The sequence below is a fragment of the Equus przewalskii genome, chromosome 8 (assembly GCF_037783145.1).
Source record: "Equus przewalskii isolate Varuska chromosome 8, EquPr2, whole genome shotgun sequence".
NCBI classification, from domain to species: domain Eukaryota; kingdom Metazoa; phylum Chordata; class Mammalia; order Perissodactyla; family Equidae; genus Equus; species Equus przewalskii.
In genome coordinates, this window is record NC_091838.1 from 49,870,145 (window position 1) to 49,938,262 (window position 68,118).

General features: G+C 39.8%; 1 protein-coding gene across 4 annotated transcripts; it reads left to right on the forward strand.

The window, feature by feature from the left end:
• Window positions 1-17,376: 17,376 nt before the first annotated feature.
• Window positions 17,377-59,770, forward strand: ATP6V1C1 (ATPase H+ transporting V1 subunit C1). Of its 4 annotated transcripts, XM_008541065.2 has the most exons (14): window positions 17,821-18,053; window positions 20,448-20,639; window positions 31,617-31,787; window positions 33,121-33,188; window positions 38,768-38,853; window positions 41,148-41,242; window positions 42,753-42,844; window positions 43,853-43,951; window positions 45,899-45,967; window positions 52,199-52,291; window positions 52,376-52,469; window positions 54,357-54,454; window positions 55,318-55,444; window positions 56,563-59,770. In XM_008541065.2, the coding sequence occupies exons 3-14, from the start codon at window positions 31,656-31,658 to the stop codon at window positions 56,656-56,658; spliced, it is 1,149 nt and encodes a 382-aa protein (XP_008539287.1). In that variant the 5' UTR covers window positions 17,821-18,053; window positions 20,448-20,639; window positions 31,617-31,655; the 3' UTR covers window positions 56,659-59,770. The 4 variants fall into 4 exon arrangements, with proteins under 4 accessions (XP_008539280.1, XP_070486833.1, XP_070486834.1 ...); XM_008541058.2 differs by lacking the exon at window positions 20,448-20,639 and having other exon boundaries at window positions 17,377-18,053; XM_070630733.1 differs by lacking the exon at window positions 45,899-45,967 and having other exon boundaries at window positions 17,806-18,053.
• The last annotated feature ends 8,348 nt before the right edge of the window (window positions 59,771-68,118 follow it).

Below are 68,118 nucleotides of genomic sequence, written 5' to 3' on the forward strand. Positions count from 1 at the left end.
CTCTACTCGCCACTAGTGATGGGATCCTCATGGCCAGCCCAGTGGTGTGTGATCCACTTCCAAACCCTCACTTTATTGCTTGCTTTCTGGGACCACTCCCAGGACCAACTGTTGCAGTCGACCCAACGAAAGCTTTGGCAACCCAATAGAAAAATCTAGAGCAAGTGTTGCTTGTCAGGGTTTCCTAAGTTAGGCCAAAATGGTTATGCCTTTATATCCCCACTTTCCTCATTGGGTTCAGGTTGTCCTAGAAAGGGCATGACCTCAAATGAAGCAGCTTAAGCAGCTGAGGCCCACCTTGAAGGAGCTGACAGCCAGAGGCTGTTTGCTGGCCACACTCCCCACAGCTGGGCAGCACATCCTTTCCTGCAGGGAGGTCTGGGAGGCACATCTGTGTCTGCCACATCACTCGGGTCACGTTCCTCACACCCAACTCTGCCTCAAATAACAGAATTGACAAAAGTTCATTCCAGTTGTAAATTGATTGTAAAATACCATAAAAAAAGAATACAAGTCTAACAGCATAAATCTCATCCTGAGACTGAAAAAAAAGTCATTTATTCATATATTTTGGGGAAAAAAGCCACCCTTTGCTATCTATTATAATATGGACACTGACAAAAAGTCATTTATATTTCGCTCTTTTAAATCTCCCAGAAAAAAAATCTTGAATGATTTTTCCCTTCCAGTATCATTGGAAAAGCAGAGTCATCTAGTTAACCCTGTTACCAATAAACAATTAGATGGTACAAAATTAAACCCATCTCACATGACTGTCATGGGTTCCCTCCGAAGAGCTGAATCACATATACAAAAGAAAACTCCCCTAGAAGAGTAACAGAAACATGGAAAATGAGAGGAAGTCTCACTGTCAGAGACCCAGCAGGAATGGAGCTGGGAAGGCAGTCACGACCTGCATTCCCACGGTGCTGAAATAATAAAATGATTTTAGTTGACCAACAAATGTTTACGGAGCCTCCTCAGTGTTGGCTCTAGGATTGCACGTGGTCCTGAGGGGAAGCTGAAGGCCACAGGGCCTAAATGACTCCTCCAAGGTCATGCAGCTGCCAGAACTGGGACTAAAGCCTAGGCCTCTTGACTCAAAGAACGACGCTTGTTACTCTCTTCAGCCCTGAGTGATGTGTTTGGAGTCCATATGGATACAAACCCTGGCAAAATCAGAGCTCTGTGTTGTTTCCTTTGATGATGATGCTCCATTTTCAAGATCCCCTTGACAAATGCTGTCAGTGTGTACTGGCTCTGGGTATGCTTTCCCCCACCGGCCACACCTTCTTCTTGGCCATAGCTCAGGTTACCTGTGCTCCTAAGAAAGCCACATTTTCGTGGTGATTATCCCCCTCCACAGACCCCCAAAGTAGCCCTTAATCAGTGACTGGCAGATATGGGGATGCAAGTGTTCCCATTCCTTTCCTCTGATGGGACAACTCTGAGATGAGACCCATCCCTCTCCTGAGTCACCTCTGCTTGGCATGACACACTTACTTGGTCCTCTTTTCTTTCCTGCCCCACTTCTTTATTCTCCTAACGATTTTTCCTGGGAACACTGTCTAATACATCATTTTCGTATGAATTTTCTGTGTCTCAGAATCTGCTTCCAGGGAATCCAAATGAAAACCCATCGACTCTCAAATAATAATAATAATAATAATAATAACAACTACAACCACCCTTTCTTGAGCACCTACTGTGTAGAGCTAGGCCTCAGAGAATCTTGGTTAAAATCTTGGGTCCATAACCAACTTGTTGTTTGTTTTTGGACATGTTATTGAGCCTTTTGTAGTATCTAAGTTTTCTTCATGGAAAATATGGAAAATAATCTCTCTCCCAAGGATGTTAAGTGCCTTTTCTTATGTGGGTGTGGGTTGGGGGCCTGGCACTCAGAGAAGAGGGTCAGATCAATGCCTTTGTGTATGATGAGGCTGCAGCCAAATAATTCGCAGAAGTGTCTATCACTGATGCCTTGACCACAGACTGAAAAAATTATTTCCAAACCTGGTTGATCAGTGGGGCAAGAGAAATGGTATGTTTCTATAGCCCTTATAGGATCAGACTGCTGAAGAGTTTTGTAAGCACCTTTTTTCCTTAAAGATTGGCACCTGAGCTAACAACTGTTCCCAATCTTCTTCTTCTTCCTTTTTTTTTTTTTCTCCCCAAATCCCCCCAGTACATAGATGTATATTTCAGTTGTGGGTCCTTCTAGTTGTGGCATGTGGGACGCCACCTCAGCATGGTCTGATCAGTGGTGCCATGTCTGCACCCAGGATCCAAACCGGTGAAACCCTGGGCCGCCGAAGTGGAGCGTGCAAACTTAACCACTCAGCCATGGGGCTGGCCCCTCGTAAGCACTTTTGACAGACTTGAGAACACAGTCAGGTAAGCTCCCAGAGGGGACAAGAGCTTTGTAGGGGACACAGTGGAAAGTAGAAGCTGAAGAGGAGAGAGTGGAACAGGTGCAAGCTGGAGCATCAAGCCTGAGTTGGGGAGGGGGGAAAGGGGACCTGGTCCAGTGAGGTTCCGGGCAGCATCTGAAGATTCCAGAGAGGGAATGGGGAGGCCTAGGGGCATAATTGGAATAGGTGAAACTGGATGGGGACACAGCACAGGTAAACACTCAAGGAAGAGAAGCTTCCAAAAAATCTGTAATCCCTTACTAACTGCCAGGTAATATGGCAGGTAACTGTCAGAGAATTATGGCTAAAAAACCCACAAAACACCCTATTTGCAAAGGAAGAGCCTGCGCTGGCCAACTGCAATGACTGGAATTCCCACAATTCATCAAGTCATTTGATTAGGGCAAGATTTCTTAACCTGGACCCAAGGCCCAAGGATCTTGAATTCATGGGGTCCATGAACTTGGATTAGGAAAAAATTATATCTTTATTTTCACTCTCATCCTACTGAAATTTTAATTATGAATGTAGTCAACAAACCTAGCACCTCCTAACATTTTGTCACCAATAGAAATCACAGATATTTTCATATAACGTTACAGTTTCCGAGGATATTTCAAAATATCATGTATGTTCATCATATTTTGAAATTGAGAAAACTATTAGACCTGCCTCTAGATCTTGTTTTCTAAAGTATAATAAAGAACAGGGATTACTATTTCACATTTTAAAACATATTATGAGAGCAGTATTTCAATATAATTCTTTCCTTTTTATTTTACTTTATGCATTTAAAACCATTAGTCTGAAAAAGGGTCCACGGAAGAAAAGAAAAAGAAAGAATTAAGGCATTGAAAGTTACAGATAAAAGGTCATGTGTGTAATAGTTACGTTTTCCTTTAACACTCATGAGATGAGCGTCATCTTCCAGTGAAGAAAGGGTCCCACAGGAAAGGTGAATTCTGATGAGGGAAAGAGAAGAGAAAGGTGCTGTGGAGGACAGAGCTGGGGGACGGCGCCACCCCGGGGGAATCTTCAGCACCCCGGAAGGACAGGCTTCAAAAAGAGAAAGCCAGAGGACCTGCTACCACAGCACAACGAAGAGACAAACAAATGAAAAACAACCTTCTTTCTGCAAAGCGACGGTGGATTGAGGGATGAGTCAGCCAAAATGTGGGTGTTTGTTAAAAATACAGATTCCCAGGCCTTGGGTTGAGGCCTTGCCTATATAAGAATGTTGGGATAGAAGAAAATGCTGTAGTGTTCCAGGGAACAACCTGGCTGTCCTCGACATGCTAATTTGTACCCAAATTCTCAAGAAACGGAGACGGCAGTCCCTGTGGATTATAATCCAGCCCCCTAGTGGGGCACATAGGCCTTCCACCCTCAAGAATTTTAAATCCTGTGTCATTCATGAATGAATGGTGCTCTATTTCTCAAAGCCCCGTGTTGGGCCTTTCCTTGGATCAGATGCATCTCTTTAAGTCTGTCTGAGTTCTAACCGCACTTCCCATCTCAGTCTTATAAAGAATGAAACATTTACTTATTGACAAATGCTTATTATGTAAATCACAACATTCTAACCTTAGTGTGACTGGATGCAGTTTTTGGTTTGGCTTTTTCTGGAAGTTCTGAGAAGTAAATCCACCGTATGTTTCAAAGAGAGATTTAAATTGTTAATTTCCCGGCATTGGAATGTGAGGAAGGATTTTCACAGATTTAGCATGAAAGCCACATATTTAACATTCTTATGTAGTAACTGTCTCTTAAATTGCGTTTTGGTTTGAGAAACAGCAAGAAGAAATTCAGCAGGTGGGGGAAACTTTGTTGTTTGTTTTAAAGGAAATGAACATTTATGAAGAGCTTCTATCCACCAGAAAAGAGCTTTCTCTTTGGTCTCCCACATGATTTTGTACCTCTGATCACATCAGAAAGAACTTTTTTCCTAATGCTGTCTGAGTTCTGCATTTTGGTGCCCAGGACAAGGAAGTGAAGGGATACGTAAGACACACACATAATAGAAATGTAAAGAACAAGCGTATCATCAGACAAGGTATGTAATTTGGAACAAAGACATTTTTGTTTGCCTCAGGCTCAGAAAGTCATGCCAGGGGATGCTGTGAGGAACCGGAACTGGGCAACTCCTTTCCCAAACCCAACATTGCGTCTTAGCCACTTCCTCAGCGCTCATTCTCTTTTGAGTGGCCAAGACATGGCATTTTGACTGATGGCAAAACCTGTGACATTTCAATGGTATAATTAACGACAGTTCAGTTCATTTTTATTGGGCACCTTCCACATATCCCAGGATCTGGGTTCAGCCCTTTACGTACATTGTCTCATTGACTCCTCACAATAACTTTATTAGGTAGGTTTTATCATTCACATTTTACAAGAATGGGATTTTACAACTTCTGGCATATTGTAAGCACTCATTGAATGGTAGCTATTGTTTTAAATCATCATTATTATTTTTATGAATAACTTCCATATGAAATGATGAGGACAATTTCAGACTCTTGCGTGGGCATTGGAAAATAGGTTCAGTTTTGGTCGATGGAGACAAAGAGCAGTCTAATATAGACCCAAGGCGGAAGGAAGGAAACTGTCAGGAGGACTTGGGTAACGAGAAGTGAAATAACTCGTTTGAATTAAAGGCTGTATATAGAGGCATATTTGGAGCCACGCTGAAAAGATAACTGACTCTAATTTTGGAGCCTTGCTGGGCCATGGAATTTGGACACGAATGTAAGGCAGTGGGAACTCACTGAAGGGTTCTGACTGGGGAGCTGTTCTGGAGTATGCAGGAAGGATTTTGGGTGGGGCAGGGGGAGAGCACGGAGAGGAATGCATTTTAGAGATATTGCAGTATTCCAGGTTCAAAGTGATGAAGTCAGAGCCTGAACCAAGATGGTGGCTGTAAGAACGGAAAGGAGGGGGTGTATGCAAGAGAAATTATGCAAGAGGACTTGTTAGGACTTGGGGTCAGCGAAAATTATGAGGAAGACAGAGAAATCAAAGAGGATCTCAAGGTCTTAAGCTTGAAAGAACTGCAGTATAATTTCTAGAAAGATAAGATGATTTTCAGATACAAATTGGTAGGTCTGACTTTGAACATACTGATTTTGATTCGAGTGAGACATCTAGGTGAAACTGTCCACTATGTGGGATGTTGCAAATGTGGGATGAGTAAATAGTTTAAACTCTAGTAGAATGGAAGAAATGGAGAACGGAGAATCCGTTCTTCGGAAAGACTCACCTTCTGTAGGTAGAAGAGAAAGGGAGCCATTGAAGGAGAGAGAGGACAGGTTTGACATGTAGGAAGAAAAGTGACATAGTAAGCAAGTGTCAGATAAGCCAAGAGAGGAGATAGATAAAGGTCAGGCGATGAGGGGTGGTCAAAAAGGAAGAGGACACTGGTGGCTCCTAGACATTTGTGGGGGCCACTCACCTTCTTCTGACCTTCCTGCTTCTGAATGGCACATAAGAAGGTTATAGGGCTTAGGAGAAAGAGGGTATCTCTGTAGAGTAAAGATTGTAGGTCTTGCATTGATATTTTTATTCACAGCCTCACAAATAAATCTCAATAATAGTGAGCAGAACCATCTTGGAATATGGAAAGTCTATCATTTTATTTTTCACATAATTGTCAACATCATGTGTTTTTTTTAAGGCAGATTAGCCCTGAGCTAACTGCTGCCAATCCTCCTCTTTTTGCTGAGGAAGACTGGCCCTGAACTAACAGCCGCGCCCATCTTCCTCTGCTTTATACATGGGACGCCTACCACAGCATGGCCTGCCAAGCGGTGCCATGTCCGTACCCGGGATCCAAACTGGCGAACCCGAGGCTGCCAAAGTGGAACGTGCGCACTTAACCGCTGTGCTACCTGGCCGGCCCCTCAACATCATCTTGAACTGACATTTACTGAGCATCAGCTAGGACGCTGTGGCTGCAAGTAGAGAAACACAGACTCAAACTGGCGTTAACAATAAATTGGAAGTCCTGAGGTAGAGTAAAAGTTGCAGTTGGTTGATGAGTGGTTCAACAAAGTAATTAAGGACCCAGGTTTTTTCCATTTCTCTTCTCTGCTATCCCCAGTGGAAGCTTCTTCCTCAGGGAAGTAACAAGATGGCTGCAGCAATTCCAGATATCACAACAGAAGTATAACTATGTGGAGGAAGAGAGACCACCTCTTCCTGTGGCTCTGTTCTAGGAGTAAGGAGACTTCACAGAAACTTCTCAGCAGCCTTCCCCTCCTGCCTCATTGGCCAGAATTAAGTCACATGACATGACACAATCATTGGCAAGGGAAATGGCATTACCTTCAGAGGAATAGGACACATTTCTGAAAATTGCCTCTGAAATATATGGCTATATGGATGGGTCCCTGAACAAAACTGGGATTCTGTTAAAAGGGAAGAAGGGAATGGACCCTGGGTGGAAAACTATTAAATGGAGGGTACACTATCAGTCTCTAGGATTACAAAGAAATGTTTACTTAGGATCCGTATCTGAAAGGGCCTTTTAATCTGGTTGGTGGTAGATGCATCAAAAAATGAATTTTTAGGACAGTGTTGGACACACAGTAGGCACCTTAAAAATATTTGTTCAATGAATGAATACATACTAACACACCCTAAATGCTAAATGAATAATACAGCCATGCCACAGAGGTTTGTAGGAAGGAATGCTCAACAAGTGCTAGTACAATGATTGATCAAATTTAGTGAGCTTCTATTAAATGTAGATACCAAGGCCACGAACCCTGAAATACACTTTCAGTGTTTTTCACGGGCCTCAGTTATCTGCACTTTTAACAAGACTCCTAGGGGGTTCCAGTACAAGCTCCATCGGTTAGGGAGGGGAGTTGCAAGGGTGTGCTTGGGGTAGGGAGGTATAGTAAAAAAAAAACAGATCATTTAATGAATCATCAAATTAAAGAACTAGCAGTTTACCTGCTGATATTTGTAAGCTGGTTGCTAGAATACAAAATAGTGTTTTATAGCTCTTATCAAAGAACCACATATACAAAGGGAACTTATTGTGCAGCTTCTCCCTTTTGGGCCTAAACTTATCAACTGATGAAGAAAAGGCGAATTATCTCAACAATTAAACAGTTTCCAAGTTCCAAGGTATTTGTTTTATTTTAGAACACAATCACATAAAGTTATCAGGTTGCTTTTTAATAGTGGAAGGAAAACATTTGCTCATATTTATCATTCCCCAACACCAATACTCCCCCCAGATTCCTTTATAATTTACCGTACGCAGCAAACTTAAAGGTGTAGGGAGAGACTATTATTTCCTCCTTGACTGCAAAATTTACATTTATTGAAAGAAAACCTTAGTTTGCTACAGCTCTTATTTAACTGTCTAAAGTGAAGAAATAGAGTCTAAATTCCAGCTAGCAGGTCACTCATGCTTGCTTTCATGTTGCCAATGTCATTTGCATTTATATTCCATTAATATTTATCTCCCTTTCCTAATTCACCCTTTTACATCTAGGTTGTAGTCACTCCATTTCCTGGGGGTGGGGAGGGGGGGTACTTGTATATTTCATTCTCTCAGTGAATGCGCTGGTATTGATACACCATTTTGGACTGGATATTTGTAAAGCCTAGTTGGAGAACATATATCGTAATAAAAATTATATAGCAAGTATAATTTCAAAGCACTCTCACTTCCATTATCTCAAACCTCAAAATTTATGAGGTGCTAATATTAACCTCATTAACACGCTAGGCACTTGATATTTTCCCAGGATCATAGAGTTAGTAAATAGTAGAGCCAGGAAAAAAAATCTTTTTTGGTATGACAGGGTGGACTTGTTAGTGTCATATAAACTGGATTTAATTTTATAGGATTAGTTTTTTAAACCTGACAGTCCATCTCATATGCTTTTACACAATATTAGCTATATCTATCTAGGTGCTCTGTAAGTAAATTGATACTTTTGGGGGATTATTAATGTCAGGGATTGTTTTAGTGCAATCTGGGTATTTAATGGTATTTTCAGTTTTAAAAGCGTATGTGTGCATGTGTGTGTGTGTTAGAAAATACGTTAGGATCACTCACATGGCTCTTTAGACACTGCTCGTGTTCAGCTTCTGCGGCTGTTCTTTTCTGGAGTCTCAGGGCTCTGTTCCAGCCTGAGACCAGAGCAGAGATGTGAGGCCCTCTAGCTCACATGCTGAGATTCATGATCATCACCCTGTGCCTTACAGCTTTACAACCCTCCTTCCCTTTAACCAACCCATGCTCACTGTTGAAAATCACAAAACTTTCATGGCCCCCAGAGAATTAGTTACGTCAAAAATACTTTGTCAGATATTAATTTGTATTAAACACACAGTGTCCCCCCCCAAATAAAGTGATATGATATTTGATATTAATTGTACTTCTCAAAGTCCATCCTCACCCTGTTTGAGAATCCCTACTTTGGAATCCACGTCCCATATCACGCATGCCTTTTGCTGCTGTACCGCTCAGGACTAGAACCCTACTGCTGAACTCCAGGCCAAGAGCGAGGGTCCTTCCAAAGGCTCACGGACTCGCTCACTGAATGACTGCTGGAACTGCCTGTCACCGTGCTATGCCAAAGTGACTTATTGCGTGTTACTCATAGATGACTCATGCACCCTCGTGATCACATGTCAGCAATACCTGAGGTCTGTTCCTGCATCCTCCAGGCACCAGGTCTTATGAATTGGTCTATACTTTCTCACACCTTGCAGATAGCTCTTACCTGTCCAACTTTCCCAACACTCCACTTTCTCTCACCTTCACCCCTATGACTGCCTTACCCCCATGGGCCTGTAGTGTGTGCTCCGTTCCCCTTCAATTAGTAGGCAAAGACTGATTGATATGACTAAGTTCTATGCAGACACCAGCCTGACCTCTGACCTCAAATTCATTCTACACAATTGTTAAAATAGATTATTAGCCCATTTTAGTGAAGTTCAGTCTATATTTATCAAACAGAAACTTGTTCCATGCCTTCAAAGAGTTGAGTTGGTGGAGGGAGAGGGGGATTGTCAAAAAATGTGGAGGGTTTGGGATTTTATCCTGCATGTGAGTTAACAAGTTAGTCTGCTATCTTTTAATGGATGTGGGTATAAGACACAAATCTCTTGGATCAGAGAAAAAGGAGTTTATTACTTACCACACGGTAAGCAGCATGAGCATCATCATATTTATGTTGGCTCCCCTTGCCTCCAAATCCCACACAGTTGATGTAGACAGATCCAGTTGGATCCCTGGACACACAGTGGGTTGCATTACAAGAGAGGGCTTTGAGCTTAGGGAACCCAAATCTTTCAGACCAAACAGTATAAAACTTACGTAAACAAATGTATCATACTAATATAAGATGCTGATAATAGTGGAACTGAGTGTAGGATTTATGGGATTTCTCTGCTATCTTCATAACTTTTCTGTAAATCTAAAACTATTCTAAAATAAAAATTTGTTTTAAAAAATGCTTACCTGACACAACTAGAAGGACCTACAACTAAAATATACAACTGCATACTTGGGGGATTTGGGGAGAAAAAAAGCAGAAAGAAAAAACATGCTTACTTGACCTTTGCTCTGAAGAGAGATACTATCTCTCTCTTTCAACACTTTTTGTTATACAAACATACTTGAAAAGAGAATCCAGAACAGGAGAAATTCAAGAAACCTGTGAAGCACTGTCTTCCAGCAACGTCTACCCTTCATTTCCATACTGTCTTGGCTTCTGATGAATTTTCCCATAAATATGCCACTCTACTGGCCACTCCAATTAATCTAACTGACAGAGGCTAGGACCAAATCTGTTCAATTTGTGTCATACAGCATCTTATAAAGGCTACTATGAACAGGAATCCAGCAGCAGGAGAAGCCATCCTGCAGCAATGGCCTCAGCTATGTCCCCCAGGTTCTCAGAATCAACCCATTGAACAATCCCATAAACCACCAGGGTCTAACTTCAGAAAAATCATGGGGCTCTCTCCTTAGGTTTCTGTATTGATATTTTCCGTTGGCCCACGGCATTAACATAGGCACAGAAGGATGTATTAGCAATCCTATAGACTCTGCCTTGGCCCATGAGGAAGAAGTTTAAAGCAATTCTACCACCTGTAATGTCCCTGGTTAGTAAGTGGAGGCTGACTTGAATGTCTTCCGGGGCCAAGGTGGTGTCATTGATCACTTCAGCTTAAGTAAAGTCAGGGACAAATTTTGTACTGTTTTTTATAATGGGATGGCTTCCTTCGTAGCAATAAATGGCCACAGATTCTGCATAAATAATGAGTCAGCTATCCTTTGGGAAAGCTCTTGCAGGTAATGAAAGGAAGCTTCATTTTGGACTCACAGTCATTTCACGGCTGTGTGATCTGCTAGCGGTGTTTCCTTGAACACTTGAAGGTCTCTTATGATCACTCGTAAGTTGCAAGTCACCATGTTTTGGGGAGTAAGTAAAGATAATGACTGGCTTCCATGCAAGCAATACAGTCCTGGGAATGCACAATGGCAGTCCCGGAAAGAAAGTGTTGCTTATAATTGTTGGAGGCCCTCAAGTCAGATATAGACCATTCAGTGGGTATAGGTCAACAGTGCCACCAACATGGCCTCTCCACCAGCTGTTAAATCTTAGGGTTTGTAGGTTGCTTTGAATAATTGAGCCTAGTCCTTGTTTATGGAGGAGGTGCCTGAGGACAGTTAGAGTAAACGCTCCTGTTTGTCCATATCACCAGGAAGGTGGTATTTATCCATCCCAAGAAATGACTGAGCAATGGCTATGGGAAGGGGAGTGGGGAAGACATCCAGAGGTGTTGACAGGTGTTTTGTGTGGCAGGTGCCGGAGCTGGGGACATCTCTTGCTATTTCAGATAGACATCTTGGTAAGGTTAAGGGGAATGGCGATCAAACCTCAAACTGTGCTCAGAGTCATCTGGAAGGGGATGGCAGACCAGCAGTGAATTAAATCTAAGGTGCTTGCAACAGTTTAGGAGAATCACACGAAGATGTTTTCTTTCCTGAGGAAGGCTTCAGGGATGATTCCAAAGGACAAAGATCCTTAAGGTCTTTCTGTCCCACATCTGCTGAGGTATAAGGTGTCACTTGCCCAGCTGCTGGATTGTTGTTCTCTCTCCACCGTCACAAACTCAGTGTGTTCCATTCCAGTAGCTATACCTTCACCTCTTCCCAATCATTCCCTACTCTTACCCAGACCTTTCATCAGGAAAAGCCATCCAAAAGGGACAAAGCATTTTTATGAACTTACAGCCATTTATTATGTTCCCACTTTGGCCCACGTGGGCCACTGTAGGGAGACTTGGCCAATAGTGTGTTTAGCCAAGTGGTTATTATCCTTATGATCTCTATAACTGTTGTTTGAGAGGGAGTGGGACCTTCTGCCTGCCCAGGAAAAATATTAACATTAGTTATTATAAGAGGTGGACCTAAGGCTGATTGCCAGAATGGTGAGGAGGTGTCTCTGCCTGGGGGAGAGTTAGTAGTTAGTAGGATAGCAACCGTGGCCCCATTTGTAGCCTTTGAGACTACATGGCCTGCAACCACCTCCCCAATCCCTCCTCATTAACAGGCAGTAAAGGAGAGGGCAATTTATTTCTCAGCAGACCATACAATTTAGCCTACAACTGATTCCCAGGGACCATACAATTTGGCTTACTAACAATGTCCACAGACTTCTTGCAAATTCCATTAATTGGCCTATGAGATGTTCATCCTTTCTCTTCCAGAAAGCTATTTCTCTACTACACACATCCTTGTCATCAACACTGTCAGGAACTGGGAAGGGTCTGAGATTTTAACCTACAAGCTAGCCTGGCCTGTCAGTTTCATGGATGCTGGTAACGGACACAAGACCCCTGGGTCAGAGACAGAGGACTTTTACCCACAGCACAGCAAGCAGCACGAGCACCAGCATGTTTGCATCAGTCCCCTCTGCCCCAGTTCTCACAGCAGGGACATGGATGGGCCCAGATGGATGTGGGGACACACAATCGATTTCATTACAGGAGAGTAACCCTGGGCTTAGGGAGCCCAAATCTTTTATACTGTGTTTAAGTGTGGCTGTCCAGCACTTCAGAAGGAGACATAATCTCTGTCTTCCAATGCTGTTTGCTATACAAACATCCTTGAAAAGATAAGAAAAAGGCAGTCAGTGCTTCTACTCCCAAGAGGTGCAGAAATGTGAGAGATCTGCAAGAATTCTTTCCCTACCAGAGAGAGCCACATAAATATATTCAATAAGATAGTAAGGGCTGCGATAGAAATATTCAAAGGGCACTTAAAATGAGTGTTATTTCTGTTGATAATTTTTTAAACACATTCTCCCCTCAGTAAATCAGTTGCCCTACGTATTACTAAATATTTTGAAGATGTATGTTTGTAAATTGAGGATTTAGGTGAAAGAATAAGTAGGAGACTAAAGAGAAGACATTATAATTATTAAATGCAACAGGTATTTTTGTGTATGTTTTGGTGTTTTTTTTTTGCTTAATTGATTGGTTCATTAAAACTACTGAATGCTAACTTCCTGCATTATTACTTTTAGGCTATTAGTGTAAATAAGATGAAAATTAAATAGATTTAGTCCATACGCAACCACTTCTTAGTACAGAACAGTAGTCCAAAATCTTTCCCATTGTGTCATTTAAAGCTGGATCGAGCACATTAGGAAGTAATAATAAAGGGAACAAAACATTGAAGGTGAGAGGGCAGAATGACTTAAAAAAAAATTTCCTACTTCTATGAACATTTGCTGCTCCCAAGAAGGTTTCATAACATTTCCAAGGAAATAATGATAAAGATGATAATTTCTGTTAGTTCAGGGACCAAGAATACAGGGAACAGAAGAAAGGAACTGACAGGTTTAATTACTGGTAACCTCTTCCTTTCCTCTCTATCACAAAATGTTTGAGAATCTGGCCTTTCCTTTAGTTGTGAAATCTATTTAATTATCGCCTATTGAATGTTTACCATGTACAATGCACATTCAAGACTCTTTGAGTAAAAGGTGGTCTTGGTAAGGTTGATAAAATGTAAGTGAAATTAGGAAAATACCTTAAGAGTGCCATGAGAATTCGGAGTGTAAAAGGAGTGTGTCTAAGAGACACACAGCGCAGGGAGAGACAGTGCTGCAGGGTTAGGAGCATGGACCCAGGAGCCAGACAGCCTGGGCTGAGTACTCAGATCTGCCACCTGCTAACTGCTCAAATTACATAATCATCGTGTGCCTCAGTTTCCTCATATGTAAAATGGGGATAATAATAATACTTGTCTCTCAGGGTTGTTGTGAGGATTAAATGAGTTATTACATGCAAAGCCTATAGAACAGTGCTGAGCACAAACCTAACTGCTCTAGAAATCCAGCTGTTATTGTTGTTGTTATATATAATTATGGGAGTCACACAAGGCTTCAAGGATGCGGAGGCATTAGTGGTGATCCTGGTGAACAGCAGGGAATGGAATGCAGACAACGGAGACACCCCATAGCTGACAGCCCAGCTGAGGCACCAAGAGGACAGATGTCCTCAACTCTTGCTCTGGGGAAGGTTAGAAACAGACACCCTCCACCTGCTTCCCTGGGCCTATGGCACAGGTTGAGAATGTGCATGCATCTGAATAGAAATATTCTTGGGGCTGGCCCCATGGCCAAGTGGCTAAGTTTGCATGCTCTGCTTCGGCAGCCCAGGGTTCACAGGTGTGGATCCTGGCTGCAGACCTACACACTGCTCATCAAGTCACACTGTGGTGACGTCCCACATACAAAAAATAGAGGAATATTGGCACAGGTATTAGCTCAGTTACTATCTTTCTCAAAGCAAAAAGAGGAAGATTGGCAACAGATGATAGCTCAGGGCCGATCTTCCTCACCAAAAAAAAAAAAAAAGCTATTATTCATTAAATACTCAGCATTTATTGATTAAAAAATTTCTGTATTTTTCTCAAGCAAGGGGCATGATATGTAGAAGTTTGTGATTGTGATAAGTCAGGAATTCACTACGAGGCTGGCATACAGGAGTCAATCTCTTAGCTAGTGAGTGAGCCTAGCTGACATCTCAAAGTGGCAGTGTAACCATAATTTAATACATGATTCCATTTTGTTCTTACAACAATAGAGGTAGATATTATTGGCTCAATTTTACAGGTAAAAAACTAACAGCATTACATACTACGTTGTTAATCATGAATTTGGGAATCCGAGAATATCATGGGTCTAGTATTAGGGTTCTTAGCCTCAGCACTGCTGACATTTTGGATCAGATAATTCTTTGCTGTGCATTGTAGGATGTTTCACTGCATCCCTGGTTTCTACCCACTAGATACCAGTAGCATCCCTCTCCCCACAGGTTGTGACAAGCAAAAATGTCTCCAGACATTGCCAAATACCCTCTGGTTGAGAACCACTGGTCTAGTGTATTCTATTTGTTAACCCTGAACATTAAATTCGAAAAATTCAAGATCTAAACCTCAAACCATTTTCAACCCTTCACCTTCATAGGGGGCTTAGGTCTTCAACTAAATCTTAATGTTGTTGATCGTGAAAACAGACATTATGATGTAACGAACATATTTTGCATAAATATTTTCCTATCTTTTCCATTTATTTCCACCCTAATGTGGATAAAATGGAATGAGCATCTTTAAGGCTTCTCATCCATACTGTCAAACTGCTGACTGTAAAAGCTGTACCAATTTATATTTGCACCAGCAGTGTAAGAGATTCTATCTTATCACAGCTTCACCAGCATTTGCTATTATGTATATATTTCCATCTTTGCTAATACAAGTTATTTATATTTATATATTTATTTTTATAAAGATGCATATTTGTATTTCTTATTTATATTTTTGAGCACTAGTAGGAGTGAACATTTTCCCAATGTTTTAGTCAGTGGCATTTTTTTTCTCAGTTGTTTGTGCTTTTTGCTCACTTGTGTGTTGGGATCTTGGTATTGTTCTTATCATTTTGTCTGAGCTCTTTATATAATGTAACCTGGATAGCATAAATTTCTGCAAAAAAATAGCTCATATAAAGCACTTGAGCTTAGACTTCATTAAAGATTTGGGTAGATGGCAAAGGATTTACATCACAGCAATTGAAGCAATCTCGATGGAGTTCTAAACGCTCCTATTTTTACAAGTCGTTTACCATGTTGCTTTCTCTTTCTCTTCTCTCTTCCCTTAACTTCCCTACGCCTTCCTCTTGTGTCTTCACCCACCAATTTCTTTTCCTTTCCAATCTCTATTGGAAACTAGTTTAATTACATCTTTAGTTTCTTAGTCTCCATTTACCCAAGCTCTCAGTTTATCTTCCACTCTGCTAGTTTATCAAGGTATTTTCCTAAACAAGGACATTTCCTTTTCTAAGGGGAACACCAGTACTAACTTTCAAGATATTTTAAATATTGTAGGGGGGTGAAAAATGATTTTGATTCCTACTATGATATTAGTTTCAAATACTTTCCCCACTTTAATTAAAACATTCATCTTTTTCCCTTGAAAAAATTGTAAGAGAAAAATAAATCTTCCCTATGCATTTTTTTCTGTGTTTTAAGCTTGGAAGGTGCTTCCAGATGGGAATATTTAGACAGTTGGAAATGCAGGAAAAGGTGTGGAACGCCTGTTATACATACTTAGAAATCTAAGATGCTCCTATGCATAGTATAGAAAAGCGAGCTTTCCTCTGATAAAACGCAGTTTCTTACCACTAGAAGCTATTAGAAAGCAATCATGCCCTGCTTGTAGGAAACATGTTTGCTAGATTTTTTAATGAGATATGCTAAGCCCAATAATAATTAGAGCTAATATTAATTGATCACTGCATTATACTACCTCTCAAGTAAAACATGATGTTTAAAATGCTGGAAAGTGTTGGGAGCTCAGAAGCAGATGCACTTAAGTTTATAAATTCAGAAACTGAGATGAGAATTCTGCTTCAGGGCCACACACAAGCATAAAGAAACCAACAACTTTCAAATGCAGACTCTAAAATTGCACTGTCCAAAGCAGTTGCCACTAGCCTCCTGTGGGTATTTAAATTTTAATTAATCAAAGTGAAATAAATTTTAAAATTCCGTTCTTCAGTCACATTAGCCACATTTCAAGTGCTCAATAGCCACATAAGGCTAGCGGGTACCATATGGACAGCACTGAATAATCTTTCCATCATCGAAGAAAGTTTTATTGGACAGTACAGATCTAACAAAATATTGCCTTTAGGCCCATTTTGTGATGCCAGATAAAGCCTGTGGAGTTCCTGACAAGTTTCCAAAGCTGGGTTATAGAACTGGTTGGTAGAATTGCAAGAACTTCATTCGAAATTGGTGAAAAGCATCAGGTCGGGGATAGTTAGGTTGGTTGTTACAGCCTAATATCGAGGCTCTAAGAAATTCTGTGGTGAATTTCTAAAGGGACACAACAGCAGAAAAGGCACAGGATAGGTCAGAAAATCTGGGTCTCTGTAGTATAGAGCAATAAGGGTGAGCATTTACTGGGTGTTTCTTATATGCTAGGTACTGTGCTAAATGCGTACTTCATTTAATCCTCCCAATACCTCTACAAGGTACGTATTATTACCACTTTACAGGTGAACAAGCTAAGTTTAGAGGCCTAAGGTCACACAGCTAGTCAGTAGTGGAGCCAGGATTTAAAATCAGATACATCTATTCCCTTGCACTAAACAGCTCTGTGACCGCTGGTTCTTTACCTTCCTCATCTGCAAATCTAAAAGGACTAAATTAGAAAATCACCAAGTTGTCTACTGTTTCTAAAACTATGTCCTAAATTAGAATAATACCAGCTATCTTCCCAAGCCAATGAAATATGCAGGGTTCAGAAGAGCAGCTTCCTACCTTATTTTCCCCCAAAGAATATGCTTTCTCCTGTCCATGCCTTTGTCCTGAAACCTTCCTTGGTTTCCCACTATCTACTGTGGCTGCAGCTATTTATGACGTTTATCGCTCGCCACACACACCCCTGAACCAGATAACATGCTCTCTCACGGCAAGAAGTGATTCATAACCCTACAAAATCAGCACAATGCCTAGTACACAGAAGACGCTCCATGAACATTTATGGAATTAACTTGAAGTGGACTGGAAAGAAAATGTGAATCAGTGAAGGGAACTATTAAGGATATTACTCAGGGAGCGGAGCTGTCGGAAGAAAACCCCGAGCAGAGCAGCCTGTGTAGGGGCTGGCGACAAATTCTGACCCGCAGAAACCTGAAGAAGTGGGGTAACGTTAGGGATGGGGGCGGTGACGTTCACAAGCGGCAGAGGAGACTCCGCCGGGACACTACGAGAAGCGAAAAACCCCGCCCATCCCAAAAAGCTGCCGCCAGCGCCCACTCCTGTCTCCCGGGCTCCCAGGGGACCTCCCAGCCCCGCCCCCTCCGGAGGTCGCGGCGGCGGCGGCTGCGCAGTGCGCGCATGGGCCGGGCGGCGAGCGCCGCGGTCAGCTGACTGCTCCGCTGGCACGTGACTTGCTCCGTGGGCGCTGGGGTCTAGGAAGCTGTGAGGCCGGAGCATAGGCCCGGGAGGGATGGAGCGCTGAGTCGTTAACGTCTGTCGGGCTGTCTGCCTCTGTACCTGTTCCTGCTGCCACTTCCTCGTTTGACACCTTGCTGGGTCAGTGAGCGATGGCTGCGCCGGATGGGGAGTCCCGGCTAGGCCGCGCTGGCGCTGCGGTCGCCGCCTCGGAGGGCTGGGGGCGGGCGCAGGGGCCGAGGCTGTGGCGTTGGAGCTGGCTGGGGGGCTGGGTCTGGTTTCTCGGCGCCGGTTTGTGGCAGCCTTGGGCCTAGGTTCCGTCTCTAAGGAAGAGGAAGGAGGGAAGAAGAGAAAGGGCCCCAGGGGGTACTTAGTAGGAGAGGCAGAAAGGAGAAACACTGCGAGTCTAGTACATTTCTCCTTCGTTTGGGTGGGTGGTCACAGCGAATCCCCGCCTCTTTAATTGAGGGGTATGAAAGGTGACAGAGTGGCCCAGATGAGGATCTCGGGTGGTGTATGTGAGGTCACAGGGAGCTGAAGAGCCTTCACTGGGTTTACGCGCTTGTGAGAAGGCGGAGGGCAGTTTAAAGGGTCTAGGGGCCCCTCACTGCAGCCAGGGGGCCCTCACAGAGGACGCAGGGCCCTTGTAGGCGGGAGAAAGAACAAGAATCCAGAAGGCTCAAACCATTTTTTATTAGAATGGGGGAAGGGTAGGCAAGAAACCCCTGAAAAGGAACTTGAGGAGAGAGTTACATAAGGCTAATTGAATCACCTGAGAAACAGGAGTAAGGGGAAGCTAATATTCTTTTCAGAGGAAAAATCTGGTATGTTAGGGAAAAATAAAATATTTCAGTGAGCACTCAGTCCTTAGCACTGCTCTGGGAGTGGAGGAGTCGCGTGTAAACAGTCCAGCCTTAGGAGTTCTCGCCAGTGTTGAGGAAATAAGTCACACACACGATACATTGACATACAGTGAGGTTATATGTAATTATCAAAAGAGAATGCTGAGTGCTTTGGAATTGTGAGCAGGGGCAGACATGTGAACTGGCACTATCGGGAAATATCCTGAGGGAATGGTAACTAGAGTTGGGTCTTGGCAAGCCAGTGGGATCTGAAAAGGTGGAGAGAAATGGGGAGAACTTTCTAGGCAGGGAAAGCCGCAGGATTTGAAGGCCTCAAGATGAGGTAAAAGAGTGCTGCTAGGGGAGTCAAAAGTCCGGGTCTGTGGCGGATTTGAATTGTGGAGAAGTGGGAAATAAAGTTGGGGTCAGATAATGAAGACACTAGAATGCTATTCATTTGTTCATTCAACTAATATTTATTGTGTTATATACCAGGTACTGTGCGAGTGCTAGGGTTTAGAGAACAGACTCTCTCATAGAGCTTACAGTCAAGGAGAGAAGATGGATTTTAATAAATAGTCACGCAAGTGTGAAATGTTCATTGAAGGAATAACAGAGTGGTGTGAAAGATTTGTCAAGCCTGTGCCCTTTATAGAAGGTTCAAAGAAGGCTTTTTGGAGGATATGACTTTCGAATTGACATCTGTGAAGGGTGTGAACGTGTAAGTGAAAACAGTGCAGGCTTGAGGGAATGGCGTATGTCAATGTGAAGATGAATAAATCTTTTGAGAAGTTGTAGGAGGGCTAGCATGGCTGAGTTGGGAGGGAGCTATGTGAGAGAAGCAGGTGAGGGAATACTGGGGGTCAGGCCCAGCAGAGCTGTTATTCTAAAAGCAGAGGGAAGCCAGTGAAGATTACAGACAGTGGAGTGCGTCAGACACGGGGGGTTTTTCGCAGGGAAAGAGTCACCCTGAGCTGACATCTGTTGCCAACGTTCCTCTCTTTTTTCCTCCCCAAAGCCCGAGTGCATGGTGGTATATCCTAGTTTTAAGTCCTTCTGGTTGTTCTGTGTGAGTCACTGCCACAGCATGGCAACTGACAGACGGGTGGTGTGGTTCCACGCCCGGGAAACAAACCCGGGCCGTGGAAGCAGTGAGAGCGCCACCCTTTAACCACTACACCATCAGGGCTGGCTCCAGACATGGTTTTTGAAAAGAAAATTTTGTTGATAATGTAGGGTGCAAAAGTGAGTGAGAGGAGACCACCTCAGGAGGACATTGTTGTAATCCCACCAAGAGAGGGCAAAGCAATTTAAACTGTTTCCTGTAGGGAGTGGGGAGCCGGTGAAGGATTTGAAAGCAAGATACTTTCCTTCTCTCTCCACTAAGGAATTAAGGAGAGTGTTAAACTGTACTCGCTTTTAGAGGGGCTAAGGAATTGGAGAAGGGAATGAATGATTAGATTCTATTTGCACCCTTCACTGAGGGTGGTTATGACTACCCCCTAAGCAGTTCTGAAGTCCACCGGGGAGGCTGGATCATTTTGGGGTTGATGGGAGATTCCTTTGCAAAACTCTGTTTTGGCTTTCCAGCTTACCCGTCAGTAACGTCATCTACTCCAGAATACCTTTTATTGAACAACAGATAGTCACAGGGAGGACTCGATTGCCTTTCATGTTTATTTTGTTCTCACAGGTCTTTGAGAGAAAGTAGATGAAAATGCTATTCATTCTATAGATAGGAACCTATCTCGACCCTTGGAACTAGAAACAGAGAGAAAGTGATTTGTCTAAGTTTGGCATAACTTCCGTGGTCTTCTCCCTGCTGGTGTATTGTTCCTGCTGATCACCTCCACAGTACTTCCCACAGTCGCATCTAGAGAGAAGGGTGAGTTTCTTGAAGTGCGTTGTAATCTTTGATTCAGCACTGTGGGTGAACTTTTTCTAGTAGGACAGCTTCAGGGGATTTGGCAGTGCTGGGCCAGTGCTTTACAAACTGCTTTTCTGTCAGCTTGGGTAAAGCTGTTCAATTTACAGTTCAGCTGGAGGAGATAATGGGCGACCAGTGTGAGCTGAAGGTGCTCAAGTTGTTAATCACGGGTCTTTGGCAACAAGCAAGTCTGGGATTGTCCTGAAGACCGAGCCTCAGGATTGTGTCTCAGAACTCCTGGAGGATCTTTCTCTGTTTGGTACACCTTCGGGGACTAGATTAAATCTAAAGAAAACAGTACTTGCGATCTGACTGAAGTAAATGGTGAGAGCTGGGTGGTTAGTGTAATTCTGCTTTTAAAACTGGGCAGGAAATACTCATTTTTTTGGCATATTGGTCTTAGGAGCCTCATTTACACTGGTTTTTATAACCTAGAAGGAAACTTTTGGGCTTCAAAAATCTGATTCTGTGATTATTTCCACAACTTGTGAAATAATCTCCTTGGCCGAAGAGCAAAAGTGGAATGCCAAAGTAAACCTTTGCAAAAGGACGTCCTTGTGGTTCACCAGTCCCCCAGGCAGTCAGTCTTCCTTTTGAACTTGAGTCTGCTTAGGGGTAGCTACAGTTTTGGCTAAGTACCTCCTACTTAAATTTTCTTCTTGTGTGTATTCTGCTGTATTTGCAGCAGTAAATCTTTCTCATCCTTTGGATGTGGAATTTTATACCATTTTAGTTATATTCTAATGCATGTTACATTTCTATTTCATTGACGTTTCTAAGATGTAGTAGAAACCATTAGCATAGTGCCTTTGGAAAGATAGCTCAGGCAATGAACCAGGGCAGTCTGAAATTTCCTGTTGACACGAGTGACCCTTGGAACTAGAAATTTCACGCTATATTCTTGATAATGAAGTAAAATTCTTTTCCAGTGGGAAATCTCCCTCTAATGTTGTATCGTTGTGCAGATCTGCTATTTATTGAGTTCAGAAAGGACCCAGGTGGGCAATGAAGGAGAGGTGCTTTGGTTACATCAGAGGATAAGAAGGATGGAGCATTAGCTCTATATCTAAAATAAGGTGTGTGTGTATTTCAAAATAAAATGCAGGTAAATGCAAAAAAAAAGGTGTTATTTAAAGAGATTGATGTTGTCTTTTAAGATATTTTAAGCAAACTGTCAATGAATAAGAAGTTACTTCATAAATTAAGATAATTAACAGGGGGATTAACTTTACCATGGAAGGTTTTCTTTATGAACCAGCCTATAGTTTAGTGATTCTGTATGGATGCTGTTGGCATTTTGGACAAGAGTGTCCCTTGTTTAGCCCCCATCCACTAAAGTCTGATAGTGACCCCCACATTGGGACAACCTAAAACACTCCCATGTATTTCCAAACTCTTTTCGGGGGAGAGGTACCATTCGGTTGCAAAACACTGCATGTGGTGCCATCATTTATTTGCTGGACAGATATCTGAGTGCTTGTTAGTGACAGGCATTCTACCTGATGTTGGAGATAGAGAGGTTAAGGGTAGTATTTTAATAAACTGGCATGTAAAATGTATGCACTCATTAGCTGTGTGGTCATTAATTGTTCTCTCATCTGCGAGCAGGGGTGGTGATAACATCTTCTTTAAAGGAACTAAGTACAAAATTGCTTAGCGTATTGAAGTGCTTATCACATAGTACATATTTAATAAGTGGTTGTCATTAGTAGTGAACAGAATCTCAAGCTTACCAGAGTGACGGATTGGGGAAGACTAGTTTTAAGTCTTTAATTTGATGGATTTCAGGCTAGAATACATTGTGTTAGAGATACCAGCACCTTTCAGTGGAATGTGGTATTGTGGGCCAGTCACTATTATAAAATACCAGAAAAAAAGGAAAGGGAAGTAATGTTTTGGGAGCCATGTGCGTAGACTCAGGGAATCCCCTGGCATGGAAGGAGTTGTTTGCTCTTTGGGGCGTTGTTGAGGTGCCTAGGGATAGAGGAAGTCTCTGGGAGCTCAGAAAGTTCTGATGATTACTTTCAGTAACGGGTGTACACCTCCCACCCCTGCCATGTCTACCAATCCAGCCAGCTTTACCAGAAACTACAGGAAATTTTTTAACATTGTATAATGTGTTGTTACCTCCCTAACCCACCCAGACATGTTTCTGTTTGTATGATAGTCATCTATGTGAGGGTAAGGCTTGGTTTTTACAAATTTATTTGTAGCCAACTCTGAAATAAAGACATGGTAATTGTTTATATAATACATCTATTAAAGATTAAATTGTCTTATAGTTAAGTATGTTTGTGGCATGAAATTCAGGCAAGCTTTTATAGGATGACAGAGCATTTATAAATACTCTTTCAGTTGAAAAGAAAACATGCAGAAGTTTATTTATTTAAAGAAGGTATATGTTCTGACAATTTTTAAATTTCATTCTGTATGAATCACGAAAGTATTCCTTGAGAGGTAAAATCCCCCTTTGTTATTGGAAACTTTTAAACAAGTTTTATTATGAGCAAGCCCCTCCTGCAATCCCAATTAAGATGCTTCTGTTTTGAAGGATAGAATTTTAACATTCAAAGAGGAAATTGATATTTTTAACTTTTTATTTGTATAGTGTTAATTTCTAGGGGAGGATATGGCAACTTTTTTAAATGAATGGATTGTGGTAAATGTTTTACACTGATCAGTTCTGTTAAAAGTTGATGTGCCACGATTGGAAGGCTGTGTGATGTTTCACTGATCTGAGGTATGCCTTCTTGTGCTTGTTGAAATAAGCCACTTTAGTAAACTTGGTGTTTTTAAGGCAAAAAGGAAGTTTTGCATGTAGACTGCCTTCAGCCTTAATTTATTGTGAAATTTCATTTACTGTGAAAGATGGTTGCATTTCAGAGACTAAAGTGTTGGTTTCTTGAAAGCATTAAAAGCAGTTAATTATTGGAGCACTAAGTGGGGTGCTGTACTGTTTTCTGTGGTTGCCTCTGTCTTGGGTCAGGCTCATAAAAGAGATGCTTAAGTAGCTCTTCTGTTCGGGCTTAGTATCTCCACCTTTTGTGGTGTTGTGATAGTTATTGCTTTACTGTTTTTATTTTATATTCAAATCAATTGTGATAGGAAAATAATCCACAGCCTTCAAATTCCCAGAAGTGGGTGATACAGTAAATGAACACTCTCAGAGCTTTGAACGCAGGTTTTCCCTTCTTCTCTCCTTTCCTTCATTGCATTTTGAAAAAGAATTTTTACTTTTTTTTTTTAAAGCAGCATACTTACTGCATCAGATAAAATAGAAGTGTTTAAAAATTTGACTAGCGTTTCTGTTATGCCTCCAGTGTATTCTGCTTTGATTTTTTTATCTTGTCATTAGCATCGTTTCCCTCATCCCTCCCTGCACACACGGACCTACCTGCTTATACAGATCTACACACACCGTGGTAAGCTCCTTCAGGACAGGGGGTACATCTTTTTGTTTTGCTTCTCAAAGCCTACCACGGGTCTGGGAACTTAAGCACCCAAAACATTTGGTGAAGATGAATGATATGACCGTAAATTGAAAACAGTTACGGTCAATTAAGAGATATGTGATAAAACACAAAATAGATGTCTGCTGAAATGCAGTTTATTATGTGGGTTTAAATGGACATACGGGTTGAAGGAGTAGCAGTTTGGGATTATATTAATGAGTTTGGTGCTTGGTTGGACTTAGTTGGGAAAATCTTTTTGTTCAGGGAAGTTTGAGTTGGTTTAAATGGGAAGAGAGAAGTTGTTTTGTGCAAAATGGACTGTCTGAGCAGAGGCAAGTAAGAAAGAGAACTGAAGGCAGGCCTTAGGTCAAGATGGATAGAGAGGTCAGGAAGATGGTGAGGATAAGGCAGAAAAACTCAGACAAGGAGGCTGGTAACGATGATGGTGACAATTGGCAAATTTCAGTTTTATTTCCAAGAAAGAAGCAGGACTAGGGGCATACATTTTTGTGAGTTGCTCAGCCTTCTCTCGCCTAGAGCAATTTTTTTTAGAGCTGGAAAAATTTTTCAAGAAGTTTTGGGAATAAATCAGAACTCTACACTGTGGTCACAAAGCCACCTGCTGTTTGTACCTAGGGCATTTAAAATCCTCTGTATTCTGTCCTTCATAAATGAAATAAAATTGTGCATTTCTTGAGCAAAGCAAGAGTTTATCCAGGTTCTGTTTTGTCCTGTACTTGATTTCATAGACCATATTGCTTTTTTACTTACGTTTTAAGTTTGTAAGTCGCCATAGGAAGCATGCAAAAAAGTAGGTTGATATATTTAAGGTTTTAAAACTCCATAGAACAAAAATCATTTCTGTATTATAGAACTAACAGTACTGTGTGATTCTTGATAATGATGATGTAACATTTAGCCATCTTATTAAAGAGTATTTGTCATTTCTTGTAACATTCACTATATATTCAATGTATAATCATTATGTAATTCCCTATATAATCATGAGAATGTCTGTTTTAATACAGTGGTTCTGAAACCTGACTGATCATCTGAATTACCTGAGGAACTTAACAAGAAAATAGAAAAAAAGTCTTGGGTCTCACGCAATATAGATTCATGGCATATAAGAGCAGAAAGGGATCCTGGATATCGTAATCCAGTCCTCTCGTTTTACAGCTGAAGAAACTCATGCGGACAATGATATGCAGAACTGGGATTAGATTCCCGTCCTCATCTTCTCAGTGCAGTGCTCTGGCCGTTACATTGTGTTTCCTGAAGTTGGCGTTTGGGTTTTCTCTGGCTGTAATTCCCAGTGAGATCAAAAGGCTGTTTACCGATTAACTGGTACCATAGTTGCTTTCCCACCACAACCAACCAGACTGGACAAAATATATGAAAAAAACTGCTGCCAGATATTGGACAACAGGTAGTGTAGGAAATGAGAGACAAGTAACAAATGAAATGAGCTCTATAATCCCTCTGGCTTTCTGCCTGGAGTCACTCCCTGGACCATGATTTAGGAGGGGGAAGCCAAGCAGAGCATGTTGGTCTTGCTGTCTTGCTGAGTTAGGGAGAATGGAGTTGGGGAGGGCTTATCTGGCTAGAATTTGCAGGTCAGAGTGGCAGAGAGCAGGGAGCTAGTCAGAACACCCACCATCTATATGGGCGTCTCTGCAGGAGGGCCAGCAAGGAATGACTAGGAAGCTTTAAACTGAACAATCATCAGGGCTTGTGGGGTTGGGAGGCGTTTGCATACTTGAGGCATCCAGTGGAATCCCAGGTCAGGCCTTAGTAGCAGAGCTAAGTTAGCCCTAGAGTGAAACCTTAAACACATCCTAACAGAGTTTAAAAGCAAGCCTTGAATGGATCATGCTGATCCTTAGGTAACTTAACTGCCTGTCAGAACAAAGTACAGCATTCTTAAAAGGAACACAACAAAAGCCAGTGATTAACAGTGTAACATTGTGAATTATAAATATGCTCAGTGATTTAACAGAAGACATGAACGTGAGGAAAGAAATGAAAAGTTTTAAAAAAGGAACTTAAAAAGCTCAAGAAAATATTTAAAGCGAAAAATTCACTTCATGAGATAAATAGCAGATTACTCTAAAGAAAAGTTCAGCAAACTGGAAGATATAGCAGGAGAGTATCCAAACTGAAGCACAGAGAGAAAAAACTGAAAAAATGAATAGAAGCTTGTTGACCTGTGGGACAATATCAGGTGGTTTAACATTTGATTTTTGTCTCAAAAGAAGGGAAAGAGAAGCAGAAAAATATCTCAAGAAAATAATGGATGAAATTTTTCCAAATTTGATGAAAACTGAAAACACAGATTCGAGAAGCTCAGTGAAATCCAAGTAGGATAAATCCTTGTGACCTTGGGGTAGGCAGATTTTTCTTATGCCACAGAAAGCATATATTATAAAAGAAGAAATTGATAAAGTAGACATCAGAATTGAAAAGTTCACAGCACTAAGTGTTGGTGAGCCTGTGGAACAACTGGAACTTGCATACCTTGCTAATGGGTTATAAAATGTTCTATCTACTTTGGAAAACAGTTTGGCGGCAGCTTCTTATAAAGTACATGCTAATCATTCAACTCAGAAATTCCACTTCTAGATGTTTATCCAAGAGAAATGAAAATATATTTTCACAAAGATCTTTGTAGAAGAATGTTTATAGCACCTTTGTTCTTAATGGCCCCAAACCAATAACAATCCAGGTGTCCATCAGCAGGTGAATGGAAAAGCCAACTGTAGTATATTCATGTAAGGGAATACTGAGCAATAAAACAGAATGAACTACTGATGCACACAACATGGACAAACGCCAACAACATGCCGAGCAAAAGAAGCCAGACACAAAGGAGTGCATAATATCTGCTTCTATTTACAATGAACTTCTAGATCAGGAAAAATGAATCTGTAGTGACGGCAGATCAGCATTTGCCAAGGGCTCACAGTAGGATGGGGAGTGAGTGGGACCAGGTGTGAGGGAAGGCTTTACGGTGACAGAAATGGTCTTAATCTTGGTTTTGGTGGTGGTTACACAGGTTTGACGTTTGTCAAAAGTTCATCGAACTGTACTCTTATAATGGGTGTATTTTATTGTATATAAATTATATTTCAATAAAGATTTTTTAAAAATATGGGGGAAGTGAAGGGAACTAACCAATTATGAGCCAGATACTTTAACTATGTTATTTCATTTAATCGTTGTAGTTATTTATTCATTCAAGAATATTCGACAAATAATTTTTGAGGGTTTACATACCAGCCTCTGTGCCAGGTACTGAGGATACAGTTTTGAGCAAAAACTATCATGGTTTCCACTTATCCTCATGGCAGTTTATTTGGAAGACAGACATTAATAAAAAGTGTCCCTCAGGGAAATACTGAAAAGAAGGTACTATAAGAGCATATAATACATTCATCCTTAGCATATATGCTCTCATATGATATATGACATGAGACATATTATATATGTCATATAATATATGGGGCACTTTCTATGCCTTGGTTTCTTCATTTGTAACTACTACCCACCTGGTAGGGTTGTTTTAAAGGTATGGATGAGTTAATACATGTGAAGTGTTTTGACTGGAGCTAGTAGATAGGAAGTGCCCAATAAATATTTGCTGCTATCTTGATGACATTTGACAGTTCTCACTGTCTAATGTTTCAGGAGTACACCTGTACTAACTCAGGACCAGGTTTGGGGGAGGAGATGATGAGTTTGACTAGAAGTGTTGAGTCTTAGGGAGCTTTTGAGACATCCAGGTGGAGATGTCTTGTAGTCGGTTGTGGAGACTTGTTGGATGCTGGGGAGGGGCCTGGGCTGGAGACAGAAATTTGGGAGAGTGTTCAGCATCTAGACAAGAATCACCTTGAGTGTAGATAAGATCATCAAGAGAGAAACTGTGTACACACGTTTATACACACGTAAGAGAGGGACTTAGACCTAGGTTTGAGTCTTGAGAAACTCCAACTTTTAATTGGTGTGCCTTTTTAATAATTTCCTCTCTTGGTTAGCATGTGATTTGGCTTTATTTATGCCTGACTTCCAGTACACAAGATGAAAAAAGGAAATAATTAGGAATAAAAACAGAAGTCATTCGAAGTAGTCAGAGGAGCTGGAGTTGTCCATGTTCTTAGTGAGATGGTAACCAGTGGATACTAGTTTTGACTCTTTCTACGCAGCTGAGAGAAAAAGGGAAATGTTTTTAGCAACATGGATTTCATTTTCTGACCAAAAACATAGATATACACATCTGCAGAGAGAAATTTTGTTTGGGACTGAGCTTAAATTGTTCTTCAATTTCAAGGAGAAATTTGTGTGACTTGTATAAGTGAGAGGATAACAGTGGACATTGTTTAAAAACAGAGAAAAAAGGGATTTTGCAAAAGACTTCTTGATGCTGTTCTTAAATTCGTCCTTGGATACTTAAGTAGCTTGTGTCTCCCATCAGGCTCTTCTTATAGTTAGCTTGCTTTGACTAGGGGATAGAAGAATTGAGGCCATGGTTTTGCCTAAAGTACAAATAGGTTCTTTCTCAAGCCCTCTCATATTTTTGGCTGTATTCACCCTTAGAATAACAAAAGACGTAGGCTTAGTAATCTGCAACTTTACCAATTTTTAATTTTATGAGGTACTCTAAAATTAGGATGTTTTCTGAAAGACTCTAGATAAAAAAAATTGAAGAAAAATACAATTTAAATATTTTTTGGCCCTTATTTTTTCTCTGATCAGACTTTTTGATTGATTCAGAGTCATTGTTATAATGACATTTCATTTATTAATAAAACAAGCAATTTATTAAGTCCTTGCTGTAGGCAGGAATTGTGTATGCTGGGTTTTAGGGCTTCACAGAAGAAAAGTTTCTGGCCCTTCAGGATTTCCCAGTCAGGAGAGGAAGAAACGAGGGAAGATAGTGGGATAAGTGCGTAATGGTGGCCTTTATAAGGTATTAATTAAGTAAACAAGGTGTTTCCCACCTGGGACTGGGAATAGCCTTTGGTGGTAGGATGGGTTGGGACAGCAGCCCATAGTCACCCAGGAAGGGAGGCCAGGTGGGAGGGAGAGGATCTAGGTTCATCGTTGTATTCGTTCCTTCCAGCAGCTCTGTCAAGAGATTTGTGGGATTCCACTTTACAGATGAGGAACCTAGTAGAGGGGTAGAGTCAGATAGTTAACTATTCTGAGACTCCAAAGTTTGTGCCCTTTCCTCTGTGATCTCCAGGTCTCTTGAATCTCTAATTTAAAAAAAAAAATTTGCTTTTCTGTTTGGAGAGTCATTGCTCCTTATAGGAGGTAGGATAGTTTTGGATGCTGGGTGATGCTGTTTTAGAAATTGTGATGATCCTGGATGAAAAGAAGAAGGAAGGGAAGCTCACATCCCTTTATCTAGTGGAATTCATTAGCCCTACAAGGTGCTGTGAGCCTGGAAGAAAGCATAGGGTGAAAGAGTTGAAGGTTGCATGTGGATCTCTCTTCCAGTAGGAGAGCTCAGGTGAGCTTGGATACAGAACATTCTCTCTCCTAGCATAACACAACAGAAGGAAAATGGCCCTTACAGTCAAACACAGTGAGATTTGAACCTCATCTGCCGGTTGTGTGACCTTGGTAAATTACTAATGTGTCCGAGTATTACTACCTAGCTCATTGGGCTGTCGTGAGAATTCAATAAGATAATGTATTAGATGTTATAACACAGTACAAACAGAAGACACCGTTTCCTCCTCATCTCCAAACAGGCTCTAGAGAGGGCTCCAGTAAAAAGATGGAATTAGAGAACTTTCTGTAGTTTTCCTAGACATTTCTGGACTCTAGCTTTGTTTAGCATTATCATGACTTTATTTCATTTGATCTGATAAAACCTGTGTGAAGTAGCTTAGGGCAGGTATTTATAGATGAGAAAATGGGATTCTCTTATTTCTTTAAATCCTTTGGAAATCTGTTGGACGAAAAAGATTTTCCAGAACTCTAAATGGTATGATAGTGACATCTGCTGTAATAGTTCATATTGTTACAGTCTTTGAAGAAGCTGCAGTTTAGATAATTTAACAGTATCATCAGGAGGAACTTGACAATTGATTTTATCACCTGCCACTTTTGGAGGAGAGGAGGTATAACATGACACATATTTAATGTGTTATCAAATATGCTTCTTTTAAGAGAACCACTTGTATAAATAATTATGATAAAACCTCAGTTTTTCAAAAAATACCATCACTTAGAAGATCTGGATTGTTCAGAGAGGTTTAAAGATGTTACTGGAAGGTGCCTAGCGAGGTACACAGTGGTGGAGATTTACGTGTGGTAATGGAGCAGAGGCAACTGCAGGTCGCCTCCAAGTCCGTCTGCACAGCCGATGCTGCCATAGTCGGGTCACAGCTGGTTTAGAGCGGTTTGCAGTTGCATTTCTCTGAGGCGAAAGCCCAGCTCAGCTGAAAAACATCTCAAAGGAAGATGTTAGCTGTGGACCAAAGCTAAGTTCTTCTGTTAGGAATACATATTGGTGTGCCAGGGATGTGTATGGATGACATTTTGTGGAATGAAACTGTTGGTGGCTGGTATTTTGGGTAGTCTCACTTCTTGAATCCATTTTAGGATATTTTCTGATTTTTAAAAAAAATTAGATATCTCGTGTATTAGTTCTTTATCATCTTGTTTTCTTAGTATCATAAGTAATTCACCTTTTACCATTTACAGGCTCCCCATACTATCCGCTGAAACCTTTCATAAGCCAGAATGGCCTAAAGTGAAGAAGCAATTACCATTGATTTATATGGGAAAAATTTTGAGCAGACCCCAAAAATAACCTACCAAAATAAATCAAGCTACAGCACAGATGCTCACAGACAGTTAAGAGCTCCGGTGGCTGATGCTTGGTGTAGTTCCCGGGGAAGGAGCTTGGCAGCAGCACTCTTGCTGCTCATGGTGCATGCTGCCTCTATGAGGGCTCACTGCTAGACAAAAGCTGAATGCTATTTTCGCACAAGCAAAAATCCTCTTTGGATTTCTTTCGGTTATCAAAAATAGGTACTAATGTAGGTCTTTCATAAAAGCAAAGTGGCATAAAGTGAACATTAGGGTAGCAGGGGAGGCCAGCCCCATGGTATAGTAGTTAAGTTTGTCATGCTCCACTTCAGTGGCCTGGGTTTGGATCCTGAGCCCAGACATACACCACTTGTCAGCCATGCTGTGGCAGCAACCCATATGTTAAAAAAAAAGTGGAGGAAGATTGGCGCAGATGGTGGCTCTGCGCTAATCTTCCTCAGCAGAAAAAAAAAAAAGTAGCAGAGGAAACCTGTACAGGGATTTACTTCCAGGTAACTAAATTTGACTTTGTTTCGCGTCATATGCCAGTGTTGGATTAGTTTTGAAACAGGTTATACTTATCAATTATCCTGTGACTGTGAAATATTAGAAACAAATGATACTAAATGTATTTTTTGTTTTATTTTGTTTGACTTTTCAGAGTCTCTCTTGATTTTGGAACAAATACTTGGTAACAAACATGACTGAGTTCTGGCTTATATCGGCTCCTGGGGAGAAAACATGTCAGCAGACATGGGAGAAATTGCACGCGGCAACTACAAAGAACAACAATCTTGCTATTTCTTCAAAGTTCAACATTCCTGACTTAAAGGTCAAACTGCACTGTGCAAAGTAGTGTGTGCGTTCTTCAGGAAGGGGAGGGCAGTTGTCTCCACTTGCCTTCTTGTAGAGATGAGGTTCCTTCAAAAGAAAACTCTCCCATCCCTAGCCATTGGCATAATTTGAAATCTATCTGTTCTTTCTAATCTTCAGTTTTTAGATAAGGAGGAAATTGAGATTTTAGAAATAAATTACCAAAATGAAATCACATTTTTCCCAAGTTTTTGTGCTTTTCTAAATCTTAGGAAAATATTTGATATATTACATTCACAAATGTGACTTGCAGAAGTGAAAAATCTTAGTTATATATTCTTAAATATCACAGTGAATCCACTTTTCTGTTATTAAATTCATATAATGCTCACTAATGTTATACACGTTTTACCATTGCACCTCTTTAATCATACTTGGCAAATCTAACCTAGTTATTTAATTTAGTCCATCTGTTTAACATTCATTAAAGATCAGTAATCTAGCGGCCTCAAAGTGAAGCAGGCTTGCCAGTAAGCTTGACTGAACTTTTAGAAAAGATCATGATATTTATATTTTGTTGGTTACCTAAATGAGGCAGTTATACACAGCACTCATTTAAGAAATACTTAAAATTACTGATTCTTAATATTTTAGGAGTTACAAATTCCTTGGAGACACTGATAGAGACTGTAGACATTTCTTCCAAAACGTGCTCATTTACACACGTAACAGTTTTGTTACAAATTCAGTTACAGACCCTCCAGGGCGTGGTCACGGACCTTTGCTTAAGAGCTGCTGTTGTAAACCATGGCTTCAAATGTTGCACTGTCGCTGGGTGGTGCAGGCAGAGGCACGGGCCTGCCTGGCAGTCTTCGCTTCTTAAATGGTGGTTGTACCCATGAATTAGAGGATTATATCGTACACATAAACAGCTTTGAAATGTCTGGAAAACATTTTTTAACCACTCTTGCACATTATGAAATAAAATATGGAGAACTTAAGGCCCTTCAAATCAAGATGGGGTATCATCTTGTTTTTTTTTTGTTTTGTTTTTTTTTTTAAAGATTTTATTCTTTTTCCTTTTTCTCCCCAAAGCCCCCCGGTACATAGTTGTGTATTCTTCATTGTGGGTTCCTCCAGCCATGGCACGTGGGACGCCGCCCCAGCGTGGTCCCGTGAGCAGCGCCATGTCCGCACCCAGGACCCGAACCAACAAAACACTGGGCCGCCTGCAGCGGAGCGCGCGAACCCAACCACTCGGCCATGGGGCCAGCCCCGGGGTATCATCTTGTTTTAAAAAAAAGAAAAAGGATGTGAAACCTAAGTAATAAAATGCTGTATTTCCCTTGTAGGTTGGCACACTGGATGTCTTGGTTGGTTTGTCGGATGAACTGGCTAAACTGGATGCGTTTGTAGAAGGGTAACGTACTTTTTATGTAGACTAGAGCAAAATGAGAATATCTCATTAGACTATCTGGCCATTGGGTTTGTTATATGTATACGCTGCTTATTGGAATGGTTTTAAAAAAGGATGACTTTTTTTTTCTTTGTAAATCTATGAAGTTATAATTTACATACGATAAAATGCACTTGTTTGTGAAATTGTTGATTCTTTCTGGTATCATTTTTTGGATATAGTTTACATACCATACAGTTCACCTGTTTAAAGTGCACAATTCAGTGATTTTTAGTATAGTCACAGAGTTGTGTAGCCACAATCAGTTTTAGTACATTTTCATCACCCACCCCCCCCACCCGCCCACCATAAACATCCTGTTCCCAGTAGCAGTCACTCCCTGCCCGCCACAGCCCACTAATCTGCTTTTTGACACTTTAGATTTGCTTATTCTGGACAGTTGGTATAAATGGAGTCATATAATATGTGGTCTCTAGTGACTGGCCTCTTTTCCTTAGCATAATGTTTTCAAGATTCATCCAGGGGCCGGTCTGGTGGCGCAGCGATTAAGTGCACATGTTCTGCTTCTTAGCGGCCCGTGGTTCACTGGTTCAGATCCCGGGTGCGGACATGGCACCGCTTGACAAAAGCCATGCTGTGGCAGGCGTCCCACATATAAAGTAGAGGAAGATGGGCACAGATGTTAGCTCAGGGCCAGTCTTCCTCAGCAAAAAGAGGAGGATTGGCAGTAGTTAGCTCAGGGCTAATCTTCCTCAAAAAAAAAAAAAGATCATCCATGTTGTAGCATGTATCAATATTTAATTTCTTTTTATTACTAAATAATATTCCATTGTGTAGATATACCACCTTTTATTAATCGTCAGTTGATGGACATTTAGATTGTTTCCACTTTTTGGCTGATACGAGTAATGCTGCTATGAATATTTGTGTACAAGTTTTTGCGTGCTCATATATTTTCATTTCTCTTGGATGTGTACCTAGAAGTGGAATTGCTGGGTCAAATGGTAACTCTGTTTTTAACATTTTGGAGAACACCAGAATGTTTTCCAAAGCAGCTGCGCCATTTTACAGTCCCACCAGCAGTGTATGAAGGTTCTCATTTCTCCACATTCTTGACAACACTTGTTACTATCCACTTTTCTGATTATAGCCATCCTAGTGGATATGATGTAGTATTCCTTGTTTTTTTTGTTGTTGTTTTTTTTGTTTTTTGGTGGGGTTTTTTTGCTGAGGAAGATTCACCCTGAGCCAACATCTGTTGCCAATCTTCCTCTTTTTTGCTTGAGGAAGATTTGCCCTGAGCTGACATTCCTCTATTTTGTGTGTGGTTTGCTGCCACAACATGGCCGCCAACAAGTGGCTTAGGTCCATGCCCAGGAACCGAACCCAGGCTGCCTAAACAGAGTGTGCTAAACTTAACCACTAGGCCACAGGGCTAACTCTCATGTGTTTTTGATTTGCGTTTCCCTTATGGCTGATGATATGTTGAGCATCTTTTCATGTGTTTATTACTCATTTGTGTTTCTTCTTTGGAGAAATATCTATTTGGATCCTTTGCACATTTTTTAGTTGGCTTTTTTTATTATTGAGTGTAAGAGTTCTTTATATCTTCTAGATACAAGTCCCATATCAAATATGACTTGCAAGTGTTTTTCCCATTCTGTAGGTTGTCTTCACTTTCTTTGTAGTGTCCTTTGAAGCACAAAATTTTTAATTTTGATGTTCAATTTATCTGGTTTTTGTTGCTTGTGTTTTTGATATCATGTTTAAGAAACCATTGCCTAATCCAAGGTCACATGGTTTTATGTCTATATTTTCTTCTCAGAGTTTTATAGTTTTAGCTTTTACATTTAGGTCTTTGATCCAGTTTGAGTTAATTTTTGTATATGGTGAGTCCAGCTTCATTCTTTTGTATACAGATGTCCAGTTGTCCTAGCACCATTTGTTGAAAAGACTATTCTTTCTCCATTGAATTGTCTTGACACCCTTGCCAAAAATCTATTGAACATAAATGTGAGGGTTTATTTCTTGACTCTCAGTTCTGTTCCATATTTCTTTCTGTTCTGTATTTCCATCCTTATGCCAGTACCACATTGTCTTCATTACTGTAGCTGTGAAGTAAGTTTTGAAATCAGGAAGTGTGGGTTCTCCAACTTTGCTTTTCTTTTCCAAGATTGTTTTGGCTGTTCTGGTTCCTCTCATTTCCATATGAATTTTAGGATCACCAAAAGAAGTCAGCTGGAATTCTGATGGGATTATGTTGAATCTGTAGATCGATTTGGGGAGTATTGCCATCCTAACAGTATTAAGTCTTTGAGCCATGAACATAGGATGTTATGCCATTTATTTGAAGATGGTGATGCTTTTGTCTTCAAAATTCAGTTATATTAGAGGAGTTTAGTTAGTTAGTTAGTTTTACTGAGGAAGATTAGCCCTGAGCTAATATCTGTGCCAGTCTTCCTCCACTTTATATGTGGATCCCCACCACGACATGGCTGATGAGTGGTGTAAGTCCACACCTGGGATCCAAACCTGCAAACGCAGGCCACTGAAGCGGAGCATGCCGAACTTAATCACTGTGCCATGGGCCAGCCCCTAGAGGAGTTTTTTTAAACTACAGTTTTAGTCATTTTTGAAATTCAGTATATATTAGTGTATATTACACAGTGTATACAGTGTATATTAGCTGAAATGGGTATAGAATCTTTGATAACTTTCTGCATTTTGATTAATTGGCAGAATCAGTCTACAGTTCCTTTGACTCTTAGAATGCAGAGATTTTAAATACAAAGGGCTTAGGTAAATAGGTGTAATTCGTAAAACACAGAATTTTGGAGAATCCTAGAAGTGTACATTTGATTGAAGTTTTAAGGAAATGGATTTGAATAGAGGGGAACTTGTTTTTGAAATCTGTGCTGAAGGGTTTCCCATTTATCTGTTAGGTTTTTCTGAATTGATGGAACCACCATAATGAAATGGCTGTGGTAATAGAGGCTGAGATGTTGCAGAGAGACCTCTTAACATAACAACGTGTAGTAAGGAAATAAACAGATCTAAAGATGTACTCATGGTCTTTAATATTAGAGGCAAAAAGGTCAGTTAGGAGACAGTTTTACAGTAGATTTGGCAAGAAATATTAAAAGCTTCAGTCACCTAAGGCCAGGCACTTGGCAATAAGAATGAAAAAGAGAAGATGAAAGAAAAAGTAACAAGTTACTTGTAGGGTTCACAATTCCATGTATTCATATAGAGCAAATGTGAAAATAATAATTGATGATATTCTCAAAGGACCTATTGATGGTAAGAATTGTCTCTTGGTTTCTTGATTATAGGTTTTTAGTTAAGAGTTTGAGGAAACTTTTTGAAGTTGCTGTCCCTGAGGTGGTTGTCTTCCCTGCATCCCCATCGACCTCATTATGATTTCAGGTCATGCAGCCAAGAGACGTTGAGGAGGGAGGTTCCTGAGAATATAATTATTAACCCTTATTTGGATCCTTATTAATCACCTCAGTGGCTTTATAGGTCTTTCTTTAAATTGTCAATGGGATGTCCCAAATATACTTTGCTCACATTTTTAGGGAAGGAGTCTGAAGAGTATTTAGGGCAAATGCAGTTCGTTTGGTCAGTAGAACTGAAAGTTACCTGTGCAGTTTGTCAGCTGTTCTTTTCCGCACTGTTATGCGATCTTGTCTTCATCAGTCTTCCTGCAAGTTATGAGGAACTTAAAAATCATGTGGTTGTTAGACCTTGGTAGAATTGACAGATGGTAACTTAATGACTTAAATGTTCCAGTTTTTAAAGTCTGAACATTGTGGGGTACGGAGTAAATCATAGTTTATACTTTTTCAGTAATCTAATCATTAGAGCAGATTTGTTTTTTAAGTGACCATGTGTACTTTGGCAAAGATACTCTTGTAAAGATGCACAGGTAGATTGTGAAGGTCTGAGTTATGCAATGTTAAGTTTATAAATTTGACTCCAGGCAATTTTATATGCTGAACTGTTTCTCTGGTAAACGTGCACCTTTTTGAATGTTCATAGCAAATGGTTCTTTTTACAAAAAGCTTGTCAATTTGTATGGGAATGATGATTTGTCTCCTTTGAAGGAATGGGTGAATTTTGGAGACATAGCCAAGTATATGTACAAATCCCAAGTTAAACACGTTGAAGATTTATGGCTTACATCATTTTTTCTGAAATTGTTCTACTTTCTCAGGTTTGAGGTCATTCAGTATAGGATTCTCATTCAAATTTAGCTCTTCTGTTGCTTTTTTCTGGCCCTTATTGGTTCATATTGCAGGAGTTCCTTAATTTGTCTTCCAGTTTGCCCTCCCTGCCATTGAGCATATAGTTATCAGAAGAATTCTCTGAAGCCCTGTTTCCGACCGTGTTACACCTCTCTCTGAAGTCTGACATCAGAGGCTATCTGTCTGCATTCTGGCCCCAGCCTACCTTCTTAGCCTAACCTCCACTTCTCAGCACAACATCCAGGCAGTTTGGACCCATCATCATTCTCTGAATGTCCATTCCTTTTCTACCTCTCCTGATCTTGACTCATATGATGCCCTCTGCAAGAATATACTTCTTCCCATCAAATCATCCTTTCAAAACCATTCCTGTCCTTCAATGCCCTTCCATGAGCCATTATGCTTTCTTGATTACAGTAGCTGGAAGTGGTCCCTTTTTTTTTTATGCTTCTGACTAACCTGGTAGTCTCAGCTGGCACTTACCACAAATTGCTTTGTATTTAGTCATTTCTGTTTTTTAGTATCTCTCCAATTCGACTTTAAGCACTGTGAAGCTGGTGATTTTGTCTTGTATACTTGACTCCGGACTCAGGTCAAGACACCGTGTTTTGAACACTGGACTCCAAAGTCAAGACACCATGTTTCTAGTCACAGCTCTGCCAATAATTGGTTTTGTGACTTTGTGACTTTTGTGACTAAGTCACTTACTCTCTTTATACCTCAGTGTCTTTACTTATAAAATGAAGGGATTGACAAGGTAATACCTAGATGCCTCAGTAGTTTTGGCGCTATGGTTCCCTCTTTAGCGTTGTTCCTTGCAAACAGTAGATGTTCAATAAATAGTTAATGAACAAATAATGCAGGACCTCTCTCTTCATCATTACTGTTGCTTGTATTCTCTTGCCTGTTGGATCCCTTTTGTCCTAAGTGAAAGCATATAATTGGTGAATGCTAACTCCCTGCCTCCTGCTTTGTTCTTGGTCCTTGCAGTCAGGTCTCTTGTCCAGTTTTTCGGCATATAACGTCTCGCTGTTGTTTCTCACCAGCTTCCCGCTACTATCTTTCCAGACTTAGTAAGCATATATTGTGTGTAGTCTACTTTAAAACTCTACAGTTATTCAGTTGAGTTTTGCATATAACAAACTCTTGGTCCATTTTATCCTTTGAACATTATTTATAGAAGTTAGGTCACATTTGTTCTGTATTATATAGACACGTGTAATGGGAACATATGTAGTCAAATTCATGTCTTTATATAATGTGTTCATTGTATAGCATGCAAGTTAGGTCTTTTTCCTCAAAATGATTACGGGTTTTTTTTTTTTTCCTCCTAAGGGTGGTTAAGAAAGTGGCTCAATATATGGCTGATGTATTGGAGGATAGTAAAGATAAAGTTCAGGAGAATCTGTTGGCCAATGGAGGTAAGCTAATGTTTCATGATTTGATATTGACTTGTATAAAGTGAATGACTTAGCTACAAAAACAAAAAAAGAACATATAAAAAAGATCTATAGATAAGGATATTGAATGCAATAGAAAGCCATTAAAATGTAATTATTATTACTGAATTTGATGATACTGCCAGTTACATTCTGTCCCTGAAACACAGTCTTATGTAAGACAATCTTATGTAATAGAACTTATGATATGGATGTCAACTCCTTCCAAAAGCAATATTACAAAGATTTACCTTAGTTCTTTCTGAATCTCTTTGTTAACTCACACTTACAAGTGTGTTTCCAAGTTATGTGTCTTGTTCCATAACAGCATTGTTCCAGTTGAATACTTATTTTCTCCAGCTTTTCATAACTAATAGCATCCAACTGCTACAGCCTTAGAATAGAAATTGTTAATTTTATTGCAGAGTAAGGCCTCCTACCCTCAAATTTGAATATGGCATTTCTTTAGTACCCATAGAATAGTCTACTACTGACCTCTTTGTAGCTAGAAACTAATATTTACATAGGGTTTGCTCTGTGTAATGATGGTTTTGAAAGATGACTTTGACCTCATTGTTGTCTTTGTACTTGAATTTGTTGTTTTTTTAATGAAATACCACTTTAGCATTTTCTTCGTTTTAAATTAGGCTAATCTTCAGTGATATGATATTATAATAACAAATAACTGTTTCCTTTCATTCTATCCAGTATAGCCTACTGTGATAAAGGTCACTATTGTGACTTCGTTAAATTAACGTTTGTTAAGTAGAACCCTGGGGTGTCATGGGATGGTGAGCCACAGTCAACAAAAGACCTCAAGGGAAAGCAAAATAGAGAAGTTTATTACTCACAGGTCCTTGAGGAGGGGGGCCGTGTGGAAATGTCAAGGCGAGGTGCAGGCAGAGAGTGGTGCAGAGAGAGCAGTGGGACCTGGGGCACATGCCTTTCTTAGGGTTCGTGGGTGGAGTACGTTGGGGTTCCCAGGCTAAGTCTGAGTTGGTCATTTCAAACCAAAAGCGGGGCTTTGGTAAGTTTCGAGGGGGTCTTATCTAAGGGGTACACAAGAGGAAGGCCCTAGGCATTGGGGAGAGTGCTTATCACATGGGTCATATCAGGGGGTCATATCAGGAACTTATGTTTACTTGTGACTCTGCAGGCTGTTATTGAAGGAGGGGCTGGTGTGATTTCTAGGCCCCTGCAGGCACTTGGCCACGTAAAATGGTTCTCGAGGCAGCAGTATGGAGTAGTTTGGCTAAAGTCTCAACAGTCACTGTATTTTAAAACCAGTGTTTCTCTAATCTCATTTGTTCTTGCAAATAATAGATGCTCAATAAGTACTTAATCAGCAAAAAAAAAAAAGGAAAAGAAAGAAGAACTTAACTTGTTCTTGCTTTTTATATAATAGTCATCCTGACCTAATTGTTTACTGTTTCTGTTAATTTGTGTTTGGTGCAGAAGGAACATATGTTAATTTAGGGTGCCTTTACTGATCTTCTAGGTATTCAGTGAGCTAGGGCGGTCAGCCTAGGAGGTGGAATTGGGGTTGACAATCTAGGGAGCATTGCATCTAAAATTGCTTTTGGAAATGCCACCTACGTTGTTGACTTGTTGGTATTCTGTAGGGAGAAGTTGACAGAGAGATTTTGGTGTGAATTACTTTTTCCAGTTGGCCATACTTGACATTTGGTTTCTCTGACCTCGATCCCATCAGATTTGAGGGGTAAAGTCATCTTAATTACTAAGCTTTCAGTGAATTAGTTGTTGAGTGTCTCTTTGGCTCTACGTTTTTTATTTTTTTCATTTGAAAGTGAGAGGGTCCTAGAAACAATCATCACATGGTTTTAACAGACAAGGTCATTTTCAGTTTGTTTAAGTTGGCAAAGAGAAGATACTTTTGTCAAATTCTGCTTATTGAGGAGACAATTTGAAGTAGTTTCTTAATCTTTGTGTCTCTTTCTCCTGAATATGAGGCATATCATGGGTATGTGCATATTCTGTTTATTAAGTCATCAAATTAGAAGGAGCATTTATCTATATGTATATATATTAAATTTTGAGTAAGGAGAAGAGATCCAATCAGATTACAAGGTAAAAATTTTGATTAATCCAGTTACTTAATGCAGTTTCACGTCTATTTAATCAGGACTCTTCAGAAAAGACAAGCATCTTTACTAATTTTTCTCAATGCCAATTTCAGCATTTAAATCTATTACTGTTTAGCAAACTATAAAAACATTCTTTTCCTTCTCAGTAATTAATTTATTCCCTTATTTCAGTTGACTTGGTTACTTATATAACAAGGTTTCAGTGGGACATGGCTAAATATCCAATCAAGCAGTCCCTGAAAAATATTTCTGAAATAATTGCCAAGGTAAGATAAAAAATGACACAGGTAGGACACATTGATTTATAGTGGCATTTTTTATTTTATAAGGATTTAGCTATGAAATATTCTTTAGGTTTTTTGACAAGGCAACTTAATTATATGTGACTGATACAGACAGGAGGTACCCTTACTACAACTTTACCAAAAAAGAAAGATGTTAAAAAGTATAACACTGTCATGTGTATCCAAGTTGTGTAGTTTACTTATTTATGTTGTTAACTTAAGTATTGCATCAACAATGCTTAAATAAGAAAAGAAACTTTAAAATTCTATAATGATTTATACAAATTTTAAGGGTAACTGAAATGATGTAGAACAGGAAATTGGAATCTCTTAAAGATTTCTGAGTCGTTCAGGTGGATGGTAGTGGTCACTTAAGTATGTTTATGTACAGTACTGATTCAGGCGCTAAACCTCTGACACCTTCTGACATATTCAGTATTCATCTTCTACCCAGAAAAATGCCAATGTTCATGTGCCGTGTTATTTTCTGTAGAGTTTCAGGGAGTACACAGATCATGAAGCCCATCCATGAACTCGCTGAGCTAAGAGTTCTTTTTATATTTCAGAGTCCTTGAGCTTGAGGGAAAACATAAAAGTATCACCTGAAACTATAAGGCAAATAGACAAGGAGCTATTAGTTGTTTGCCAACATTTTTATGACCTGGCTGGAGTGGAAAGTGTGGTCTAAATTACTTGGACAGACTTTCCTTGGCTCCCAGTGACTTTATTTGTACAGTGTGCTCTATGGATAAATATAAATGAATAGACTATTAAGGATTTTAGCTAAAATCATTATATAATTCAATGCAAATGAGTAGTTCAGTAATGTAAAGTAGTGCTTTTACTATGACTGAGCCTTATTTTCTTTTGATCCTTGTCAAGGAGTTAGTGATCTTCTTCCTGATATTGTTCTAGATGAGGAAACAGCTCAGAGAGGTGAACTGACTCATAGCTAATAATGGTAGAGCTGAGTTTAAGCTAGTTCTTCTAGTGTTAAATCTGTTGCTTTGCTTTTCTCCCTAAGTTGTTAGTAGTTTCAGTCAGCTTTTTGAAAATCAGCTTTTGTAGCATTTCTAAATAAATTCAACTACAATTTCAATTTCATTGTGAAAATATTTTGGGTAAGAATAGTGGTGGTGTGAACAACAAACTCTATGTGGTTTAGTTCCTTTTGGAAATTAATCCTTCAGCCTTGTGAATTAAAATCTTTTATTAGTAATTGTTATACTTAGTGGCAATAAGTAAAATATGTGTGGACTAAAACATTATCTTTAGTAGAAAAGATTCATATGGAAATTACCAGTTATTAAAAATGAAGTAGGTTATTTTTTAAAATTACCTTTTAAAGTTTTACTTTAAAATAATAGAATATTCCTACATCAGAAACTAGTGGTGTTTTGTTTTTTTTAAAGTTAGTGTTTAAGTACAGCTACTTTAATTGTATCAGTAGAGGCAGATTTAGGAAAACTTTCTCTATTCTTGTTTTTTTAAGGGAGTGACTCAGATTGACAATGACCTGAAATCTCGAGCATCCGCATATAATAACCTGAAAGGGAATCTTCAGAATTTGGAACGAAAGAATGCGTAAGCATATCAAGTATATGTGGATATTAAGAATTGGGGGAGCACTCTAGCATATGCTGAATGAGCTATTGTTGGCTGTTTCTATAATCAAATGGTGTTTTTTCACTTCATGAGGAAAAGTTCGTGAATTTAGGCTAGTCAAAATAGATGCAAGGCTGATTTATTATGCTTGTTTCACAAATAATACTTGAGAGTTGGGTCCTGGTCTGTCCCTTTATCCATTTGATTTTTTCATTGAAAAATTGTCAAATTAATTCTCTTAAATCATAGTTTAATTCCATAGCAATTATCTGCTACTCAAAAGAATTCTTTGGAAGAATCCTTTCATAATGTAATCATTCTTTAATTTATCTGTTTTCCAAGTTTACATTTTTTTACTTGTTAGGTTTTCTTAAAACAGAACACAGTTGTTTTGGTTGATCTCATTGTAGTATGACTACTACAAGTGTAGCTTTAAGCACTTAGCTATTCAAGTTATGCATTCATATCCCAGAGGGAAAGTTGGTTGGACACTATCATGGAGCAAAGAGGGCAAGTCATTTCATTATGAAAGACTGATCTGAAAGAGTTGATTATTGGGTTAACTAACCAAAATTGCCCAGTGTCAAATGATACCCAGGGAAAGGGAAGAAAATCCAAGGTTGTGCTTAGATGGTGTAATTTTGTAATTATGATGACATATGCTTTAATTGATATCTAATGAATAACACTTTCCCAGTCAAGATATTATATATATAATCAAGAGAAGAGCTGAGTTATAATAATTAAAGCAAACACAAAGGGAGACACTAGAGGCAAGTTTTGATAAATGTTGACATTTCTTTGGTTGCAGAGGTGGGAGATATTCAGCTAGATTTTGACTTCTTATAAGTAAAAATGTTAACTAAGGCTAATCCTTCTCTTGAGATGTATATATAATATATGTGAATATAATTAGCCTGCTGTTTCTTTATTTGTGTTATGGAACCACATAATTATCAGCCTAATGATTTTTTTCTTATTCTTCAGAGGAAGTTTGCTAACTAGAAGTCTAGCAGAAATTGTGAAGAAGGATGACTTTGTTCTTGATTCAGAGTATCTCATCACATTGCTGGTTGTAGTTCCTAAGTATGTCTTTTCATTACAAAAGGTTTTTGCTTGTTAAAGTACAAGAAAAATGATACTGCAGTATTGATATTGTATGTGATATGTAATTGATATCATTGCAATATGATACTGTAATTTGAAGTTTTCCATAAAACCCAAGTATAAAGGGAATATCACCTTGTTATTCATTCTGTCAACCAACATATATTTATGTGGCACATACCATAGGATTTAGTTGATAACCTGGTAATGGGGATGTCAGTTATAAATTGAGATTCCAAATCAAGTTTAGCAGCTTAGTAGTGTTGGCTCATTAAAAAATGAAGTAAGGCTAAATTATTGGATTTTTTTAAAATACAGATTTTAGATTTTTCAAAATAGGAAGCTCTTTGTATTTGTTTTTCTGAAAAATCTTTGATTGGTTAGGATGAACTAAGCCCAATAAGAAGCAAAGCATGGATTAGATCAGAGGTTAGCAAATTTTCTATGTAAAGGACCAGATAGTGTTTTACACTTTGCAAGTCATTTGGTCTCTGGTCCAACTACGCAACTCTACCACGTCAGCTTAGCAAATTTTCTATGTAAAGGACCAGATAGTATTTTACACTTTGCAAGTCATTTGGTCTCTGGTCCAACTACGCAACTCTACCACGTCAGCTTAGCAAATTTTCTATGTAAAGGACCAGATAGTATTTTACACTTTGCAAGTCATTTGGTCTCTGGTCCAACTACGCAACTCTACCACGTCAGCTTTGTGGTTGTAGCTGAAAGCAGTCATACACAATCTGTACACGAATGGATGTGGCTGTGTTTCAGTAAAACTTTATTTACAAAAATAGGCACGGCCTATGGACATAGTTTGCTGGATTAGGTAACCCTTCGATATCTTCTTTAGATTAGGCCTTCTGTGTTAATTAACATTCGATCATAGTTAATCTTGGTAAAGTGAAACCTTTGGAAGATTACAACGCTGTGTGTATTAAACACTGTTAATGGTTTCACTTCTGCTGTGCACTGAAGTCTCACTATCAGGGCGTCTGGAGGGATCCAACCTGAAGCGGGAGATTTGGGGACTCTTCAGAGCATCATCGCATGAAGTCCTCCCTTGCTCTGTTCTCCATTTTATCTGGTTAGGATACCGGGAATATTGGAAAATGATGCCTCCTGGAAAGGGTTGGGAAAGCACCTCCATTGTATTTACATTGGCTACAATATTATCTGACTTCTGCTTTTTTCTCCCTTCTAGTAGAATACTAGAACACAGATTATTTATAATAAATTTCTGTGTATCTGTGTTTTTATACTATGTAGGAAAATAACCTTTGCCCAAATAAAAGATTTGTCCCATTCAATCTTTATTTTAAAATACTTAGCATTATTCACTATCCTGGCTTACAAATACTACAGTTCTTTATTTTAAATTGCAAACATAATTGTCTCTCCGTACGTCCCCAAAAGCCCATGGTCTCTAGAAAAGGTTGTTGCACAATGTTCTCTGACATCATAGTTTACCGTCACCTTTTTACTCAATACTTCCTGGTACTCTGTGCTTTCAGTAAATATGGTTTTATCCAGTCCTTCCTAATGGCCACTGAATAGAAATGGTAGTGATTTCAACATGGCGTTTTTCTTTTTTTGTGAGGTAATGTGTATTTTAACCCTAAAGTTTGAACGTAACTTAGAATCTATACTTTGCTTTACTTTCCTTCCAATCTTAGTTCTAGGATGTGCCTCTTTTGCAATAGTTACTAGATATAATAGGGTGGTGAACTGTATTTCCTGCTTCACCATTCAGTGTATTTGAAATTTATTCTCAGTAGAAAACTTGAATTTTTTTTGTTAAATAGATTTGGAGTATACTTAATGTAGTTGAATTTCCTATTTATCCCATAGTTTTTTCTCTTTCTGGAAATGGCAGGCAGCGGGACTTGTTTTTCTTTTCCAGAACTTATTGTACCTTTTCTTCAGGTTAAACCACAACGACTGGATTAAGCAGTATGAAACGTTAGCTGATATGGTAGTTCCAAGGTCTAGCAAGTAAGTAGTAGTCTTTGTAAAACCCATTTCTTTCCTGGAATTCTTTTTATAGTTTGGATGTTGGGTTAGAAATATCTGTATGTTTCCTTTGTGGTCAGTTACAGTTTAGAACTATCTTTTCACTTTATAAATGAATTATGTTAACTCTAGTTACCATAATTTTCGACCTGGAAGGGGATTTTCAGCCTGATCAACTCACTCATGTTTATAGATGTAGAAGTTTGAGGCCACAAAGGTGAAGTGGTTTGCCCAGAGTCACATGTCCCATTAGTGGCAGGGCTAGAATTAGAACCCAGGTCTCTGGTGTACTTTTCCGCTGTGCTGTGCTACCTTCTGAAAATTCTTCATTCAGTGTTTATTGTGTACCTACTATGTGACTATAATTCCTCATTTATCTTGCAAAGGAAGTATACCAAAATGGCTATGTAGAGTACTGTGTTAATCTCCAAATAGTCACCATCACTTTCCAGTGAGCATAGATTCTACCTAATCTATACTTTCCTTAAAAAAAAAAACACTTTTAGTAAGTGTTTTTTAGTTTATGGATTAACATACGTTGTCTTATTGGGTATTACAACAATTCTGTGAAGTACTTTGGACAATTATCATTCTTATTCTCATAGATGAGGAAGTAAAAATGCAAAAGAGTTAAATAGTTGCCTAAGGCATATGGCTGTATAAGTGTTCAGTGGCAGTTAGGATTAAAACTGAGGTCTTCTAAATCCAGGTCCTGTACTCTTTTGAACTCTACCATGTCATTTTTTCCTGAATTCTGCCATTCCACGTGGGTGTTCTTTGCAAAAATACTCAATACTGTGTATAGGCACATCAAAGGATTCTTTTGTATGTATGGGCTTCAGGAGGTAGCGATGTGATGAAAGAAAGGTATAGGAGATAGTAAAGAGGTGGCATTAGTAAGCCTAGGTCCTTGAAATATTTTCTTTTCCAGTTTCATTGTGTCATAGCTTAGTGTAATGGAGGGAGCTTAATGTAATGGAGAGTCCTGGGCCCAGGGATCTGAAGTCTGTTCCTGGTTCTGTTCCCAACCTGGGGAAAGTCTTTTAAGTTTTCTGGGCCTCATTTTCTTTGTCTGTAAAACGAGCATAGCACCTTTCCTGTACACGTTATGTGGTTATTTTAAGGCTTGATAAGATATATAAAACTTAAGGTAATATGATGATTATTGTAGTTTCATAAATGTTGATTTTTTTGAGAACTAAACCTGTCTCAATGAAAGCATCTGTTCTACCTGTTTCTCAGTTCAAAAGACATTTGGCATCACTGATTGTAAACTCAGCTATTTAAATTTGGTCATCAAGAATAGAGCAGTAGCCCAGCCAGCACTGTTAAGAGGATGTTGGTTCATGTAGGGCACACACACTTCAGTGGGTTAGTCTGAAATTTTGTCCACTGCTTAGGAAAGATCTCTGTGACTTGATGCTGGATTTTTTGCTTATCATAGTAACGACATTTTTGAGTAATTACTATATGCTAATCATTGTTCTAAGTGTTTTTTTTTTTAAGTCAATTATAAGTAGTAATACTTTCACTTGCTGCTTTTGGCATGATGCTTGAGTGATTGATTACTCTTGGGAACGGTGAAGATGAAAGTGGAATTTTGGGGGAGAAGAATAGGTTGAAAAATACCATCTTCAAACCTGAAAAAAAATATTTCACTTAAAAAATACACAGTCTAGGGGCTGACCCGGTGGCCGAGTGGTTAAGTTCATGTGCTTCGCTTTGGTGGCCCAGGGTTTCGCCAGTTCGGATCCTGGGCGCGGACATGGCACTGCTCATCGAGCCATGCTGAGGCGGCATTCCACATGCCACAACTAGAAGGACCTACAACTAGAATATACAACTGTATACCGGGGGGCTTTGGGAGAAAAAGGAAAAGTAAAATCTTAAAAAAAAATACACAATCTAGCTATTTGCAAAATATTCTACATAAGTCTGAAAAGACTGGACAATTGGAAATCCTGCCATTATTGTGTGGTTAAGTGCAGGGATGTGTGTAAATACCATGCCAAAGTTATGGTCAAAGAAGTGGAGGCTGGGTTGCTGGGCTGCTGCTGCTTGTTGGAAAAATCATTTAGAAAGAGGTGCTTTTCACTGGTACTTTCACAATTACCATTTTCCTTTTGTTTGTCTGCTTTTCCTTGTTAATAGTCTGATTGAGTCAGATCACTGGTTAATTTTTGCCTTTTCTGTGTTGTTGGAAACAGCAGCAGACTCTTTCGGTGCTTCACAGTGCTGCGGCTCCAAATGAAGCAGAGGAGCCTCGCTAGGAAGGCCTACAAAGAACTACCCTAGTGGAGCATTTCTCTTGTCTTTTGGAGCAGGGGTTGTAAAGATAACTTTCATAGAGAAAAGCAGGAAAGATGCCTTGGCAATGAAACAGGTAGATTGATTAGGGAGCAAATATAGCAGAGGAGGGAGGTAAGAAATCGGAAGCAGCAGGAAGAGCTAGTAAGCTCCAGGAGCACTGCCACTCACATGAGTGACTGAAAATGCCACGAAACATCTGAAAAGTGTTGACTTTTAGTTTCCTCTAGCCCTGGTTACGCTTAGAAAAAGATAGTGTTACTACTTCTACATAACAGTAGAACTAAAGAGAGTGAGTTTGAGTCATTTATTTGAACCTGATAGAACTTTTGTAAGTTGGGTTAAACTAAGCCCCCTTTCAGGCACAGTTCCTGGCCACCGTCATATCTGGGGAGAGTTCAAGTCCATGTGTAATCATGAAAAGATGGTACTTTCTTACCTCTTTCCTCTCCTTGTGGCCTTCATTTTGTTTATATGAGACTTTGGTCTCATATGTCACAGGGTCAATGCCGCTTTTGTCTTGGTTTGAAATCCATCCAACTTTTGGCTTCTCATCTCCCCTATACTTGAAGCTCACAGACCGTCACCTCTACTTGGCTTTCTACACGCTCTGCCCTTGGCCTTCCCCTTGACCTCTAGAAAGGCTTTACCTCTGGGATCTTAAATCTGTAATCCACCTCTTGAGCCAGAGCCTTCTTTCCATCTTTTTCACTGCCGTGGAAGCTGCTCTTTGCCCTTGTCTGCATCTCCAGTCCCCACCCCTTTGTTTGCACTGATGTTGTTGATTTCCTTCAGTCGTGCTTCCTCTCCTGAGCCTGCACTCTCTAGTCATCACTTCAGCCGTTCTCTTGCCAGCACCATCATCTCTGCTCCCTGTGACCTTCTGCAAACTCCCACCCCAAATTAATCTTTAATGTAGTCTCCTGGCTTCTACACCCGAATTGCTCGAGTGAGCTGGAGAGAATCTGGTAACCCTGAATATTGACCAGTCTAGACAGGCTGTTCTGTCTCAGCGAGGTGGTCCATTCTTTTGTCAGTGCTGTTTCAGCCATACCCTTGGCTCTGACCTGTGCCTGTAGCTTTAGGACTCCGAGATCTCCATCTGTGGCCTGTTTATCCCCATAGCTTCAGATCCACATACCTGGGTTCCTCCTGGACCACTCCACCTCTCTGTGCCCTAGGTAACTACCGATACAAGTTTGTCACCCCAATCTCAGCCTCCGACTCCCCATCTCCCTTGTAGCGTATCACAGCAACATCTGCCTAGTGACCCAAACTAGCAGCATGGTAGTCAGTCATTTTGGACTCTTACCTCTCCCTCATCCCCCCATCTAATGAGTTGTGTCATTTCTACCTCCCATAGTATTTGGTTGAACCATATGAAATTGCTATTTTGTAGGTCAAAAAGGTCAGATATCATTAATTTCATATGGTTCAACCTACTTTAAACTATCCCACTGTACCTACTGCTGCTGCTTCAGTTTAGACCCCAGCTCTTGGACCATTGTGATTGCCAGTAGCTGGTCTCCTTATCTCCCACATTTTCTTCCTCTCATCAGTCTTCTTTCTGCATTGCTGCCGTTTTCATCTCTGTGGTATACAGATCTCTTTGTTACTGGCACACGCACACGCATACATACACACAAACCCTTTCTACCCTGTGTTCCAGCTCTACTTATTTCTGGCAGTTTCCCAGATGCACTGTGCTATTCCACTCCTGTTTGTATTTGCATATGGGATTCTGCCTGGAACATTCTCTTCCTTCGCCTGTCTTTCAGACTTCCACTTGGCATCACCACTGTAGTGCAACTCTTTTATGTCCCCCAGATAAAGTTATTCATTCCCTTTTTTGTCCCAATATATCATATATATTTTCTTTTATAGCACTTACAACTCTGTATTGTAGTTTCCTGTTTATATGTTTCCTTTATTAGACCCATGTCTTGAGGTCAGGGAACTATGTCTTATTAGTTTTATTCCTAATAGGCAAGAGCTGGGCACATTTATTGAGGCTCAGTGCATGTTAAATGACCAAAAGTCCATTATGCTAAGGACTCATGGTTTATTTTTTATAAAGTTTAAGAAATACTTTTCCTGGGGAGAGGAAGGAAAAGCAAATGATTTCTATTTATTTTTTCTTAATAAGGTAGTGCAAAGGGATTTAGTCATAAAACAAGACTGAATTTTTAGCCTGGCTTCTTTCACCACAAGGATTTTGAGTAAGCCAAACAACTTTGCTTTGACCCAGGTCTTACATGATGGATGGGAGCCTGCATAATAGACACCTGGCTCCTTGACGTAGAGCTGTGTCAAGCATCAAACACTTTTGAAACGGCCTTCAAGACAGCAAAGTACCGTATATGTTTAAAAGATTAATATGATAATGGTGGAATATTGTTATAGGTCTGAAATAGCCTGTCAAGTTGGATTTGGATTTGTTTTGATCTCAGTCAGTTTGCACATTACTGTGTCTATCTATGCTGGCAAACCGAAAGATCATGAAAGGTTTTTTACTGAGTTCTGTCACTTGATAGCGACCTTGCTTTGGATTTGATATGCAGTGGGAGCAAGAACTAAGGGCAATAGTTTTGAGAGGGCACAATTTAAAGAGAGGTTTAAACATTCTAAATCTAGAGTAGCTCAGTTTCTCACCATGTCCGTGATTACAGTGGTCAGTTCTCCCAGAGGCGTCTGCTGGTCATTCTGATGGGGAGGGACCCCTGCTGGCTGGCCGGCCAGGAGCCAGAGTGGCTTCAGTTCTTAAAGCAGTTCTGCCATTAAGCGTTGTAGTTGTCTTCTTAATTTACTTTGCTAACCAGGCAGTTCTTAGCTTCCTGGAAAAACTAAGCTTGCTTTTTTTTCCCTTTGTCGTATTTAGTAAAGTATGTTTCAATTCCATAAGCAGTGCCTCAGTTTTGTAAAATTTAATAATTTTTCTGATTTCAGAAGTACCATATTGTAAATAAAAACTAAACATTAAAAAAAACTCCTGATACATGAAAGATAGAAAGGAGAAGAGACCCCCTTCTCCCACCTAACTGGTGTTCTCCCACCCCAAGATCGTCCCTGTTCAATGATTCAGTGTGTAGCTTCATAGAGCTTGCATATGGGATTCTCTGCATGAGTAGCTGTGAGTAATTTTTGAAAGCCAAATTAGGGTCATACTGTACATGAACTATACAGCTTGCATTTCCAAACAGTGGACTTTCCCTCAGGGCATTGCAAATTTATATGACAGTTAAAATTTCCTGACAGTTGTGTCTGGAAAGGTTCCAGTAATGTCCACGAGAGCTGTGACTGGATGGAAGTTCTGACCTCACTGGGATCTTCTGAAGCCAAAAAGGAAGCCCGAGATGCATAAAAGTGTGTTTTGTCAGAGATTATTTAGACAGTTTTTGATTTAGCTTGTGACTGGGGAGGAAAGTAAGAATCTGAGGTGGAAGGTACTGGCAGAGAGGGTGGGCCAGGCCTCCATGGGGCTGGGCTGGAGAGAGGAAGAGAGAATTAGGTTTCCAGAAAAGAAGAGGATGCTTAACAGGGAAGCATGGAGACTCTGGAAACAAACCAGCTACTGGGCAGTTTGGGCTTGGCCAGCCTGACAGTGATGCAGATTGAAAAGCATGGTTCTCAGAGACTGGATGCTTTACTTGAGTTAATGTTTAATTTTGTTGGGTTAGGAAGAAGTAAGTGTCATATAGAGCTATTAAGGTTCTACAAATAAAAACATCAAAAACAGTGAGTGTCTTCAGTGTTTGAGGCAATGCAGATGAATAGCATTGAGGTGCTTTGGGAAGGGCTGCCATCCCCTGCTGCTCCTCCTCCTCCCCTGTTTCTGAGTTCTGCCCTCACTATGGAAGAGCGTAATCAGGATAAAGCTTTAAACAGGCTTCGTCTTTTTTTCCACAGCGTTCTCTCAGAGGACCAAGACAGTTACCTTTGTAATGTCACCTTGTTTAGGAAGGCAGTTGATGACTTCAGACACAAAGCCAGGGAAAACAAGTAAGATGATTATTTTATGTTTTTTAGTTTGTTAGATTACCTATACATGTTGTGGACAGTTTTGTTTTCTCCCCCCAAATTTAGATTCATCGTACGTGACTTCCAGTATAATGAAGAGGAGATGAAAGCAGATAAAGAAGAAATGAACAGGCTTTCTACTGACAAGAAAAAGCAATTTGTATGTGGTCTTAATATTTAGTATTATCAGTGTTAATCAGAAGAAAAAGCGGTGTTGCTTTTCCTTGATTTAAAAGAAAGAAAAACTTCCCTGCTTTTGCTTTTAAGACATTTGATTTTTGTTAGTTTTTCTATTAAGTAGTCAAAATGATTCTATAAATAAGCTTAGATCTGTGAATAGTTGTCTTAAAATACATACCTTAAAATTAATTACTCCATCTAAATCCCTATCAGAAATTAATTTTAAATGCAGTGTTTTGATTAATATCCCTGTAGTGAGGGGTTATTTTAGTTAAACAGTAGTTTTCTCTTTTCAGTAAGAATTTTCATTTTCTTGATGCAAAGTGTTTTAATGCCACAATCTTTGACTGAAGTAGTTTGTACTTAAACCATTGGAGAGTTAGTATGTTCTTGGCAAAATGGGGAACAGGGATGGAATTGTGAAAAGGAAAGATGGTGTCAACTTTCTTGCCATCTTGAAGTACAGAATTACTGTGAAGACTAAAAGTTTGTATGGAAGGGGAAACATAGTGGGTGAAAATGTATTTCTCTTATAATGCAAGAGGAAATAAAGACAGATTCCATTTAAAATTATTTCTAAGTACTTCATAAACCATATCATCTCAGTTGGGAGATAAGTAACCCTAACCAAGTTATGTCCAATAAAACCAACTTACTGTGAAGATCCAAAACTCTTTTAAAGAACAGATATTTTAACCAAAGATTTTCACCTGTTTTGTTATCCTTTTTGTTTAAATTAATTGGTTGGTACATCCAAATGAGCCCAATAAATGTTATCCAAATAACTGTTAGTTGAACTGATCATGTGTGTCTGAAGTATGGAGAGGTGATATTAAGTTATTTGAAATCTGTTTCTTTAAAGAAATATTTTAATTGAGTACTGGAAATCATAGTGAATATTTTAAGTTCGAAAAGAATTTATACTATGAAATAGAATCATTAAAAATTTAGAGCATGAAGAGGTTTTAGTGATCTAGATCAACCCTGATTTTACAGATGAGAAAACTAAGACTTAGGGATATTAAATGACTTGCTACGTAACTATTTATCTTTGCTCCTGGGAAATTATTTGTAATTTGAATTCTATTTTAAATGGATGAAATGTTTCAGAGCATGCATAGTAAATTCTGATTTTTATATTTTGCTTTTCAAACCTTTGTCAGTGCTGTTGAGTCAATTCTGACTCCTAGCGACCCCAAGTACAGGAGAGTGGAACCCTGCCTGGTGTTTTCATGTGATCTTCTCACCTTCCAGCGCTATATCACACAAGGCTCCACTGCTATTCATGGGCTTTTCATGGCCAGTTTTTTGGAAGTGGGTGGCCATGTCCTTCTTCCTAGTCTGTCTAGCCTGGAAGCTCTGCTGAAACCTGTCCACCATGGGTGACCCTGATGTAATTTGAAATACCAGTGGCGTAGCTTTCAGCATCACAGCTGCCACAGTATGACAACCAACAGACAGGTGCTGTGGTTCCCTGACTGGAAAACAAACCCAGGCCACAGGGATGAGAGCACTGACTCTTGACCACTAGGCCACAGGGCTGGCTTTTCAAGCCTGGGGCACCTCTATATTCTGTATCACTTTAAACCGCTTCCATTGAGATATGTGCCTGTTTCTGTGTAGTGAATAGGTTCGATGAATTTTAGTGTCTACTGAAGTTATAGAGTAGTGGCTAACCTTTTAATCTAATTTAAGTAAAGTATTCAAGATAATGAGAATAACAAAACATTTTTAAAGTGAATTATAATATGATTTAATTCTCCTACAGATTCTTAGTGGATGGTCACTCCTTTAAAAGTACTTGGTTTATCTAATTTATAATTGCCATTTCCAAGACTAAATTTGTGGTGATTTTTTTTTTTTATAGGGACCACTTGTACGGTGGCTTAAAGTGAATTTCAGTGAGGCGTTTATTGCGTGGATTCATGTGAAAGCGTTGAGGGTTTTTGTTGAGTCTGTTTTAAGGTAAAGTAAGTTAACTGAGAAACTTGGAACTGAAGACTTCGTAGATCCCTTTACTTTAGATCTCTTTATTATAATACACAGTCCAATAATAGGAAATGGATTTGGAGAAGCCAAAGGGCCGTTCGTGAGAGAGAGATTGTCAATATCACATAGTTTATTACATGCATATAAGTCTTGTCCCTTAACACCAGGTTTGGAAAAAGAGATCCATCCTGCTGTACTCTGATTCTTTTTTATGTAGTTATTTAAGTTAAAAGTCAATTATAAAATATTGGCCAGTGTTTGTTTAAAAGAAAGATCTTTCAAATATTTTACATGTAGTTTGGTACACAGTATGCTAATGACTTATGTTAAGTCATTGTTTCATGTTAACCTAAAATATTTTATTATTTTGAGATTCTTAAAATCTCAATCATCTTGTGATCCTCTGTACATGTTGTTTATACTAGAAATAGTTAAAAATACTTATCTGTGGTCATGCTCACTATTTTTAAATTTCTTTGAATTTTCAAAGTAGATGTAGGTAATCTCATGTTGTTTATCATCACTAAAGTATCTACTAAGTTTATATATTATTACTATTTCCTGAGGGTATTCATAGATTACCTTAAAAATTGAAGAGTAATTAATTAATAGTAGACAATTGGCTCTCATTTTAAAGAAAGATTTCTAGTGGACAGTGCAAACCAGAGAAGTTCAAGTCTCTTTGTATATTAGTTGAACTTGTAAAGGTGGTCATTAAAATGAGAAACCGTCCTCCTGTTAATTATGATTAAGGAACAGGAGGAGAATATTTGCTTTCAAAAGAAAATCTCTTTATATGTTTGCTTGTGTTACATACTGTATTTCTGCTTCCCTCTAAGGTATGGCTTGCCAGTGAACTTCCAAGCGATGCTACTTCAGCCCAATAAGAAAACAATGAAGAAACTAAGAGAAGTATTATATGAATTGTATAAACATCTGGATAGCAGCGCAGCAGCTATTATTGATGTAAGTACTTCTTAGATAGCCTAGTAGCATAGAAACTGGAATGAATTTCAGAAAACGTTATTGGAAGAAGATAGAAAAGGGGTAGTAAGTATTGTGATGGTCTTTTTCTTATTTCTCTCAGGTTCTCAGAGTTAATTTGTTAGATAAACATAGCAAGTAATTTGCCTTGTTTACTCTGTTTTATACTAGTTAGAGCTGTGCTTTGCTTCTTGGTATTTCTAAAAGCCAGTCATTATCTTGCTGTAGGTCAGATTTTATAGCTCCAGAAATATAGAAGCAACCAATGATACTAGATGATTACAAAAATTATAAATTGCAGGGAGGAAGAAAATAAGTACTTGCTTTAACCTTATTTGGCAGAAGTAGTAGCGTCAATAGATAAGCATTTTAAAGGGAACTGTCATTTTTCTAAAGTGGTGTGTGTTTTTATCTTCTTCTAAACAGAAGGTATAAACAAAGTGTGTGTGTTTTTTCTTGTTGCTGTTGTTTAAAATTGTAGTGGGCTTTTATTTTGTTGATTTTAAATATCTTGATTGTTTTCCTCTTTCGGATGGTAGTATCTCACGTGTACATTAGTTAGAACCCATGAAAAGTTAGTTTTTCTTGATAGAAGAAAATGTAGGAAATGATTTTCATGGAATTGTTGATAAAATATGAGGTCTGACTTTGATAGATAATTTCCTACCAGTAAATTCTTATAAAATAGGTATATAGTAAGTGATATCTTTAAAACCATACTTAGTTTATTTTTATAACATTTTATAAACCCTGTATCCCATAAACTCAGTACCCCAAGCCTGGATTTGAAAAGCAGTTGTTTACAGTATACATAAAAATGGTTACTAGGGTCAAGATTAAACACCTATGGGCTTTGGAGTCAGAGTGCTTGAATCTGGCTTTACCACTCACTGTCTGTGTGCCCAGGCCACGTCAGCCTTTCTGAGATTGTCTCCTCATTTGCAAAATGGAGGTGATAATACCTAACTCAGATTACATTAACATAAATGCATTAACTGAGCCCAAAGTAGGTGTTCAGTTGGAAGGTAAATGGTAATACTTTATTTCTTCTTTTGCTTTTTGTAAATACTTAATTGAATAATTGTCTGATTTTTCCATAGGCTCCTATGGATATTCCAGGCTTAAATCTGAGTCAACAGGAATACTACCCCTATGTGTACTACAAGATTGATTGCAACTTGCTGGAATTCAAGTGAAAATGAACTCCTCCCCAGACAGTCCTGTCCTTGTGTTGGTGTATGCTCACAGACGTAGATATGACAGTACTTTTATCTCTTTATTATCCTTTGCTTGCCTCTGACCCCTTTTCCTAAGTGAGTTCTCCCGTAGTGGTCCATTTCTCAGCATTTTCTTTTTAAAGGAAAATATATGTCTCATTTCTTTTTATTGATCAGGTCTGTAAAATGTGTACTGAAAAAATCAGAGTTTATTTATAAACAGAATAGTTTATTTAAACAGAAAGTCTTTCCTCATTGGTATTGTGGTATGCATTAATTCCATTTGTTACTATTGTGCACAAAAGCCTTGTTTACAAGGGAGTGGTGTAAACATTTATACCATTTTGTCCACTGTGTTTAGTAGACATAACTGTTCAGTAGTTATTAAATTGTGATGTAAAGAAATGTGAGAATATTCAGGTATGTGCTTTCTGAATGTTTCAAATTACAGTCTATGAGCACTGTTGACACCCACAGGAGAGAATAAAATTACCTGTGCAAAGGTGTATTGTGGTGTGTGTAACTTCAGGAGATTACACTTCAGTTTGAGAGTTATTAAATGATATCGTAGCTAACTTGCTATGCTACTTGTAAGATTTTGTTATACACTGAGGTGTGACCATTTGTGTCTGACTTGCATATGATTTAAATGTGCCAAATTTGGGTCAGAGCACAAGACACTAGACTTTTAGGTCTCTAAAATAATTAGGAAGTAGGGCCCATTTTGAATAAAGTTTAGCAAAACTGCAGCTTTAGTCATTTGTTTCGTCTAAGTCCTTGTTTTATGTGGTTCTTTTTTAAGATCTATAATTATAAAAGCTTTCATTTTGACATTCATGTCACTTATGACATAGTCTGAAAATAGAGGCATTGCTGGTCTTAAAAACCTCCAAAATGAATGACTCAGTAGCTTCATGAAGAGCTGTGAAAAAGGACCACGTGGGCTGCTACCCTTCCTGTGCACTCACAGGCCTGTAAATGGGAGAGAGAAGTTTACATTTTATTTTAAGGGCATTTATAAACTATTCTATTCCCTCTAAAAAATTAGTCTCCAAAATCCTTTTTATTTCAAAAGCTTATATTATTTCAAAAGTAATTGTTAACTTCAAACAAATATAGACTTACATAAAGTAAAACATGAGAGACAAACCCCCCTCACCCACTTTTTCTTCCCAAGGAAGTGTGTGTTTCCTTCCAGGCCTTTTTCTGTATCCCCACAACATATATCTCTCTCTCTCCACACACACACACACACACACACAGAGTTTATTTTAAAATGAAAATGGGATCATACTGCACATATTCTGTCACTTGCTTTCTGCTTACTAGTATATCCAGGATATGTATGTGTCAGTGTATCTAGAGCTACCTCGTTCTTTAACCAGCTCCATGGTTTTCCGTGCCATAATACAGCCTGGATGGATATTCAGGTTGTTTTTAGTTTTTGCTGTTACAAACGCTGCTGCAGTAAACGTCTTTGCACAAATATCTTTGTTTACCTGTATTAGTATTTTTGTAAGAGAGATCCTGGAAGTGGGATTAGTAGGTCATAGGGTATATTTAAAATTTTGATACCTACCTGCAAAGTTATCTGTCAGAATTCTAAATTCAAGACGTGTTTGGGATGCAGATTTTATTTTCAGTTTTCCTTTGGCTAAGGGGAAGCTGAAAAGTTTTGTTTTTGATGTCAGAAAATTCTGGTTCTCTTTCTTCTTTTGCAAGTGTTGTTTGAGTCTTAGTATCTGTAAAATAGGTTTAATTTCTGTATCATAGGGGGATTGACAAAGTAAAAGATATGTAGGCTACACGATGGCTTTAAGATTTTATTTAGACTTGAATATTGTTCTGCTATGAGTAGGTAGGAATTGTGTCGTTTAGAATCCCAGAGCATGTTGGGGACTGTGGGACTCTTGCTGTGTTTCTCTGAGGGACGCAGTAAGCAGAGTGGCTGAGAGTGCAGCTCTGTTCCCGAAGAGCTCAGTGATCGCCAGGCCCCAGTCCCCACTTTGTGGAATGGGGATGACTAGAGTGCCCACCTCCTGGGGCCGTTGTGCTGAGCGTGCACATAAAGTTCTTAGGATGGTGCCTGGTAAAGATTTGATCCACGTATTTACAATCCTAGAGGAGGGCCCGTAGCCCCTTTTTCACTTGTGTTTAATCTGGTATATGTAATTGTGGAGTCTGGAGGGTAGAAAGAAGTAATTACATGGGTGGGGGGATGGTGAATAATAGAGTCTGTGTCTATAACATAACATTAAAGCTGTTTGCCTGTCTCTGAGCTCAGACCCTGTTGGATTATTTATATTGTTCATGGCAGCTGCCATCCCTGGGAAGGGACTGTTCCCGTAGCTTGCCTTGGTTTGTTTGCTGCAGAGTCCACTGGCCCTTCTCTAGGATAGAGCTCAGATAACTGAGATCCATTAAACATTTATTGAATGTCTGTTAGAGACCATTCTGCCCACGCTCACATCCATCACCTCTTCCTTCCTGTGGTGTTCATGCTGGGAGGAGTGACAGTGCCCATTCTGCACATGCAGAGGCTTAGAGTCAAAGCAGCTAAGTGATTTCTTTGTTAAAACTCACGAATTCTAAGTCAGAGTCTGAATTTGAACCTATTTCCTACTGCCGGGTTTTTCCTTCCTACCATGGCTCTGGCCCTCCACTAGGTACTCTACAAGTGAGCCAAACACATTCCTTAATTTTGGTCCAGGTTAGATAATGGTATAGAAAAGGTGTTAGATGTGGATCATCAGAGATTAAATTGTGTTGGTATTTGGCAGGAACCTAGGAGCCCAGAACATCCCCTCAGTGAGGGGTGATGATGTGTCCAGCTGCTGCATGCTCATTTCACTGGTCTAAGTTATTCAACCTAGAGGATTTTCCTTCCTCAGATAGTATTGCTGAAGTTGCTTTTAAGACACTGTGTGGTCTGAGTGGAACATACTCCTTATGGCTTTTTGAATGAGCACACGTCAAGTACTATCTTTAAACTAATACTTTGTACATAACAAATACTCAGCAAATGTGAACTTTTCTGTGCTCTCATTTCAAAATTAGTCTCAAATATTGAAAATAAAATATAAGAAATTGATCTGGATATGAAGTTATTCTTCATTCTCATCTGCCTTTATTTTTAAAGAAGAAAAGTAACGTATGCACAAGGTTAAAAATCATTTACACAAATATTCTAGAACAGCTTATAATGAAAACCTTGAAGGCCTTTAGAAAAAATGTGGTTATTGTTTCTGTTGACATCAGTAAAAGAGGTTTGCTAGAAGGTCTATAACAGTATTATGTTCTAGAGGAAACGTATTGAAAACTTTCCTAATTAAGTTCCTGTTGACGTTTACCCATTTCAGTAATGTAAACTTATTTATGGTCTTTATTTTTCTAGCATAAATAGCTGTAAATTAATATATGAATGTAATTCTGGCTTTTTTTAAAAAAAGGAATATAATACATCAGAACCATTTTATTCACCAGCCAGTTTACTCTTAGCATTTAGATCTGAGCCCCTGGACATGAGAGAAAAAATAAACAGAGTAAAATCATGGAAGTGAATCAGCAGTAAGAGAATATCTTTTGGGGTCGTTAGAGAAGAAAATGAAACTGAGGACACGCAAGACAACATCCATCATACCAGGAGTGGTCAAATAACGCAAGAAGAAAACAGCGTACAACAGGTAGAGGGCATCCCCGCAGACACAAACAGGACGTTTCCTGACAGTTGCTCAGTATTGAAATTGATTGTATCCACAGCAGTTCTTACTTGGGGAATTAATAAAAATGCGGGTTCGTTGCCACGCTCCACAGAGACGTGATTTACAATCTTGAGTAGGTCCGAGGGCATAGTCTACGTTTTTAACAAACACCCAGGAGACTCAGGTGCTGGTAGTCAGCCAGTTAAATCTGAGCTGCCTTTTAAAGTTTCTTGCTCTGAACCCCCACATAGGGTCATTGACTTAGAGTTTGTGAGCATCTGGAGGTCTTGTTCAAATAGTGATTCTTCTCTGTTTCACTAAGACCACACTTAATAGGATCACTGTGGATAAATCAGCTTTTCTCGTCCTGTCACCTGAAGAAGTGTTCTACGTCATTAATCAATAGAACCAGGAAGTTCTGCCTCAGCAGAAACTGATCAACGTAGATGTCTCTTATCCTTGCAAGGCCGTAGAATATCACATTGAAATTTGCAAAAACTGTCTAAAATGATCAAGGTTACATTTTTATCTTTTAATTGAAAACCCACTTTGGGTGGAATTTATCACTGTCTATAAAGTATAAAAGAACAATCAAAACAGACTTTCAGAGAATGGTTTGTATGAGGAAACCAAAAAAGGAGTATGAAGATAAAAGTGAAAAAAGTTGCGTGCAGTAAAGGGTATTTTGATGTTAGAGGAATAAACTGAGTGTACAATACTACTTTGAACTTGAAAGTAGTCATTTTTTTTTTTGACCAGAGGATGAACAGAAACTATCCAGAATATCAAACCTCAAGAGATGCTTTTGTGTATTTAGCCATTTCCTAGATAGGTGGATGACCTCTTTGGATATTTCTATGACAAATTATTCTTAATTATCCTTTTCACCAACACAACTTGCCAGATTTTATATTTATATATCTAGGTACTTGTTTGGGCTGATTCTCGGATTAACTACAGGTCAGTACCGGTTTTAATGTGTTATAAGCATAAAGTCCCTCGTTTTTTAAAATAAAAATGGTGACTACACGGGTGCTATATTTTACCACAAGAGGGCACTCTGGTGTCATAGAAAAGCAAACAGGAAGTTTCTTCCCCATGCTTCCCTTCACCGTTGGTTGTGAAACATAGAGTTGATGTAAGAATCCCAGAGATGCTCGGTAGCGTTCTCATTCAGAATATTTTGGTATGACTCTTTGTTAATATAAAGTTTTCAGAAAATGTTAGATGACTCACGTTCATTTTGTGACTGTGTGTGTGTGTGTGTGAGTTTGTGTGTGTAGAACCAGTGTATAGAACCCAGACATTTTTCAGGTGACTAGTGCCAGCCAGTGACAAAGTTTTTACCAGTCAAAAATAAAATGAAAAATGTGATATATTTATGTGCATATTTGTCTATGTGTGTTTGCATATATAATCACTCATTCAGCAAGTCGTTCCTCAGCTCATCCTGTGAACAGGCCTTGTTTTGAGTACTGGGGAAATGATGCTGAGCAGTAGAAAGGCACAGTGCCTCCCTCGACAGGCCCTACTACTCATCCAGTGGCACCCTTACTTGACAAAATACAAATTTGGCAACCCAAAATTAGAAAAAGTATTTTACTGATATGTGAAATCCAGAATCTGAAACCATGCTTAAAAGTATCTGTCCAGAAAAGTTAGCCTATAATGTTAGTTAGTGGGTAAAGAATAGACTCATATTTTTTCACCTCTGACCACACAGTTGGTCTGGTTCAGCACTGTCCAAAAGAATTTTCTATCATGATGGACATTCTTTGTCTCTCCTACCCAATATGATAGCCTCTGCCACACGTGGCACGTCACTTGAAACGTGGCTGGTGTGACTGGGGAACTGCATTTTTAATCGTATTTAACTTTAATTAATGTAAATAGCTCCATGTGGCTAGTGGGGCTGCATTGGACTGAGCAGGTCTAGTTGGTCACACTTGAGCAACGAGCTGTTTTGCCCTTGAGTTTCCAATATGCCCCATATCCTGTGGCTGTTTTTATGCCTTTAACTTAAAGAGCCAGCCTAGCTTCTATTTACTTTGATTGCCAGATTTAATTTCCCCACAAGCCTGAGAAACAAGGAGAGGAAAAGATTGCTTTCTGAATCGTTATTGATGTGCCTCAGATTGCTACACAGACAGCTTTCTCTTTGATCACAAAAGACAACTATGTATACTTTGTGCCTTTATGTGCATGAGGGTAAACCGGTTGCAATATTGAAAGACCAAAAGCTGTCTGATGGGAAATATTGAATCAGCGGAATTGAAAACACAGCTGTGTGGTTCTATTGGGAATATAATTTCTTCTGTCAGTCAGTGCTCACTCAGTGTTCATTGTATACAGGGCATTCGCTACACCAGGCTCTGTAAGGAGACATTGGGAAAACACTCAGCACATGTTCTTGAATGACATTATTTGTCTCTATTGACTCTTAGGAATTCAAGAGATTCATAAAATAGTGAACGGCTCAGGTCTCTAACAAGAAGTCTAGCGACTTACAGGGAGCCCTTGGAAAGAGGCAAGTGGTATATGAAAGGGATAGCAACCCTGTTGTTCTCATCAGTGACACATTGACATGGATCTTACTTCTTTGTGAGCCCAGTGGCACCACTCTGTGGGGCAACTGGCCCAGGGAGAAGGGAGTGCAGTCAAAACCCAAGCTCCTCCCTCTCTCCTGGCGCTCCCATGTCTGCCCCTTGCTCCTCTCTCTCACCCTTTGCGCCCAGGCACTCAAGCTCCCCGCCCCTCCCCTCCCAGCCCTCCTCTCCCTAGTCTATTTCAACAGCCTCCTGACCGGCCTTCTTGTCCCGCTCTCTGCTCACCTTCAGTTCACCCCAGCTCCGCTGCCAGAGGAATGTCAAGTCACTGCTCACAAAGCCTGAAGAGCTCCTCATTTACCCACAGAAGAAAGTCCCTTTGTTCAAATTGCATTTTTTTTTCCTTCTTTTTAATTTAGCTTCTCCACGTCTTTTCTGAAAGCAGAATATTGTTTAATGTTTGTTTTTTAATTTGACCAGAGTCTCTTCGATGGGGGAATATACACTATGGACATTTGTTATGAACACTGTAGTGGTCTGCTTTTCTCTTCTGGCCCCTCAGAGCTGCCATGTCTGCCAGGGTCAGATCTGTGCTCTTTCCTGGTGTGATCTTGGGCAGCCTGACATCCTGGGGTCTGAACTGGTTTCCTCATCTGTAGAAGAGGGATAATTATGATATCATCGGATTATTGGGAGGATTGAACCTCATGGTATGTACAAATTCTGGCAAGGTCCATGGCACAGAGGAGGATTTGACATGGTGACTGCTATTTTTATGGTTAGTATTATCCTTTTTTATACTATTTGATTTTCATTTCTTTTTTGCTTTTTTCTGTGTCTTATATGAATTGAAGTTAGTTTCCCTTTAATTAGATCTATTTAGAAGGCAAATAGCCCCATTAAAAACCTACCAGGATCATATGGCCATCAATTCCACTCCAAGATATATATCCAAGAGAACTGAAAACATACATCCACACAAAACTAGTACAGGAGGTTCATGGCAGCATTCTCTACAGTAGCCCAATAATGGAAAGCACCCAAGTGTCCATCAGCTTATAATGAATGCATGGATAAACAAAATGTGGTACATTCACACAGTAGAATATTATTCAGCCATAAAAAGAATGAAGTCTCCATCCATCCCACAACATGGATGAATCTTGAAAACATTATGCTAAGTGAAAGAAACCAGACACAAAAAGGCCCCATATTGTATGATTCCATTCATATGAAATGTCAGGAATAGGCAAAACCAAAGATACAGAAAGAAGATAAGTATCAGGCAGGGACCAGGAAGAAGGAGGGGTGTGGGAGTGACTGCTAATGGTACCGGGTTTCTTTCTGGGGGCATAAGAATGTTCTGGGATCAGATAATGGTTGCACGTCTTTGTGAATAGACCAAAAAACATTGAATTGTGCAGTTTAAAAGGGTGAATTTTATATCTGTGCTATTTCTCAATTTAAAAACCTACCAGGGATTAAGTTTTTTACAAATTCTCTCAATTCTTTGCTCATATGTTTATCTATCAATGTAGTTTTTAAAAATTAATTTGAGGGCCAGTCCCAGCGGCCTGTTGGTTAAGCTCAGCGTGCTCTGCTTTGGCAGCCGGGGTTCAGTTCCCGGGCAGAGACCTACACCACTGTGTTAGCAGCCATGCTGTGAGCCGGCCATGCTCACCCACATGCTAAAAAATAGAGGAAGATTGGCACGGATGTTAACTCAGGGTGAATCTTCCTCAGCAAAAAAAACCCAAACTCACTCTTGCCCAAAATCCCTCAAGAGTGCTCCACTGTGTGTGAGGCACTGCCCTCCGCCAGTCCATGGATTGCTTTCCCTTGAATAAAGAACATCAAACTCGTTACTAAATTTTTTTTTTTTAAGAAAAAAACCTTAATTTGAATTCCCCTTTGTGAGGAGTTTTGCACTTTAGTGTTTTACTCCTTTCAATACCCTTGCTATTTTTTCTGAGGTTTTATGGTCTCCTTTTCTGTCCTTTATTTAAAAAAAAAAAAATTTATGTTTTCCTTCGTTCCACTCATCATCCCAGTTAGGCTTGGCTGCAGCGGTCCTCAGACCCTCCTTTTCAGCAGTTGCCCCTCTGGTTCAGGGAGCTCGCGTGTCACTGGCAGTCAGGTCCGCCGTCAGCACTCACTCCCAGCAGTGTCGGGGAGAAGATAAAGTGTCTGGGACTGCAGTGCTCTGAGGATCTCTTCCCACTGCGTTAGTGTACATGGCACCGACAGCTTGTCTAGGCTAAAGTATCCATAGTTCCTTCCTTCCTTCAACAACCAGTTACTAAATGTGAACGTTACAAGTTCCTCGAGGGCGAATCCTCATAACTCAGCAAATATTTATTAGTTGCTGAATTCCTGGGTGCTGGGGTGAGAGCATTTAAATAAGGAAAGGGAACCTGCCCGCAGGCCACTTCCCCAATAGTGATTGATAGGCAACTGACATGTAACAAACAAGACCTTTCACCTCTGAACCTGTGACGTGATAGACAGTGACCTGAACTGGTAGGGATGGTGAGTTGTGCCCTGGAAGATGCCAGCCATGTGAAGATCTAGGAAAAGAACATCCCTGGCTGAAGAGAGAGCAGATGCAAAGGCCCCTGAGAGGGAACCAGCTCAGAGGCTTTGAACAGCAGAAGGTCCACATGCCACCAGCTCAGTGAGGGAGGGGTGTAGAAAGTGCAGCAAATGCAAGTGAGGCAGGATCTTCTAGACCATGGGGAAGAGTTTAGATTTTGTTCTAATGACAAAGAGAACCCATTGTGGGGTCTGATTTACAGTTGTGAAGAATCACCCAGCAGGGGTCTGACTCGTGTTTGTAACCCCAGTTTCTTAACATTCGTGTTTGGCACCTTCATAGGAGGCCCTGGTTCATCCAGAGGGTGGGTTTATTGAGTATATCCTGTGCCGGGAAGTGTGCCGGACTCTGCACCCGCAAGCTCTCCACCTTGTCACTCTTTGAGTGTTTTGCAACCACTTTTAATGCTCTCCTGCAAATGCTCATAAAGATCCAGGGAGAATTCAGTAATTTGTACACTTTATTACTGATTTCTTTTGCAGCTGCCCTGATTTCTTTGAAATCATAGTCATTTCATGTTTATGAAATTAGTTGGCATTTAAATCATATTTGGTACCTAACTGGCTAATTGTAGCCCTAAACTAGTCCCACAGTAGTCCTTTTAGAATAGCAAACATATGACAGCAGGGTTTTGGGGGGTAGGGGGCATTCTGGTTTCTCTCTCATTTTCCCAGTATGTCTGTGTTTCTCAGTTCTGCATTCCTTAGAGGAGAAAGTTGTCGTTTTGCTTCGGACTCTTATGGCCGTTTGCTGGGAGAAAAGAGGCAACACACTCTAATGATCAACTCAATACGAAAAGTGTAAATCTGTCATATAAATTGTTGCTACTCCAACTTCCCTCGTGCTTCTTCCTCTTAAGTCATTTAAGGTGTCCGTTTGGCTCGGCCACATCAGATCCCTAACATTCTTTCAGGGGAAATACTGCAACCTGGAAGAGACGGGAACATTGTGCTGTATGAGTTGACTGCCTGAGAAGCGTTAGTGTCAGCTCTGGAATGGGGCCCATGTAATTAGGTCCTTAAGTTGAAGGGAAGCGTCAACTTTTCCATAGTCAGAGCTTTCCAGATTTTAATTGGCAGCTTGCCCTTGCATCAGAATTTCTTTTCTAAAATAAATGATTTGGAAGGCTCTTATCTTTACACCCAGACACGCAGCTTCAGTTCCTCCTGCCTAGGAAAGTTAACTCTCCAGCTATAATATGGGACGCAGTGCTGTTCCTGTTTAATCAGCCTCCAAAAACTCACTAATTCCCACATTTAAATTGTAAGGCCACAGTAACATTTATTAGACTCTTCTTCCCACCGTCACCCTCCTGTGATGCCATTGTTTATTTTGCCATTTTTGGTTTCCTAGTTTCCCCCCCTATTTTTTGCTTCTTCATTTTGGTTGGTCAGAATCTTTTAACATTTGGGGTCCGTTTTGACTGGCTGACCCTGGTAATTCTTCTGTTTATTCTCTCTTCTTTTTTTCTCCCTTTGTTTCAGAACCCCTTTCCAGTGAAGCTGCTTTTTCTCCTGTCAGGATTGCAGTTTAAAAGAAAGCCTACTTGCCTGAAATTCCATGTTGCTAAGCAGCCATTTCAAATCCTTTCTGAAGTTATATAAATATCTATATATATCACATGACGAGATTTATTATAATGAATTGGCTCACACAATTATGGAGGCTGGAAAGTCCAGAATCTCCACAGCTGATGTCCCGGTTTGAGTCTGAAGGCCAGAAGCTGCTATAGAGCTGGGAAGAGCTGCTGTCCAGTGCAAAGCCCATCAGGCAGGAGAATTCTCTCTCCCTTGGGGGAGGTCAGCCTGTTGTTCTAATCAGGCCTTTGACTGTTTGGACGAGGCCCACTCACCTTAGGGAGGGCAGTCTGCTTTACTCAAGTCCACCAATTTAACTATTAATCTCATCCAAATATGTCCTCACAGAAACACCCAGAATAACATTTGACCAAGTATCTGGGCACCTGCTGGTCCAGTCTAGTTGATGCATGTAGTTAACCCGTCACAGGCAGCTCTTGCTTTCTCAGGAACTACACACACCTGGGCTTGGGCTGCTTTGTTGTTTGATATACACAGAAGTTGAACCAAAAGAAAAAGGACTGAAATCTCAGTTGAGCGCTGTGACTATGAACATTATTATTTTTTAAGTTGTATACCACTTTGGTTTTACATCCTGGTTATATACCTTTTACCATGTTCTCTGCATGGGTTTTTTTTACTGGCCTCTGGTCAACTGTCTCCCATTCTCCACAGGAATTGTTCCAAATCTCCTCCTTTCTCAAGGCCCCTTCCCGACTCCTGCCCCTTTGCTCTCCACTTAAGACCTGGCCTCCTCTTTCACAGATGGGCAAAACAGACTCAGAGTTACTGTGCGTGAGGTCACACGGCTGTCGATGGTCAAACTGGGCTTTAATTGGAAGCATTGGGCTTGCTAGTTCTGGGAGCCTGCTGGGTACTCAGCACTGTGCCAAGTGCTAAACGCCCTCATTTTCCCAACACCTCCAGACTTCCCCCTGCCTCTGTTCTTCCCGTTTCTGGAAAGGTACGTCCTGCTCCACCAGTACTTCCCTGCCACCCCACAGACAGGGCTCCGCTCCGAC

Coding starts and splice junctions, on each gene's coding strand:
- ATP6V1C1 (XM_008541058.2), top strand. CDS start 31,656: ATGACTGAGTTCTGGCTTATATCGGCTCCTGGGGAGAAAACATGTCAG. Junction 31,788..33,120: donor TCAACATTCCTGACTTAAAG/GTCAAACTGCAC, acceptor TTTCCCTTGTAG/GTTGGCACACTGGATGTCTT. Junction 52,292..52,375: donor CACAAAGCCAGGGAAAACAA/GTAAGATGATTA, acceptor CCCCAAATTTAG/ATTCATCGTACGTGACTTCC.